This window comes from Patagioenas fasciata, chromosome 3 (assembly GCF_037038585.1).
Source record: "Patagioenas fasciata isolate bPatFas1 chromosome 3, bPatFas1.hap1, whole genome shotgun sequence".
Lineage (NCBI taxonomy): Eukaryota > Metazoa > Chordata > Aves > Columbiformes > Columbidae > Patagioenas > Patagioenas fasciata.
Window position 1 is genome coordinate 15,391,639 of NC_092522.1, and position 70,084 is coordinate 15,461,722.

Genomic DNA, 70,084 nt, shown 5'->3' on the forward strand with positions numbered 1-70,084 from the left:
AATTCACATGCCATCTAATCTTACCCTCAGAAGTCCTCCTTATAATGAATCCCAAATTTTAACCACCCCAGTAACAAGAGGCAAGCTCCCTCCATTCCTTAGAGCTAAACTTAGACAGGTTTAACAAGTGGTCACAGCCCCAACAAACACAAACAGGCCTGGAGTTTGCTAGCTAGAAAAAAACAGCTGTCGTGCATAAACAACTCACCATCAAAAGGTTTCTTCATTATTCTGAAGCAGCCAAGTGCAAACCCTATACTGAAAAAAACAACCTGCTACACTAACATTCTGTCTGGGTTGCAGTGTGAGAGGAGTGGGGTTTAATTTAGTCACAAAATAAAAAATTACTAATGGCATTGCAGATGGATCTCAGCAGCAACCACCTCCACACCTGAAACAAAGCCCACTTAAGCCACAAGTGCTTATTCTCTAAGAAATTCATGCAACCATGCCACATGTGATGTAGCAGTATTATCATCTTCCATGCGTAGAGAAGAGATGGCCTGAAGGTTAGGGTGTTACCCTGTAAAGACAGCAAAAACTTACCACAGATTTCCTGCCCGAGGCTGTGAGAGTCATGCAGCCTCTCTCAGCCCAGCCCTTCCCCTCTATAAGACTGGGCTGCACACACAGCCCTGTCTCACAGCAAAAGCTCAGGAGTGTAACCACGCTAAACGCTGCAAAGCATTTGGGTAACACAGCCAGAAATGCTGCTTAAAGCTTTACCCACTAGTAAGAGAAGTTCAAGGCCTCAACATGTGCACTCAACATGAGCCTCCCTTCTCAGACCGAAGGGGATTTCAGATCCAATTCACATCTATGCAGGGAAACCAACACAACATTGTTAAGTTTTGCTTGTTGCCTATTTTGAGGATTTACGTGAGAACTGAGTGGCAAGTCTTTACGCTGATTCTAAGGCAGGTGAGGCTGGATGCGTTTCATTCTCATCATACAAGGTACTTCAGGCAGACACTTTACTGACAACAAAAGCAAAGAAAAAAAAAAGGAAAAAATAAACAAGGCAGGTAGGAGAGTTGCTTGATGACATTCTTGCATATTTAAATTGTCGTGGCACTGTTCCATTCCTAAGCTACCTTGTGTATTCTCTCCTTCCTCCTTCTAGTGGCGAAAATGCCCCAGGGCATCAGGCTACCTTCCCAGTCATACTCAATCCAGAATGGTTCTGATGAGGCTGGTAAAATTAGCCAGGTTTTACAGCAGTAAGCAGAGTCGGATTTTGGTCCAGTTGGTCTTAGCCTGCAGAATTTTTACCGTACAAGAATTAAAAGGACTGCAACCTGCAGCAATTGTGGGAGTTGAGAGCAAATTAAAATGAGTTCTGGCATTCATCCTTAGCAATTTAGGACAGACTTTTCAGTACTGTAAAAATAGCACGTGTTTATAAGCAACATCCAGCTCTGATCTCCACTAAATCTCAAACTGCATTATAGAAAAGACAGTAACAATGTCAGCACTTCACAAATTGGAAACTAAGGCAAAGGGGGGAAACAGCTTTCCCAGCCTCACCCCACAGGCTAGGGCAGGGGTCTGGGCCCAACTCCAGGCTCCTGGTTCCTGCATGCTGCCTGCTGGCCATACCATCTCCTCAGAAAAGGAATAGAGCATCACGGCAGTTTCTGGGAATCACCTTTGGGTTCTCCTCCTCCTCCAAAATTTCCCTTTAAATTTTTACTCCAATGCATCTACTAAGCAGAATGTTTTAGCAATGCACAGCAACGGGCTTCTCATGGCTTTGTTTCTGACGGTGAAATAGCTATGACTGTAATGTTTACAGAGACTTGCTGTTCCTGTCTAAAATTATCTTTGCTGAGACTTGCAATGCCAAGAGCACAGAGCCAATATTGTATAAGCCCTGAGAAAAACAGAGTACATTTCAGGCACATTCAGATAGCAAGGTTACAGGAACATCCATCAGCCACAACCAAAGCTAAGGGCCACCACCACATCAGGCTGCACACCAGGGAATGCTGCCTGTTTCTTTGCTGCATGAGAGAGCACAAAGTCAGGGCCTGATGCTTCCATCTGGGTGTTCTGCAGTCGTGCAGTGTTTGTCCACCCAAAGAGGAGTCTCTGCAATCCCTGCTCAAACTGCAAGATCAGGGCAAAAGGATGTGAAAAGACAGCAGGTGGATGCAGACAGATGGATGAAGTGGAAGCTAACAGGGAGACAACAGCAGTTAGAATAAGAAGTGGCAGGCTAAGCTCACCAGCTGCTTTGCCAATTGTCTAGCCCTGTGATTCCCAACAGCAAAGAAGCAATTTGCCTAAGAGCATAGTCAGTAGCTAAAACTGCCCCTTAGAACTGAAAGTATTGGAAAAAAAAATATAGATTTCCATGGTGCAAAGCAAGGCTTGCTGTGCTGTCATGTAGGAGTTTGCCTAAGTAAGGCATGGAGCAGACGGCTCAAAACAGCTACCAAATACTTCAGAGCGAAAGGCTAAAAAAGGAAGGTTTTAGAGGAGGAAATGAGTCAGTAGCTTGGAGGACCGGCGGGGGAGTTGAAATAGCTGAGGCATATAAAGTAAGCAAGCGGTCATCATCTCAAACGCTAGAAAGTTAGTGAGTTATATGTATTGATCTTTGGTTTCTGTTGATGCAGGGTCTCATTCACAAACAGGAATCTATGGGTGACTTTTTCTATCGACCCTGCTGGGGTTTGAAGTGGTCCTTCACTGGGAAGAAGCTTGTCGGCTGCAATTCACAACCGTGTTTCAGACTGGAGCCAATGAGGTCACCAGCATCTACAGGATTGCTGAAATTTCTTGGGCTTCCCCATGGCTGGTGGATGGATTTTTGGGTAGGGAAGTCTTGAGTTAATTGTAGATGTCATTTGCCTTAAGAGAGGGAGGGCAATTTGCCTTCCGCGGTGGTTCATCCATACATCCAACTTGAGCTTTGAGTGTAGCTTATTTATAGCACTAATGCTAGGAAAAAAGGACAAAGCTTATTCAGTATTGACAGGCAGCAAAGCTAGTAAAAAAATCTTCCATCTCCACAATGCTGTAGCAATCCAGAGTTTTAATTTCTTTCTTTACAACCACCTTGCACAAGGGCAAAGGGGAGAGTCTCAGCTCTTAAAAGCCTTAACCTTGCTCATTCGTACCCCACCACAGCAGCTGGTGTAACGGGGGTACATTGGTGGAGCAGTAAGCCACAAGGGGGTTAGTCTCAGTGTGGTGATATGCCACAAGGCACAATGTCCTCACCTCTGCCCCAGGTTCCTGTCCTGTCAAAAGGGCAGGACTGATGGAAAGGGAGCTTGTAAAAAGAAGCAGCAGAATTCCCTCCCACCCTCCCCAAAACAGGGAGCGTCCCCTTGGCTCAGGCACCAAGACTATGTAGCTGCCTCATGAGGGCCCTGGTGCAAACCCTCTCTGAGGGAAACCACAGCACTGCAAACTGTTGGGGTGATGCTTAAGGTCACAGGCACGTGAGGAGCAGGCTGTCAAGTCAGGAAGCAGCATAGGACTTGAAAAACACCCTCCCTTTCCTCTACACAAACAACAGCATGGGATTTCCATACAGTAGGGGTTCCCAAACCATCCCATACATATTGCTAATAAGTGGCAGGCAGCTCCTGGTGCAGAGACAGAGCTCCCAGTGCCTGTGCAGATACAGCACACAGCCTGTGTGGCCCTAGGCTCAGGGAGGCCGGTACCACCATAAGCCACACACGTGTCAACATATCTTGGGGCACAGCTCCTGCCTCCAGCTTCCTCAAAGCAGCACAGCCTCTGTGCTTATGCCTCACTGGGCTAGGTTGTTTTGTCTTCCGGGGGATAAAACCTTTCAAAAAGCCATCATGGTTCTTGGTAAGTGCCCTTCCCAGAGCAAGCACATCTTTCCCATGAGACAGGAACAAGTGAGAGAGATCTCCCTTACTCTGCTGCTGAAGAAGTTCCCTGTCCTTGCTGAGGTTCCTTTAACTAGTTAGATACCTTCTCAACCCACTGCAGCATTTCCAAAACCACAAGACCTCTTGAAACAGACTCATTTTCCCTTGTAAGTATAAGAAAAGAAACAGCTGCAGCCCTGTTCTCATGACCTTACATCATCACTTCCCCTCCTCCCAAGATGTCTTGCTTGTGTACCCCTCTCTCATAGCAAAACTGATCTATAAAGAGTAAGCTTGGAACAGTAACAGACAAGTTACCCACATCAATTAACACTAAAAAGCACAGCTGTCCCAGGTCTCCATTAGGTGCCACCAGAGAGGGAGGTCTGCTACATCACTGGCCCCCATAACCAAACAGCACTTGCCTTGATTTCTCTCCCAGCCACACAGCACATGCTGCCACCAGGCAGCAGACCCAGCAGAAAGACAGGACCAGAACAAGTTGTCCAGAGAAACTTACACTTGTAAACAAAAACCAAACATGTTCCTACTCAATTCTTGTTATTACTTCCAAAGTAAGTTTAGACTTGGGTACAAATTTCAGCATTCTCTAACTAAATACATCAGGAAATAGCCTAGGGAGGAACTACTCACCCACCCCAACTCAAGTCTAAGTCATACTGCTAGGTCTTTTGCTAGTTTCACCACAAATTTGAGGCAAATGCTCTTCCAAAAGGGACCTCTGGCCAGCATAAGACACCCAACGCAAGAGCCTAATGCAATAGGACTGCTTTTTCAATACATGCATTGTCAATATGGGGTCTTTCAGTAATTTCTAATGTGAATGGGCATAACAGCATCTAGAAATAGCATTTACTGGGGTATGCTGCATGGAGGGGAAAAAAAATCAAAATGTAACACCATTAATTAGAACAGCACTACAGCAATATGGATTCAAACCGTAAGGTATGGCTAGCTCACAGCTTTTAGTATTGAAGCTTCATTATAGCTGTAACGTGGTAAGAAGTATTGCTGCCTCATATCCCCGCCTTGAAAACATGCAATCGAGTCTTGATTTTGTTTTCTGCTTACAAGCAAGCACAGAGACTCAATAAATAAGCTTGATGCCAGGGGCTTTTTGCTCATCGGTTCAAGCCGCGAACATCACTGCAGTAAGGATCCAGTAATAAAACCTATCTTGTCTATACATATTTTTTAACATTAGCAGGTGCTTCTGTAATCTGACAACAAAAACCCCAAGCTTCACTGCCCCAAAACATTAAGGAAATAATATTTTCAGAACATTTCAGAGTGAGCAGTACTGCAGTAAACACAGAACAGCAGCTTCTCGGAGGCCCAGGGCTCAGCAGCAGCGTCTCCCCAGCGGTCCGCTTTGTCCCGAGGACAAGCCGCCCATTGTTCAGCCACCTGAAACAGCCGCCGCTCTGGCTCAGGCGGGGCCGCGGCTGCCGCCGCTGGTCACAAATGCACAGGGTTTCCCGCAGCAAGCAGCGCGGCCGCCCGGGCCAATCAGGAGTGCCTGACCGAGATCGCACCAAAGTAGGTATTGAAAAACCCTCAAAAAAAAAAAAAAAGGAGAAAAGCCTCACACTTCCTCCTCGGCAGTTCTCCTGACCCCCCGCCCCCATCGGCTTTCCTCTAGGCCGCCTCCCCCCGGGGCTGTGACCGACCCACAGCCGCCCCCAACGGGTCCCCCTGCCCCTCTTTGTTCGCCGCCCCCAACCGCTCTGCTGCTCCCCCTCGACTGCTTCAGTCCCCTCCAAACCCTTTCTGCCGCCCCCTCCCTCGCGGCTCCCCCAGCACCGCCCCGCCCCCCGCGGCACACCTCGGGGCAGGTAACCCCGCCCCGCCTCGCAGAGAGGCCGTCCCCATTGGCCGGCCAGCTGGTGGCCGCCGTCAATCACTCGGCGGCTCCCTCTGTGATTGGGCAGGCCGCCCTCGGCGAAGTGGGAGGGGGGGCTGTGGGTGCGTGGGCTCCCCTCCCCCCACGGGTGCGGGCGGACACGCGCGTGCGCGCGGAGCCGGGCGGGGTGGGAGGAGGGGTCCGGGGCGTTGCCACGCTCGGCTCCCACCATAGCAACCGCTTCCTCCTCCGGGCACGGCGGCCGTGACGTCGGCAGCGTTTCCGCCCGGCTCGCGCCCTCGCCGCTTCCCTTCCTGCTGCCGGAGCCCGCGCCGCGCCCAGCATCCGAGGGAACAGCCGCTGCCGCACCGCGCTCCGCCGCCTCCCGCCGACACCATGGTAGGGAGCCTGGCGTCGCCGGGGGAGCGGGATGTTACGCTTCTCCCTCTCCTCCGCCTTCATCACCGAGGAAAGTGGGGTGGGGGGTGGTTGGTACTGCCCGCCACATCCTGGCCTGAGCTCTGGCTGGCGCCGCCGCTGTGCCCGGCGGCACGATGGTATCGCGCCCCTCTTTCTTTCTCCTTTCCTCCCCTGGGTCCTTTCTGTTTGCATTTGAACTTGAGGCGGTGTATCTGTTCTCCTCCCTTCCCCCCACTCCATCCCGCCATGAGGCGGCGGAAGGCTACTTCCCCCCCACACTTTGGTGTGATGGAACTGTCCTATCGCCTTCGCCTTCCTCCCTTGAGGTGATGGTACGTTCCGCGCCGCACACAGGCGCTAGGGGCGGGCGCGTCCATTTCGCCCAGGAGAAGGAGGGGCAGTGAGCGGGAAGAATGGGGGGGGGAAGGGTGGGAGGGACGGCTGCGGCCGCCGCGCGGGTCGATGCGTGGCCCCTCCCTGTGCCGCAGGGCGCTACCGTGGGGGTGGGTGGGCGGTAGCTCCTCCACGCGTGGGGCTGCGCGGGGAGGAGGTCGCAGCCTGGCAGAAAGGCCACGGGGGTTGGTGGGAGTTCCCCCCGAGGGCCGGGGTCTGCCCGGCTCGGGAGGAAACGCGGTCTCAACCGCATCCGCCCTGACGGCCGGGCCCGGGCGGAAGCCATCTTCGCAAAGGCTGAGGATTGGGGCCTGGCCTAGAAAACGGCGGCGGCTCCTCGGCGGAGCGGGGCGACGGACACGAGCACTCGTCGTCCCGCTGGCCGGGTCCCCGCTCTACCGTGCCCGGTGCGCAGCCTCTCGGGGCTGGGTCGCCCTTAATCAGGCCCGGCTGGAGTCAGCAGTCCTGCTCGCAGACAAAAGGAGGGTAGCAAACACAGCAGAAGGAGAATGCTGGTTGTAACAAATACGTTTTTGCAACGACTGCTCAAAGAAGCTTAAATTTTAAGGTACTTGCAGCAAGGACTTGAGAGATTGTCTTGCTTCTCTGTGCAGAGAAGATACAATGCTGGAAATATAGTTAAGATATAATGCTGGTAACAGGAAACATAGAAATGTATTAAATGTACACAGTGGCGTGCCTGTTTTCTCTGACTTCAAAAAAAAAATGCCAGGGGACCCCTTCATAAATGAGGCAGAATAGACCAAAGGACCATTATGCTTCATGGTCGTTCATTTTCTTTTGGTCTGCCAACACTGCAAGTTTGCATCCCCGTTTAGCTCAGGCTACTGAGACTGACAAATTCACTTGAATTATTTGCTCATATAGTTTTTAACTACTGTCCTCTCTTTACGTGAGTCATGCACAAACATTTGTCCAGCAACAAACATTTGTGTGTTTTGACACACTTGCCTACATTATTTGCCTTTAGTAGAGGGGTTACATATTCAGCCCTTCCTGTGGTGTTTACCGTTAGTTTCTTGAACATGTGGTATAGCCAGTAAATAATCTTTTTATTCTGTGTAAACTCGGCAGACAGGATGTGCTACTAATCTCCCTGCTTCCTATAACACCCAAGTTAGAGCATCTGTGGCTGGCCTGCAGTATGGAGCAGAGCTAATGGGAGCTGCAGATGAAGGTGCTGAAAGTCTGACAAGACTTGCAGCTTTTGTTTAAAATAGGCTTGTCTGAACAAGCTAGCTCTTCCACCTCTGCAGTACGCAAACCTAGTTTAGAATGACTGCTCAGTGTGTCAGGCTTCATCTTGCTTCGGAACCGGAGAATTCCCCTGTCAGACAAAACCAGTATTTCTCATAGTGATCTCCTTTTTGGAACAGGGTCTGGGTGGGCTTTTTTAACAGGCTTTCCAGTTGCTGCAGATGAACTTGCTTTTGGGCAAAGGGTGTAGACATTCTGACACAGTACAGTAATGCTGGCAGGAGGGCATCATTTGGTATCAAAAGAGCATTGGATTTTCTGCTTTTGTGTCTTGCCACAAGGTTCAGTTTCTTTGCTATTGGTTTAAATGAGTCCATGGTCTTTGGAGGACCATGCAAATTATTTTTCTTGGTTGTCAGTCAATACTATTCTCAAATCTGTGTAATTACAAGTTACATATGCCTCACATACAAGATGACAGCCTCATGACAATTGGTAGTGTGGGTGTCTGGCATGCTTCTACTTGCCTTGTCAGAGTATCGCTATCAAGAGGCTCCTGCTGGGAGCAAGGGCTGACCTAAGCGATCTTGTGGGGAGAGCCTGCAGACAGCCAGAACTTGCATATAAAGCTGTTCAGAGCCTTTTGCTTGCTTGACTGTTCAGTATTCACAGCAGTCTTCAGGAAGAATACCTTGGTAACAAGTAACTGGGATGCCCAGAAGAGGCATTTAGAGCCTGTTTTTAAGGGTGAGGTTTAAGCTTTAGGTTGCTGTGGATGCCTGGAGGGCCACAAGAAAATTCTTAAAGACACTTGGTCTCATAATAGCCGATTTCTGTGCTGAACGTGTTTCTAAGAAGCTTTGCTTTCCTGCAAGAGTCTTGTTGCGTACCAGCTTACACTCGCATTACCTTAAAACCACACATTTCAACATAGGAATGGGTTCTGCTCAAAACTCTGCCCTGCTACTGGCTACCACAGTTCTTGTTTTTCAGCGCTGTTGCTGGTATTGCCTTTAGGTGGTATTGCTTGTTCTACCTACCTTGATAATTATATTGGGAGCAAAATTCGTGGTAGCTTAGAGAAGGTGACTATTTCCTGTTTGGCTGAAAGCTGAGGAAATGACCTCCATGAATTCAGGGGAGACTTTTTTTCTGCTTTTTTAAATAATTGCTTTCTTACTCATCTCTCCTTGTCTGGTCGATTACCTTTCTTATTGGCAGGAAGAAAAAAAAAAAGGCTGAATAGAGTTTTGATTCTTTCTCCACAAAAACAAACCAACAAAACAAAAAAACCCAAAAAACCAAAAACAAACAAAAAAAACCCCAAACAAACAAAAAAACCCCAAACAAACAAAAAAACCAACCAACAAAACCCAACTCAAATAATGCAAAATAAAAAACTTGAGTCTAACTGGCAAAATCTGCCTACAAGTGATATGCAAATACCTCTGTGCTTTCTGCCCATTTATGGTGTGCAAATAATGGCCTCTTACACAGCAGCAGTAAAAAGGCAGTTAGTTATCTTTGCTATCATGCTTCAGATCTGAACTGAAGCTTTGGACTTTCAGATGCATAAGCTGCCTGGTGTAAACGAAGGTGTCTGTCTGCCTGTAGGTAGCAGAGGACCTACTGAGACTTGGGAAGTCACTGATATTTCCACACTGGTGCTGGTCTTTGGGTTGGAGTAGCCACTATATGTGTTGCCTCCTTTCCTGCTCAGTAAAGTGGGGGTGGTAATATCAGATGGGTTTTCTTGAGTGCTCAAATAATAGATTAAAAGCAAAGCAGTATTTCATATCCTTGTATTTTTAACTACTTAGATTTTCAGTTGGCTTGTTGGCCATAGTTGACACCTTTGCAGAGGTCTGATTTTGCAGTCTATTAGCTGCACTCAGGCTGTGTGACCCTCCCTTTCTGCTAGATGCTCTCACAACTAATATGGCTTAGCTATCCCTTCAAGGTCTCAGTGCTGATGATGTTCCAGGGTATTGTGTAGCAATGTAAGGGATGCCTTTTTGAAGGCTTCTCCCAGAACAGTCGGGTAGTAATAGGTTTAGTTGCGAAAGTATTTGTCACAGAGATGTGCTATGACACATAACTGAGTCAGATGGAAATTCCACATGGTTACACAGGCGGTTCTGGCAGTGGCAGGGGATTTTGAAGGTAAATGAGAGGGATAGTATGCCAAGCATAGGGGACAGAAGGTGTCCGCTGAAGAAACTGAGAAACAAATACATGGCACTAATATGACTAGCAAACGTGGGAGCACAGTGTTCTTGAATCTGCCTTTGCAATTAAACAAGGCATGCTTTAATAAGTTCTTGGTGTCAAATTCTGGAAAAATTGATGCTTTTCCAAGAAGCAAAAGTTTCCACTTGAATAGCTGTGGATAGTCCACACTGATGTATACAATGTGTGTGCGTGATTCCTAAACAACACAAGTCAAGAACTGGTTCTTGAAGTGTCTGTAGATAACACATACACCACTGTGAAAGGCTCTTAGGTTCTGATCACAGGAGAGAGAACCTCCACTGTAAAATTTTCAATACTTAAAAACAAATATAGTCTCTCAAACTTGTTTTGAGGCAAACTAAGTCATTAGCTTAAGGTCTTCTTGGCTGCCTTACAGTTGAGGGAAAAAAAGACTTTTCTTAGGTAAAAATCTTTTAAATATTCAAGGCAAATTTCTTTGTGTCAGAGTTGCATTTTGATGGAGGCTTGCTACAAATCCAGTTTATCAGGCGTCTGGCATGTTTCTCGCTCATGAAATGGCTTTCTGTATATTGGGATTTTCTTGAGAAAGCTTTGGATTATTCTTCTGTCTTCCCCCATTTAGATTTAATTTCCACTGTAGAGTATTTAGTGATGGAAGCAAAAATGTTGGAAGCTATTAGTGGAGGCAGCTGGGGACAGCTCTTGCAGTTGGAAGCCTGCTAGACAGAAGGCTCTCTCTTTGTGCTGCCCTGTGTAGGACCAGCATTCTGCTCTCTCAAGTCTTCTGCAGTGTTTTGCACTTAAGGCCGGAACGATGGCTTTGTGTAGGGACATAAGAGCCACTGTGTTACTGCAGTGCATGCTGACAAGGCATTTAATGCAACCATTACCTCATGTGCCTACAGCAGCCTGTGTGAAAATATAATGGCGATACTGGTGTAAGTGTTCCAGAATAATGAACAAGGCAACGCTGCCTGCAGGACACAATGCCTTTGCCATAGCTGCATGGAGTTACTGGGAGAGAACTCATTTTCACTCATTCTCTCAGAGAAACTTTGCCCATTCTTGCCTGAATGTTTCATTGAATACTCTGTTTTCCCATCTGAGAATTACGTGGCTTGCCTCCTTGCTGCTGCCTTGTTTCAGTGAGGTTAACAGCCCCTGCAGTCAGGGGTCCTCAGCACCAGAAACAACCCAGCTACTTGAATGTAGTCTTCTCTCTGCAGTTGTCTTCTGAGAATGGTTTTAAGTTAGTGTTGCCTATGTTACAGGGTTGGTCTGTTTGCTACAACAAAACATCACCAGCTGATGGTCATGTATCCCACCAGTACTTGCAACATGTGCTGCTCAGTGAACCAGTGCAGAGCGGGATAACTGCTTTCATACTGAAAAAGGAGCAGAAATGGGCAAGCGGTTGCAGCTCTACACCATTCAAGCCAAAATGCACAAAATAATAATGAGTGTGCTGTATTGAACCCCTTGAGCAGAGCGATATTGGGCCAAAGAGAGAAAAATCCAGACTGACAAATAAACATTTATTCTGTCATTACTGGTGGGATGGAGGCCTCTCACCAGCTATTCTGGACAAATCGTCAGAGACATGGTTAAAATGTTGATTGAGCACATGTATTTATGAGTGTGGCACTTCTCCTTGTTCCAGTGCTCGACAGTCATCCTTTTGCTGCCCTACACAGAATAGTTGCAACCACGTTACAACAAAAGCTGTTTAGGATTTGGGTTTTTTTTCCTTTTTAAGTATGTTTATGAAGGCAGTCCTGTCTAGTACAAGCAAAGGGTCGAAGAGGGAGTCCTACAGTTACAAAAGTAGATCCTCTTTTTGTAAGCAGTTAAATGCAGCGGGAGTTTATGGGTTCATTTCAGCCCATACTGTGGTACGGCTATAGGGTTTTCTCAAATTGAACAAATCTGCATTGTCTCTAGCAATATGATGGCTGCTAATGTCAGCCTGCATGATGAATCCAGAGGTTGTACAGCTGTGAAAAGGAGTAGCACCAGCTACTAACAGCTTTTTGCTTTGGAAAGCTAAAAAATCCAGTTCTTAGTGTTGTCTGTTCAGCTTCTAGTCAGTCCCAGTTATCAGCTGCAGTTTGTGAATTTGCTGTTTCCAGACTAAATACTCTCAACATTTTTGGAATCTGAACTGACTTGCCAGCGGTGTTCAGTTGCTTTTTAAGGAAACAACTTGTCTTCTGACTTGGAGACATGTTTCTGACTGTGTGGAAGCACAAGTATATGCTCTTGACTGCACAGTTTGATCAACCTGCAACTCTGTTGCTGCTGCTTGCTTCTGGTTTGCTCTTGAGCACTAACCTCTTCTTTTGAAGTTAACTTCTTGGCAACGGGAATTGGTACAGGAGAATTAGTTGTTGTGGTCTTGGAACAAAGATCAAGGATTGACAAAGGTAGAGCTAGGTGACATGAGACACTTTAATGCAGTTACTAGACTCATTCCCATGCTAGCTCAGGCTTTCTAAGCATTTTCTACTTAGAATATTGAGTTTCTTATAATTAAAAACTGGGTCTTAACACCTGTTGTCAGCTGCTGAGGTACCATTAGTTATCAGACAAACCTCAAGGGAGGAAAAAAGGTTGTCTCTATTTCACTGGACTTGTCCTTAGTGAATGATGCAATAGTTCTAGTCGCTGCACTGTTTGCTTTATTAGGGCAACTTTGTGTTATCTAGAGTCTTCCCAGAGAGCTCTTGCCCACACAAACCACAGAGACAGGAGGAGAAAGGCCTTTGTTTCTCATTAGTTCTCAGTCACTCTGACGAAGTGTGGTCTCTCTGTATGGAGGAGGTGACATAGGAATGAGTCACTTTGAGTTGATGTTTGCACTTTTGCTCCAATTTATCCTGGAATAGGCTTTCTCTGCTTACTTCCCTTGCTGTATTGGAGATGTGCAGAAGGGTGGCTGCCTGCCAGACAGCTGAGGCACAGTGACTTACTCCTTGTTCTCCTGTCCCAAAGTAAGTGCAATGGATTCTGGATAGATTATCCCTAATAGACAAGTCATGCATTATAAGTCTCAAGGGAGGTCCCTTTGTATTTAAATAAACCCCTAAAAAGCACTGTTCTCCATGCTAGAGAAGAGTTGTCTCAGATTCACTGCTTTATGAGGTTTCCCTGGTTTTGCATGACCAGCACTTGGATGATTTAGATGCCAAACTCCAATGGTAGTAGATTCTGTCAGCTGTGCCACCTCTCTTCACTGGGTTAGCAAAGCTATGCTAGCCTCTAGAAGTTACAGGAGAGGTGTTGGTAGAAGGAGAATCCAGGCTCATCTGAGGTCCTGCCTGGTAGGCATTGATCAAGTCTTTAAAACAAATATATGTTAAGCAATTTCCAGTCAATAACTATCTCTCGAGGACAGCCTGTTTGAAGCTAGCACTAAACAGCTCGTCTTCACCACTCATCTCCCAGGTTTTGCAGCTGAACTCTGCTGTTTCTTTACAGCACTTCCAGTCTGACAAGGTACAGAGTTCCCTACAAAATGGATTCATCAAGCACGTGTTTTGGGGCTGAGCTTAAGGAAAAGCAAAATGAAGAACAATCTTTAGTCTTTTTCAACCTTTAGCCTTTTTCAGTTGCTGTATCTCACATGAGGTTTTACCTGACTGTTTAGTACTGCTGACTGTGCTCGTAACAGTGACGTTTGGCAGTTTACACGGAGGGAGGAGGGCAATTTTTCCTTCTGAGATATGAATTCTCATATCTGAGGATAATGTCATTTAAATTTGGAAGACCAAAGGCTAGCAGGGGAAGAAACAGTTTTAGAAAGGAATCTGGCTGTTTACATTGCATCCAGCATTTTGAATGAATAGATGAGTGTTGGACAGGCTTGAATTTGGTCTTTACTGCTCTGGCCATGATGTCCTTCCAATAGTGTCCACTGGTTTGTATGGCTTCTCATATTTGCAGTATTTGCTATTGCACAGCTGCTTTTAAGCTCTCCAACATTGCTGCACTCTCCGAACAAAAACTCAGATACAAATGGTTCTATCCTGCCTTTTTTTTTTTTTTCTGGTCTCATTCCCAAAAAATAAAGCAGCAGGCTGAAAATGCAGTTCAGCTTCTTGTAGTTCTTGCTAGGTCTTGTCCTCTTTATTCTGTGCAGCTGCCTTTAACATTAGATTGGTAATGCTGCATCTGCTAGTGCAGGGGGATACAACTACATAACTAAAATTTCCTGTCAAACTTGAGGGGGGGGAGGGGAAGGTTGAAAAGGTAGGCAGTTTACTTTAAAAACTGGTGGAGGAACTGCTGGGAAGTAGGCACTTTAACTGTTAGACTTGCAAGTTCTCCCTTTAAAACACAGAATTCAGAGCAACTTCTGGAAGTTGACTTGTTCAGCTAAAAACTGTACCACCACAGTCCTGGTACGCTCCTACATCTCTCTTGATCAGTAGACCAAATCCATATGACAAGTTTTATCTCTGTTCCTGAATCTGCTGGCAAGCATGCTGAAAATGGCAAGGAAACTTTGAACAGAAGATGCTTCTGGACTTAATTGTCTAGGCAGCCTGAAGTGGGTAACAAAATTAAGCTGCTGTAATGCCAAAGGATCTGCTGCAACTGAGTCTTGGAGGACAAGGGGTGGACATGCATGTAAAACCACCTCAAAACAATGTTATAATGTAAGTAGGATTGTGCCGCCTTTGAAATAGTTTGGGTTTGGCAGCTGTTTGTGGGCAGCATCGAGACTCCTGATTCTTTACTTGGCCTGGAAAAAGAGGGCAGGCAGCCTTTTCTGATGAGACTCTCAGGCCACTGGAGCCAGTATTGATTGTTTTCTAGCCTTGGCTTTAAGGCAGTGCAGTAATGTAATTGTGAAAATTTGCGGTGGTAGCCCTAAAGGTCTTTGCTCTTGTTTTTGCAGGCATCTGGAGTACAAGTTGCCGATGAGGTATGCCGTATCTTCTATGACATGAAAGTGCGGAAGTGCTCTACACCTGAGGAAATTAAGAAGAGGAAGAAGGCTGTCATCTTCTGCCTCAGTCCAGACAAAAAGTGCATTATTGTGGAAGAAGGCAAAGAGATTCTTGTGGGAGATGTCGGTGTGACAGTTACCGACCCTTTCAAGCACTTTGTGCAGATGCTTCCTGAGAAGGATTGCCGTTATGCCTTGTATGATGCAAGCTTTGAGACCAAGGAATCCAAAAAAGAAGAGCTGATGTTTTTCTTGTGGTAAGCCATCTTCACAGCTCGCTCATTCCTAACAGGTACTCCGAGCACTGTAGGTGAGGTCTCTGAGCATTTGTATTGTCCAAGCTGGCAAGATGGCAGGCTTAAAGTGAGCAGGACAGCCAGATGCCTGTATTCTGAGCCATGTGATGTTTCACTTGTACATAATCAGTAGGACAGTGCTTTTGTCTTTGTTGGATAATGTCACTAATTGCAATTTTTTTTGGTGTATCCCACTAGGGCACCAGAACAAGCACCTCTCAAAAGTAAGATGATCTACGCAAGCTCCAAGGATGCAATCAAAAAGAAGTTTCAAGGTACGTAATGCAGTTCATGCTTCTAGCTGTGCCATGCCCCTAGAATGCTTACACAGCAAGGCTTAGCTGTTGGTGAATTGGGTTTTTGTTTTGTTTTTTTGAGGTACTGCTGAAAGATGAGAACTTCACAGGTGAAATGCCCTGTGACAGAGTTGAAATGAGCTCTGGTTAAATGTTACACTGTCTGACTTTGAATTTTAGAGGTGCTAGATCTGTGCTCAGGACAATGGCAGGTTTTGCAGTGTGTGGCACTATAGTTGTAATGTACACAGCAGCACATCTGCACTGTACAGGCTAGAAACCATTTGATTCATAACACACAGCTGGATTTTGTGCAGAGCTGCCTCTGTGGCAGAGGACTTTCAGCCCTGTGTCTGTTGAAATACATAATCTCATAAACTTACTGTGGTGTAGTAATTACCAGTTCACTTGATTTAGAGATGCGGTTCTGATTACTAATTTCAAAAGGTATTGCATCTCCAAGTGGAGAAGCAAAGTTCTTTTCGTCCTGTCAGGCACCATTAGCCAAGGAGTAAACACCTTGCTGCAGCATTCAGAAATTTCATGTTAAGTTGGTCATTACAATGGCTCATAGCCAAATATCACTGCTTCTCCCTTCAGTTCCTCATGGTGTGCTGGGCCAAAACCTTGCAGTGTGCAGGACTGACAGGATCAGTGGGCAGCAGTGCCAGCTGTCACAGAACAACTTGCTAGTGGATTGGAACTACCGAGGGAGACTGTGTGCTGCACATGTGGAAGCAGAAAAAAGACAAAAAGAAATTCTGCTGTTTACCACATAAGACAGGCTTGGGTTGAGCTCCCCATCCAAAAAAAAAAAGAAAACACTGTTGATTTCTCAGACCAGCAAAGTCTTTCTGGTCTCTGCATCTTGGGTTCTCACTCTGCTTCTTTCACCCACCTCTCCAGAGCCAGCAGGAGCTGAGTCAGCCATCTCAGTGTGCTTGTGTGTAGCTTCCTCACCTGCCACATCCAGGGTAGCACTAGAAATGAGAGGTTTGTTCATAAGATAGCCTACAAGGACAACAGTCTGAGCACTGACCTAGTGAAAACTTTCTTCCTGGTATTTCTGCATTGGTATTTGTTGTGTAGCCAGATGTTTCCTGTGCCATATCAGGGGAAAACTGTCCAAATTCCTAAGCTAAGGCAGGACTTGCCTGCTTGAGTGACGAGTTTGCCTCTTCTAATGTTACTACCAAATGTGTCTTTGACTGCTAGCATGTTGAAATACTGCATTATTGAGTGTTTTGCCTCTTTTTTTAGGCATAAAGCATGAATGCCAAGCAAATGGGCCAGAGGACCTCAACCGAGCTTGCATTGCTGAGAAGCTAGGAGGCTCCCTAGTTGTAGCTTTTGAAGGAAGTCCTGTGTAGACGTCATACAGTGCCACAACTCTACAAGCATTCCATGTTTTAATATATCAATTATGTAAAGCAACCATTCTAGGCAAGGGTTTCACTAACTGTAGGGAAGCTGTCTTGTAGAATAAAGTAGATTTTGGAGATGTAGCTCGTATGTACAAATGACCCTAAATAAATCAAATCTAAGGATTTATCTTGGTGTATTAATATTTGCATTGGTTGTCCAGCCCAATACTGTCCCTGATGGATTAACACTAAAGGTCTCAAAAAATTTTGGTCTAATGCAGCAGTGTATCATGGGTTGAAAGGGGGGGAGGTGAGAACAATCTGGTTCCTGTTCCTTTCTAAATTGTAACAAGCAAAATTCAGTCAGTGTCTTTGAGGCTGCTGGCCAAATTGCCAAACTCAAACTTTCCCCCTGTAACAAAACTTAAAACCTGTAGTTAAAGTTAGGCTAAAGCAACTGGTTGGCACCAAAATTCATTTAAATTTGTAGTGCTTGCAGTTGCGGAGTGTTGCTAATAAAGGCTAATTCTGAAGTTAAACAGAAAATAGATACACTTTTCTGGAGAAATAGTCCTAATCTGCTCTCTTGTAAACTCACGGTGCAGTAATAATATTTAAAGGTTCACTAGTTCTGTAGGTTCAATTTTATTGTTTTAAAGTGTCTTGAGGTCTCTTCCAGCCTGATTCTATATAAAATGCTTTTCTGTTGATATAGTTTAACTTAGAACTACCTTAGTTTCTCTAACACGAAGTTACTAGCGGATCAGATGCTTCTGAGGCTTTTACAAATGAAGATTCTTGTATTGGAGCTCTCCTATTATGGGTAGTACAATGAGAAGGAACCACATCTTAAAAAGTGGTATTCTCAGCCCCAGTCTTTGGTCACTTGGTCCATTTGTCCATAGTTACTATTGATTTAACTTAGTAGAACCAATCAGCCTGACTAATACGGCTTGATCTGGGCTTTTTGTCTGTTAGCTTCTTCAATTCTGTAGAAATGCATGGAAATATCACCTACTAGAAAGTTTGACCTGAAATGCCTTTTGTATGGGGGTTAGAGAACATTCCTGTGCCAGCTACAGAGATCTTAAAAGCTTCCATGTTTCACCAGTGGTTGATTAAAGCTGTTCCCGTTCTGTAACGTGTACATGGGAGTTGCATAGAGTTTTCCTGTATGTCTGTAGAGAAAAAAAAAAAAAAAAAAAAAAAAAAAAAACAACAAAACAACCAACCCTTAGCCTCCAGTGCGTTACTGTGATATGTTCTGTGCGTGCCAAATTTCAATAGCCTAAATAAATGGGGTTTCCCTCCCCTGGGTCAGTGACTGATTCCTCTCCAGCCTCCAGGTCAGCTGTCCTGCCGCAGGGCTGGTGCTGCTGGCTGAGCGTGCCGGTGTCCTGCGCAAGCTGGGTGCTCAGGGAGCTGATACGTCTTCCACAGCTACTCTTCCCCCTGTGCTACTCATGGGGGAGAAAGGGGAGAAACAGGCTGGAAGCACTGGTGGAGGGAGTTGGGCAGAAAGCAGGTTCCTCTTCCTGCCAAGTGTGCTGCCCTCCTCAGCCCCGCACCCCTCTCACAGGTGGATGATCCCAGCCCCCTGCACCTGGGCTCTGCCTTTGAAGATTCAAGGCCAAATTTCCATGGATTGGAAAGCTTCCTGGGAAAAAACATCTCATATTTGCAGTCTGAGCAGGAGCAACCCAGCATGTGTTAGCTGTTTTCCCTGTAAGAACTGAGGGAGCTTTCTGTGGCCAGCCCCATGAAGCCGAGGCAGTCCCAGGCTGCTCCTTCCTCTGAGACTCTTGCCAGATGTGCAGGGACAGAGTGCTGCACTGTCCCCGTGGTTCCTTGGCAGAGCAGCTTGCTGCACTGGTTTATGTGTGGGGCCAGGGAAATAATGGTCCATTAGCTAACTCAGCATGTGCTTTCTCTGGCCATGCTGCATGGTTAAAACCTTTAATTCAAGGCAGGCATTGACTGCATGCTCTAACTTGGCACCCATGCATGTTACAGGGTTGGGAGCGCAAGGTTTTCGGATTCAAAGAGATTCATGAGAGTGAAGCTTTCTGATTTTTGAGAAAGGCAAACCAGTCTTGTTTCTTGCTGGTGCTTTTAGCCTTTGTTTCAGTCAGCTCTGAGCTCACCCAAGTGGGTAATCATCCTCATCAAGAGCTCCTTGCCTTGGTGTCTGCAGTACTGGTCTCTGTCCAAAGTCCAGGTGGAGATAAGGAAACCAGAGTGACAGAGCGGGAGTGGTGCTGTTTGACAAACAGAGGGAACACCCAGCCAAGATCCAGCTGATTACTAGTGCCTCTGGACTGCAGGCATCGTTGAAGACATATCCAACCTGGGTGACACCATGGTGGACTTCTGCCTCAGGTTTCCTTCTTTGGTTAGAACATGGAGCAGGAGATCCTGCAAAGGTGAAAGGATGTCAGACCTGGAAGCTATGAGGGTGCTTCCCACAATGGATTATATAATCCTAGAATCACAGGATAGTTTGGGATGGAAGAGACCTTCAAAGGTCATGAAGTCCAATGCCCCTGCAATCAGCATGGACATCTTCAACCAGATCAGGTTGCTCAGAGCCCCATCCAGCCTGGCCTTGAATGTCCCCAGGAATGGGGCATCTACCACCTCTCTGGGCAACCTGTGCCAGTGTTTCACCACTCTCATTGTAAAAAACAACTTATTCGTGTCTAGCCTGAATCTCCCCTCCTTTAGTTTAAAACCATTACCCCTTGTCCTATTGCAACAGACCCTGCTAAAAATTCTGTTCTCATCTTTCTTAGAGGCCCCTTTTAAGTACTGAGAGGCCCCAATAAGGTCACCCTGAAGCCTTCTCCAGGCTGAACAACCCCACCTCCCTCAGCCTGTCCTCACAGCAGAGCTGTTCCAGCCCTCTGATCATTTTTGTGGCCTCCTCTGGCCCCTCTCCAACAGGTCCCTGTCTTTCCTGTGCTGAGGGCTCCAGAGCTGGACACAGGACTCCAGGTGGGGTCTCACCAGAGCACAGCGGAGGGGCAGAGTCACCCCCCTCGACCTGCTGGCCACACTCCTTCTGATGCAGCCCAAGATAAAACTGGACAGGGCTGCAACTGCACATTGCTGGCTCATGTCCAGCCTTGGACATGAGCCAATCTGGAACTTGGGTATTGAAGTGTGTTAGTCCTCCCACTTTGAGGGATGAGAGGTCTTAGGTGGCACTTTGAGCCTTAGCTAGGTGTGGTCCCACAGCTTAAGCTGATCCAAGAGCCTTTGGCTGCTTTTAGGACCCTCACAGCAAGTCCCAAGGTACTATACTGGCCTCTCTGGCAGAGTACTGCTCTCCAGCACTGGCAGTAACTCTTAACCTTCAGAACTAGAATGCTCAGGCTTGTCCATGTCATGGTTAGTGGGCCAAACTTCACCACCTCTCAAGGCTGTTTGATCTGTGGTTGGAGAGGATAAAAATCATCTGAAGATGTTTCCTTTTGTGACTGTTTCAAATCCTTTCAGTTAAGGTTTCTCCAAAATCACCCAGACCTTCTGAAAAGGCAAGGCAAGCAGGAAGAGACAACATGAAGAATGCTTCCTATAGCTTGGCCAGTTGCTGAGGAGAGAAATTACTTTCTAACAGGACTATAGGAGGAAGAAAAGTTGAAGGGGTTGGAGTGATGGGCAGAGCTTAGAGCCACACAAGCTCAGCAGGACTGCAGCCCAAATAGTGCTGCTTTGCTGCAGCAAGAGCAGAGCTGCTAGAAACCTTTTCAAGTCTACCTGCAGGCAAGGGTTTCCCAAAAGCCATTTTTGTCCGTTATACTCGGAAGAAGATGGGGATGGGAGGAGGAAACTGGTAATTCAGGCCTGAGCTTGAGCAGCAGATGGGGTAAAGGTAATTTAGCTACTCCAACAAAGGTGAACTTGAGTTTCTAAGCTATGTTTTCATAAGACCAAATACCCAGCCTGAAACGTAACTCCAGCCATGGCTGAAATCAGAAGAAGGATCCAGCATTCCCATCCAAAAAATCACCTGAGCTGGGTGATAGCTTGATATTTGTCAATAAAGTCCCCACCTGCAGCAGCCTGGTGCCCAGCTGCCAATTGGATCTGTCCTGTGTCACAGACTGACAGGTAACAAGCTGGCAGCATGGCTTGTCTGGAGGGAAGAAGATAATGCTTGGCAAACCTATGCAACCCAATGGGCGGGCACGTTGTGAAATCCCACCAGCTTCTGGGAAAGCAGGCACTGGCCAGTCCCCAGCCCTGCGTGCTGGTGGGCAAGGCTTGCGTTTCTTCTAGCTCCTCGGGACGTCCTTCACCCTCTACCAAAGAAATGTTCCCCAAATAGATGATGGGGTTTTTTTTTTCCCAGTTTGTCTTAACAGATTGGCTCTTCTCTTTCTTTCTAAAACAAGAAGGCTTGGTGATGTGTCCTGGAAGGGCACCATGTTCCCCCATGATGGGGTCATCAAAAGTGCTCTTATGTGGCTTTTGGAGCCTCATCAGAGCCCACCTGCCCTGTAGCATACTCAGCATACACCAGCTGCCCTCCTTGTGTTGTTTTTTTTTTGGGGGGGGTCTTTGTTACTTCTCATGTGTGAACGCCTGGGTATCTGCTCCATTTTGCACAAGTGCTCACAATAAAGGAAATCACTGTTGCAAAAGCAAACAAACTGAAAACCCAAAGGATTGCATCACTTCAGTACGCCTGCTGCTCTGGGGCCCTTCCGAACCATGGCTCTCTAGGGGTAACAGCCACCCTTATACACTCAACAGCTCACTCCAGCCTATGGGTTGGGTTTTATTGCAATCCTGGTAAACTTCAGGCATTCCATTGCTTTTGGGGAACTTTTAAAAGGCAACAGGCAAGGCATGCTGCCCTGAAGTGAGAGGTGATGCTGACAGCATTGAGGTCACCAGCAGTCCTTGGTTCATGACGTTCTTGCCATGTGCTGGAAGAGCAACCAAAGGCTACTCACTGCTGCAGGCAAAGGTCTGTTGACCAAGTTTGTCCCTCCCTTGTGGGGAGATGGACCTGCCAGAACCTGGGGCACTTGCAGGTTGTGCCGCCTATATGCGTGCAACAGCCCTCATAGAACAGGGCTGCAGGGGGGTTGGGGGGCAGCAGCAGAGTTTGTAATGAGTGTGGGGTCTCAGCTGCCATGCAATGGGCTGGGGCCATCACCCCACAGGAAAACAGCCCCCCCCCACCTGGTGCATAAGCCCCATCACCTCCCATCCTGCGACAAACTGCAGGCCAGTGCAGGCAGTGAGCAATGGAGGGGTGTCACCAAACTACCCACCAAACCAAGGGAGGGTGGTGGCCCTCCTTTTGGCTCAGCACAGCCCTGCCAAGGTGCTCAGCCCATTTCTGCAAGGAGGGTTGCCGGGCTCAGCACTGATGTGCACCCCCTGACTGCTGGGTGCAAGCAGCCTCTTGTTCAGCTTCAGCCTGCAAAGCCCCAGTCTTTGGACAGGGGTGAGAGGTAGGTTTTGGGGGACTGATGGTCTGGGGCGGGGTGGGGGGGTGGCTCTCAGCTGGCCATTGCCTCAGCCAGAAGTCAGCAGGAACCCCTTTTTATTGCCTGGCCAAAGGTGGGTCACATCCCTCCTCCCCTCACACCCCCCCGAAGTGTGACTCACACATCCCTTCCCCCATCACAGCCCCGAAGCCACAGTGCTGGGGGGTGGGGAGGGAGGCAAAGGAGACAATACACATCCACCCTGCCTGCATGGATTCTCTGGTGTCTAGCATAGAGGTTGAGCACACACTGCCTTCCCTGAGGACAAAATGGAGGCAGGTCTGCCCCTCATCCCCCTTCCCGCCCTTGGCTCTTTGCACACCTCAGAGGTACCCAGCACTTCAGGGGCCCTTTTCCTTCCCCTCTCTCAAATCCTGCTGATGTCAATGCCGGCCTCAGCAGCTTTATTGCGGGGAGACAGGCACCGAGGTGTCATGTGGCCTTTGACATTTCCTAAAAAAACAGCTTAAAAAAAAGAGAGAGAAAGAAAAATAAATAAAGAAAAAAAGAGAAAAAAAATATAAAAGAAAGGGAGAGCAGAGGAGCTGAGAGTTGGAGAACCCAGGAGCAATTGAGGACCACCAACTTGCTGCATCTGTGGGGTCAAAATTATAGGGCAGCGCTGAGACTTAAGCAAGCTAGGGGGGTAGCCCCCCAGGGCTGGGGTTACTGGGTGGCTCACCCGGCCATGCACCATCCCCACACGCAGTATGACCCCACGGTAGGGGAGGAGCTGGTCCTGCTGCAACACCCTGCCCGGGCTGCCACCATGTGCCCTGATGCCACAGCACACGTGACATTGCGGGTGCCTGGCCCATGAGGGCAGCTCAGTGTGCAACCCAGCACGATCACCGCAATGGCTGGAAGGAAAAGTTTCTTTCCTTTGCTTATATTGGAGAAAAAACAGAGGGGAATGCTTTTGCAGCACAGCAAGGAGCTGGGAGAATAAAGGATCTGCTCCTGGCCAAAGCAGCGTCCTTCTTCAGTCACCCCCGGGGCCCCGCCTGGCCTGCAGACTTCAAAAAAGTATCCAGAAAAATAAAGCAAGGGTGAGCTCTTTTCACTACATCATTTTAATTGCATTGACACCCAGAAATATGCAAAATGATACGTGCCAAGAGCCAATCTAAGAGAGGTTTCCTTCCATAGTGGGTCTCTTCCACTCAAAAAACAAATATATATAAAAAATATATATATAAAATAATAATTGCACTGTTCGGTGTACAAACACAGCCTTCCCTTTTCACACATTCATGGGTTCTGTCGTGACAGGGGGTTGAAGCCCTGGTGCCCGCCCCGATGTGAACGGAGTGCCTCCCCAGGGAACAAACAGTTGTACAAAACAGTACGAAGATTTTCTTAAAAACGTACACCTGCAGTGTTTACTGGCTGGGTTTTTTGGGGTTTTTTTAAGTTTCAAAACAGTTTTGGGTCACTAATGGCTTGTATCTTTATCTACAGTAAATTCAGCATATATTTTTATTTTTAGGAATGTGTAAGGCATTTTGGTAAGTTGAATGGCAAGGTCTAGGTCACAGACTTGTCAAACTGAAGTCCCTTCCTTCAAACTGTCCTCTTCCCCCTGAAGAAGAAAAACCAAGAGGTAGGTTAATCAGCGAGGTCTCAAATCTTATTCTCATGTTGGCTAAAGCAGCAAAGCATTTTACAGATGGGCCAGGTCTTCCCTTCTAGGCAGGGAGAATCGTGACCACCATCCTGCGTGGTCTCAGGGCTTCCCAAAACCCACTGAGATGGTCTCTGGCAGCACGTGCCACCTCCCGTTTTAAACCACCACCTGATGTACTTCCCCACAGCCTCCAACAGCAGCAAGGGGAGCGATGGCCGTGGCCATCACAAGTACCGTTTCCTGAAGCTGTTCTTTCAACTTCTTCACCGTTTCTTTTTCTTTGGCCAGTTGGTCCTGGGTAACCTTCAGTAGCTCTTGTAGTTTGGTTGCTGCTTGGCCCAGATCCCTTGTTAATTTTTTTTCTTTTTCAAGTCTTTCCTACATGGGAGTCAAAAGAAGGCACCTGCCTGAGCCTCTCTTTGCCATCTGATGACCTCCCACCCTCCAAAACACCTCTGGTTGCCTCAGGTCTGCATCAAGCCACTTTGGTGGCCACAAGCCAGAGGGGCACCCAGCTCCCTCCTCACTGGAGGGGCCACCCCACCAGCTACAGCTCACTCTGGTTCCACAGAGATGTCACAGGCAAAGACAACCTTACAGAAGCCAGAACAATTTGCCAATACATGAAGTGCCCAGCCTACGAGAGCATTTGCTCAGTGCATCACCCATATATTGGCCAACACAGATGAAGGGGCTGTGACTTGCACCCTGCTGTCCTTCAGCCACGTCAGAGCTCACTGCCAGCCCAAGGCAGGGACCTACCTGCAGGGCTACCATCTACCTTAGGCCACCATCCCTAAGAATGATTAAACCATGCCCATAGTCTTGCTTGGACGTGGCTTTTGTTGTCTTGCTCAACACCAAGCACAAGAGAGCGGGGCAGCCCAATCACCTTGAGATGCTGGATCTCCTCCACGTCTGAAGCTGCTGCATTTTCAGCCAGTCTCAGCTTTTCCAGCTCTGCTTGCAAACTGCATGCTGAACTCTGGGCCTGGAAAGGCAATACATACTCAGTTAGCACATGAGCTAATGATGGCAGGCATGCCCTGCATCCTGCCCCACACAGCCTCTGATCTTCAGTGGGTCTACCTCTGGTGAAGATTCAGGTCATACGGCCACCATCAGACAGCTGGAAGCTAAACGCAATGCATTGCTTTTGCTGATCCAGCTTCTACCAGGAAGACAGCATTTCTAGCCAGGGAAGAGGGAAAGGTAAAGAGTGGCAAAAAAACACAGAGGGACTGGGAGAGCTGCAATTCGAGGGGCCAGCAACGCCATGTGGCTTCAGCACAGCTGCTGCAAAAGGTTCTTCAGATGTGTGAGGGAAGGTGGCAATGTCTGAGGTGTGGATTGGGACAGGGAAAAACATTCAAATTAATCCTTCAAATTAATTCTTGGGCTTCATTAGCAACTGAGAACCCATAAAGGCTTTGCAAACCCTTGTGCCCTCCTTGCCCATGCCTACCTCCTCCAGCTCCAATGCCAACTTTTGCCGCAGCACTTTCTCGTTCTCCACCAATGTTTCATTTTGCTCCAGCTGGGTTTTCAACTGTGTTGAGAAAAGGAGACACACCGAAAAATAAAATGTAAAAAAAATACCAAGAGGTGAGCTAATGGGGACATTGTAAAGAAAGCTAGGCTAGACAAAAGAAAGGAAAACTGAAGCTTTCCCCAGAACACCAATGGGCAATAGGTACCAGCACACCCTCTCCGCACAAAAGCTGGGAGATGCCCATGGCCAGCATGGGGCTTGGCTTTGTGTTGACAGATTTTGCCTGCTCCTCAGGCAGCTCCAGCTGGGACCTGGGACAAGAGTCGCCTTGTAGTGGAGGACATGCCTGGCAGGTCCCTGCGCCCAAGAGAAAGCTCCACACTTAATGGGATTAATGGAGAGAGACAGAGCCTGGCTCGTGGCAGCACGGTCACCAGTGAGAGGTGTTGGCCTGGAATGGAACAGCCACTGCCAGTGCCTTATCCCGGCACCAGCAAGACTTACAGAGCCTCTGTAATCCTAATCTCTGCCAGTTGGGAAGGGATGCCAGTACAGCTCTTCCAGGGTGCCCTCTTCCTAACAGGAGACCCAAGCCCCAAACTCAACAGGGCATTATTGCATGGTAATGTTGGCCCAAAGGTTTGCAGCATCCCCCGTGTGCCTCTCTCAAAATCCTGCCAGCCTGATGCTGTGATGGAGGGATCCCCAGGGGAACAGCCTGGCAAGAGCCAGCTGGTGACATGTTCCCACCAGGAACAGAATGAATGGTTGACGGGACAGGGGGCTGGCCTCCCTCAACACACAGGACAGGAGACAACACAGCTGCAACAGCCCTGAACAAAGCCATGTGGTTAGAGATGGTGAGGCAGGACAAGGGACACAGTTAAGGGTCAGCACCTCCACAGGCAGCTGTCTCACCACCCTGACCTCGAGGGGCACAGGCTTGCTTGGGTCAGCTTGTAACCCCACCACTTCTCCATCCTGTACACAGCTCTTCACCACTCTTGACTGCTGCCTGACCTGGAAGGAGGACCAGCAAGCCTGGCTCAGTTACACATCCCTGCACCACTGCTGTTACAAGGCCCACAAGGACCTACAGATAACATTTGCTGGCTTTTCCACTTGCACATGAGCAGAAATGTCTGGAAAACCACCTCAGGTTCTGCTAGAGGCAGGGTGGTAGTACCTGACCCGGGCAGCTCCTGGGGGTGCAGAGCACACACTCATGCCTCCTCTGCTCTTGTTTGATCACTCAGCACCTGGGTCAAAAGCCACTGCTGCGGGCTGGTACTAACACAGAATCAGAATCATAAAATCACTTCAGTTGGAAGAGACCGTCAAGATCATCAAGTCCAACCATAACCTAACTCTGGGACTAAACCACGTCTCTAAGAACCTTGTCTGAACGCCTTTTAAACACCTCCAGGGAAAGAGAATTCCACCACTTCCCTGGGGCACCTGTTGCACTGCTTCACAACCCTCTCTGTGAAGAATTTTTTCCTAATATGCAAGCTAAACCTCCTCTGCTGCAACTGGAGGTCATTTCCTCTTGTCCTACCACTTGCTCCTTGGGAGAAGAGACCAACACCCTCTATGCTACAGCCTCCTTTCAGGTAGTTGCAGACAGCGGTAAGGTCTCCCCTCAGCCTCCTTTTCTCCAGGATGAACAGTCCCAGTTCCCTCAGCTGCTTCTCATCAGACTTGTGCTCCAGACTCTTCACCAGCTTCATCGCCCTTCTCTGAACTCTCTCCAGCACCTCAATGTCTTTGTTATATTGAGAGGCCCAAAATTGAACACAGGATTCAAGGTACGGCCTCGCCAGTGCTGCACAGCCCCAGTCTTCACATTTGGAGGTGGATGGACAGATGTTCTAAGGCAGCCAAACCCCTGCCCCAGGGCAGTGCTGTGGTAACCAGTCACAGAATCATAGAATGTCCTGAGTTGCAAGGGACCTACAGGGATCGAGTCCAACTCCTGTCCCTGCATAAGACAACCGCAAAATTCACACCATGTATCTGAGGGCATTGTCCAATTGCTTCTTGAATACTGTCAGGCTTGGCGCTGTGATTACTTCCCTGGGGAGCTTGTTCCAGAGCTCCACCATCCTCTGCATGAAGAACCTTTTACTAATATCAAACCTAAACCTCCCTTGGCACATCTTCCTGCCATTCCCTAGCGCCCAGCATCGGGGCAGCTGGAGTTCTCTGCTACACACCAGCAGGCGCAAGCCTTGGTGCTCTCCCTTCCTTCCCACCCCCATCATGGGAGGAAAGGCAGGCAAATAAAAACCTCCATCTGGGTCTCAAACATCCACTCTGAAAGCTGGATCAGTTCAGTGCCCAGAAGCACCGGGTCAGTTTCCATATGCACTGGCTGTGCCTTCCTCTCTTCCCCGAGCCCGCAGGGAAGATGCTGGCCCTGCAGCTGGGTGTGCAAATCGTCCCCAGACAGAGCAGCGACGTCCCAGCAGGACAGCTCTGGGGATCCCCCCTTACCAGGGTCAGCTCTTTGCTTTGCTTCTGTGTTTCCATCTTTGCTGCCTCCAGCTGCTCCTGGGACTGTGATAAGAGCTGCCTCAACTGTTGAGGAGGAACAGAAAGAAAAAAAAAGTTCATTTATGCAACTTGGTTTTGGAGCTCTTTGGCCCAAGAAAGCATTTTGATGATAACAAAATCATAGAATCATAGAATAGCTTGGGTTGGAAGGGACCTTCAAAGGTCATCTAGTCCAACCCCCTGCAATGAGCAGGGACATCTTCAACAGATCAGGTTGCTCAGAGCCCCGTCCAGCCTGGCCTTGGATGCATCCAGGGATGGGGCATCTACCCCTTCTTTGGGCAACCTGTGCCGGTGTCACCACCTTAATTGTAAAAAACTTCTTCCTCATGTCTAGCCTGAATCTCTCCTCCTTTACTTTAAAACCATTACCCCTTGTCCGATCACAACAGGCTCTGCTAAAAAGTCTGTCCCCATCTTTCTCATGGGCCCCTTTTCAGTACTGAAAGGTCACAATAAGGTCTCCCCAAGCCTTCTCTTCTCCAGGCTGAACAACCCCAACTCTCTCAGCCTGTCCTCATAGGAGAGGTGCAACATCCTCTCATGGAGTCCATGATGGCATCACTTGCTAACCTGCCTGCTGATGCACGCTCAGAGATGGCTGAGAGACAGCTCCATCTCACCTGAGCCACAAAAATCCTACAGGCCACCAAGGAGCAGTGGACAGCGTCTCCATACAGATCTCCCCAACCCATCACCCTGCCAGTGGATCTCCTGACATTAGACATTTACAACCCTAGCTGGAGCAAACAGCTCCATGTATTTTGTCCTGCTCTGCAAAGCTGCAGATCCCTGGGCACTCCCCAAATGCCTGAAATGTGGATGGGTGGCAAGTCAGGCTTAGAAGAAGAAAGCATTTAAGAAGATAACAGCTGCCACACTTACAGCTTCAACTTCTTTTGTGTAGTTTTGGCGTTCGGAGCTGGCTGTCTCTAAGTGATTTTCCAGTTGTCTTTCCAGAAGAGAGGTGTATTCCTTTAGCTGGATTAAAAAGGGAGGAGAGCAGGTATGGGTTGATGGTTGGAGGTCCAGCACATCCCAAACATCCCATGGTCCAAGCCTGCCTTCCCCAGGGCAAGTCAGCAGATGGGTCCTGACTCAGCCCAAATGCAGGATGTGTCTACCTGGCCAGGAGGCCTAACAGTGCCCACACCTTCTCCTGCACCCAAAACCCCTTACCTGATCTGTGCTCTGCAGATCTGCTTTCAACTTCTCCACTGTCTCTTCAAGGGATTTCAGCTGGAGTTGTGACTAATCCAGAAAAGATCAGAGAAAGCCAGTGAGCAGTATCTCACATGGACACCAAGCATCTTTCGTTCAATGAAAAACTGGATGGTGTTTTGCTCCCACTTCACAGAATCACGGATTCATAGAATCACAGAACAGTTTGGATTGGAAGAGACTTTCAAAGGTCATCCAGTCCAACCCCCCTGCAATGAGCAAGGACATCTTCAACAGATCAGGTTGCTCAGAGCCCCGTCCAGCCTGGCCTTGAGTGTTTCCAGGGATGGGGCATCTACCACCTCTCTGGGAAACCTGGGTCAGTGTTTCACCACCCTCATTGTAAAAAATTTCTTCCTCATGTCTAGCCTCAGTCTCCCCTCCTTTAGTTTAAAATCATTACCCCTTGTAGTATCGTAACAGGCCCTGCTAAGAAGTCCCCATCTTACTTACAGGCCCCTTTTAAGTACTGAAAGGCCACAATGAGGTCTCCCTGGAGCCTTCTCCAGGCTGAACAACCCCAACTGTCTCAGCCTGTCCTCACAGCAGAGCTGTTCCAGTCCTCTGACCATTTTAGTGGCCTCCTCTGCCCCTCTCCAGCAGGTCCACGTCTTTCCTGTGCTGAGGGCTCCAGAGCTGGACACAGGACTCCAGGTGGGGTCTCACCAGAGCACAGCAGAGGGGCAGAATCACCTCCCTCAGCCTGCTGGCCACAAGGTCTTTTGATGCAGCCCAAGGTACAATTGGCCTTTTGGGCTGCAATCATCCTGTGCCCAAGCACAGAAGAGACCCAGCACCAAACTAGAGCTCCATGGTCTGTAAGGCAGGAGTTCCTCCTCCCAGGCAGGACAAGTCCAACAAGCCCAGGCCGTAAATCATGGAGCACAGTAACAGCTTTTGCCTGCAGGACTTCAGCTGGCTGCAGTCAGCTTTCAACACCTGAGAAACTGGCACTAACCTTGGTGCAAAGTTTCCTACTGAAAGTGCCTTTGGTTTGGAAGCAGCAAGGTAGATTTTCCAATGAGGTGTCATATGCTTTGCTATTAAGAGAAGCCAAGCTATCCAAAAAAGCATAGGGTTCGCATTTAAACCCAGACTAATTTTTGAAGAGGACTTCACAGTTGCCGAATGTTTTTGGAAAGGAGGAATTCAACTCTTCTCCACAGAGAGGCAGGACTGCTCTTGGACCTGTCCTAGCCACCAGACGCTCATCCCATCACACACACCCTGCTGCCAGCACTCACCAGCAGCCACGTCATCACCCTGCAATCCTACACCAGCCCTCAGCAGCACCAGCGACAGGCTGAGAAGTCAGAACATCTCTTGTACAAGAGCTCCCCCATCTCCCTGCAGACCCAGTTAACTCCAAAACCCCACGTGATGCATGGGGAGCAGCCAGACCATTTCAGTTCTGTGTTCAAGAGGGAGGAGAGAAGTTCGCTTTGCAGAAAAGGCATGGATGGTCAAGTTGTCCTACACTCCAGCTAAGTCATGAGAGCTCACAAAACACGCTCCCCTCCCAACTCCTGGGCAACAACAGCTCTCTGGCAGCTGCCAGCTGGCTTTTTAACTAGGAAGAGCGGTACCCAGAGCCAGACAGACAGCTGGACCCAAAATTATGTGCAGTACATGGCTTGGACCTCAGCTCCTTTCTGAAGGCTCAACAAATGCCAAGGTCAACCCAGGTTTTGAGAGCAAGCCAAGTTCCTCTGAAAATAGGAGTCTAAGAGCCCTGCACGTGCTCTTCTCCCACCAAGCCAGTGGCCACCAGGAGGGCTCAGCTCAACTTGCAAGCATTGGACCTTGGATTACCAATGTGGTGACATGGTTTCCCAGTGACCAGGCCTGAACCAGACAGCTGCAAGCATTCCTCCAGCTCCACTGGCAGAGTCTGGGTACACACCAGGCAGGGAGGTGGGATCCAGGAGGAAGAAAGGCTTAGCTCCTATGTGACATGGGCTTCTTGTCTGCTGGTTTGGTGACAGGAGGGGTGGATTTCAGGAGAAGAGGAAGTCCCCATGTTTCAGAGTTCAAGGTTGGCAGGGACAGTTAAGGTCACCATCCAATTTATAGCCAACAGCCCCTCTGCTCCTAAAAGTCCAGTTCCACAAGTGACAAACCCAGGTTTGCCCCAAAACACGCACCTTTTGGAGTTCCTCTTCAGACACCATGAGCTTTGCTTTCCACACCTGCTCCTCCTCCTCCACGCTCTTCTGTAGGTCTCGTAGCATCCCCTCCTGTTGGCAAAGCCTCAGCTGAGCCCAAACCTCCTCCAGCCCTCTCAAGCTGAGCAGTGTCAGGGCTGGGAAGCCCTGGCATACCCAAGGATTTGGGCCAAAGTATGGGTGATAGAATTAGGTGCCCCAGGTGCAGCTAGAGGCTTCCTGTTCCTAGGCTGGCTTAACTACCCTGCTCATCAGAGCCCTTGCTGTGCCACATCTCACCACCACCAGGAGGGTTTCCAACACAATTAGGCTGAAGAAGAGCTCTAGAAATTCAGGTTTCTCCTGTTCCTCTGTCTCACTGGCAAATCATTCATCCACACAGCAGCCCCCCATCATACTGAGGGATGCCCACCACGAGCCTGTGGGCAACCTGGGCTGTCAGAAGACCTCTCAAGATGTACTTCTAGTGGAAGACCAACACACAGCAAAGGGCTGCAACTTACTGTCTCTGCAAGGATAGTTCGATACTGTTCACATTCTGCTTGTAAAGTGCTTTGCGCTTCCTCTGCCTCTTTTAACTTAAGTGCTGAATCCTGAAAAAAGAGGGAAGGCATGGAGAGGTGAGGAAAAGAAATGAGTCCCTCTCAGGCACTACCCCACTCCACTTTCCAGCCCCTCCACTAACCAGGGGCTTTGTTGTAACTGTCTGCTGCTTTAGCATGTCCGCAGTCTTCTCCTTAAACTCTTGTAGCCATGTGTTGTAATCCTAAGTTTGAAAAAAAAACAGAAGGAAGAAAAAGGACACTTAGATGTCTGTCCTTCCCATGTGGTGGAAGCTCTGTAAGGGTCTGAGAAAGCCCATGCCCACCTGGTGCGAGGACACGGTGATGCCGGGGAGGGCAGAGAGCAGCGCCTGCTTGGTTTGTGTCTGGAGTGCATCCAGTTGTTGGGCCAGTTCTTCCTGTGAGAGGGACAAACTGGCATAGGATGGAGGTCTTGGGTGCCTGCTTGCCAGGCTACCAATGCTGGTCCTGCTTTTCTGTGCCTACAGGGGTGAGCTGGCACAGGGAAAGCAGCCAACAGAGAAAACAGCTGCTTTTGAGAACCACCAAAATGTTCCTCCTGGTTCCCCCATCCTCACAGTTCCCCAGCCATGACCTGTACTGTGGTACATGCCCATCGAGACAAACTTTGGAGAAGCTGGCAGGAGGGTTGGGTCAGCACTGCTCCTAAAAAGAGGCAGGCAACCCAGGGCAAGGTGACTTGGTAAGGTTGAATGTTTCCCCTACAACAGTGGCATCACTGCTACAGAGAAATACTGAGCTCACCTTTGCTTTTGTGATAGCAAGCAGTTTTTCATCACACGTCTTTTCCACCGTGGTCAATGCTTCCATTGTTTTCCAGTTCTTCTCGCGAAGGTCCTGCCGAGACCACACACAGAGGGCAATAAGCCACACATGCTGAAGGCCACCAAGTTGATTGTTGACACTGCAGAGGATTTCAAAGCCTCTGCTCAGGAAAACAGACAGCAGCCCATCACTTTCGTCAAAGGTCTTTCATCCCATCACCAACATGTGCCCTTTCTCTTCCATCCTCTCAGTGTCTCAACACACCACATTGCTCAGGTGGTGGCCTTGGGGGAGCAAAGCAGAGCTGGATGGAAGCAGGAACTCCAGAAGCAGCCATTATAATGCCTAGAGCTGCCTGGAGAGGACACAGGACAAGTGGAGGGCTGCAAGGTCAGCTCCAGACAACTGAAACTACATTGTAGTAGAGGGATAAGGGGAAGAGAAGCAATAAGGTGTGAGGAATCCCTGCTCAAGGATTGCCTTGACCCTGCTGCGATAGGCTTACCAAGTCCTAAACCTCACAGGAGGACGACAGGGGACAAATCTCCACTCACGCAGCCCACAGCCTGCTGCAGCCCACTGGCTTGAGCTGCACAGCCTGCCAGAGGAAATCCTGCTCCCTGGCAGACTAGGCAATGCCCCCAGTGCTCTTTGGGTGCTGGAAGAGCCTCTGGCCACACCACAGAGCCATCAGCAGCCAGCGATGATGGGTTGTCATTCAGACCCCAGAGATCTGGGTTTTGGAGGAAAAAAAATGTGAGCAGCAAAAGGTGAGCTTAGTTCACTCACGTACATTGTTTTTCATCTTCTGTTGCTCCAGCACCTCTCGTAGCTCTGTGGCTTCCCTTTCCAAGGATGAGAGCTGGTCCGTCTTCTCCTGGAGCCTGGAAGGGCAGGATGCAGGAGTGAGTCTGGGCATCCACCTCCCTCCTGGGTAGCGAGCTCCCAAGATGGGGACTGCAACCCTTCCTATCTCAGTCTGCTCCAGGATCTAAACACAGCAGGAGGAACGGGGAGCAGGACTAAAAAACACAGCTATGGCAATGCTGGAGTGGGATCTAGTTTTCTACCAGCTTATCAGCAACAACAAGCAAGGGAGTAGCTGGCTGGCTGTACATTCAGGACAAGAATCACAGAATAGCTGGGGCTGGAAGGGACCTCTGGAGATCATCTAGTCCAACCCAACTGCTAAAGCAGGTTCATCTAGACCAGATCACATAGGAATGCAGCCAGGTGGGTTTTGAATGTCTCCAGAGAAGGAGACTCCACAACCTCTCCGGGCAGCCTGTTCCAGGGCTCTGGCACCCTCAAAGTAAAGAAGTTTCTCCTCATATTCAGATGGAACCTCTTGTGTTTCCATCTGTGCCCATTTCCCCTCATTCTATAAATATGTGTTTGAGCCTAGATATAATGATTTAAAATTCACTGTCCAAAACTGCAATTACTTTTGCACCAACCTAATTTATAAGCATAAGTAAGATCCGTTCTTGGTTTTCTCACAGACCCAATGCTCTCAGTCTCACCTCATAAGAAAGATGCTCCAAACCCCTAATCATCTTTGTAGCTCTCCACTGGACTCTCTCCAGAAGAAGTAACCTGATCCAAAGGCCACAAATTCTGGCTTACATAACAGGAATTGCTCCCAACGCACTCCTGTCCATGGCTTGATATGTCCACGGCTCAGATAGCCCACAACTCTGCATTTTGAAAGCACCATCTCAAGGAACCATAAATCAGGGTTGCCAACCAGACACGTGTAGGTTCCCTCCACACCCTCAGATCCGCCATCCGCCCTTAAGGGAGCCTCAGTTTGAGCAGATCAAGGACGGTTCAGGTCCTTGACAAGAACTACCCAAGTCTCCTGGGGTGCCAGGACAACTGAACAGCTGCCCATTCAGGAATGCTGGATGCTCGCTGGCAGAGGGGACATCTGAGAAATCCTCCCCCTGTGCAGAGCCTAGCGTTCTTGGAGGTACCCAGCACATGACTGGCACAAGTTGTGACACGGGAAACCCCAGTTAGATGACAGGAAACCTTTCTGCACCAGGGGGAGATTTTGTCAAACACTAGAATGGGGACCCAGAGAGGTGGTGAATCTCCACTCTTGGAGATACCTGGAAACAGGTCCAAAAAGCCTGGTCTGGCTGGCCCAGCTTTGAGCAGGGACTTGGATCAGAGACATCCCAGCACCAGCACCACCAGAATGTCCTGTTCTGCAGAAGCAGTTAGCCTCTATGTGCCTGCCAGCAATTCAAGTCTCACTTCAGAATGGATTGGCTGTTATTTAGGGCCAGCACTGGAACCAATTAATATTTTAAACAGCTGTGTTGGCCAGGATTGACTTTGTCTTCCCAGCCTCACAGTCCCCAAGCCTGCCTAACAGAGAAAGTGGGGAGCCCTCACTCACAGGGCTCAGCACCTGGGACATATGGACACCGAGCTGGAGGTGCCACAGCAGCCTCCATATGCAGCTAGACCCACCTTGACCGCAGCTGCTTCATTTCTGCTTCATTGGCTGCCTGGAAGAGAGAAAGCACTTTTGTTACCTGTCCTGGGCATGTGATGCAGGTCAGACCGTTCTGTGGCATCCCAGAGCAAAGACAGCACAAGTACTGTGCTAACACAGTGCACAAACACCTGCTTGAGTGGTGCAACCCCCTCCCCATCTCCCACCCCAATTAAATGAGCACAAGACCTGCAAGTGTCTGTCTTTTTCTGCCTCTCTCATCTGGCCTGCCTCCAGCAGAGCTTCAATGGATTTGATCCTCTCCAGCAGTTTCATATTCTCTGAGCTGGCATCCTGCAGCTTCCCCTTCACATTGTCCAGCTCCAGCAACTTGTTTTTAACCTCTGCTTCGGAGCTCAGCAGCTTGGCCTGCAGTTCTGTTGGAGGAAGGGATGAGAAACATACTAAGGTAACTGCAAACAAATTTGGAGACTCCCAACCCTGTCCTGTCCAAGCAGGACTCCTGGCCAAAGAAGCCTTGGCTATGGATACTTTCAGGAGGCACAGGCAGGGATGCAGGACAGCACAGGAGAGAGCCATTGGAGTGGCATCCTAGGAAAGGACCATGGATCAGTGCCACATCTTGCTCACACTGACACCAGGCAGCCAAACTTGCTCCTGGGTCTACTTGTCCTACCCCAGCCATCCCCACCAAGCACCTGGCCCTGAAAGCTTCAAGTCTGCCACACAGCTCTCCTCGTGCCAAACCAAGGTCCTCACCACCAATGCTCTGCTGCTGTCCTTTCGCCTTTTCCGCATCTGCTAACAGGCTTTTGTAGCTGCTCTGGCTTTTGCGGAGCTCATCACTCACTTCATCCAGTCTCTTCTGCAGCGTCGCCTCCACCTCCCTTTGGGAAGCCTGCACGGCAGGAAAAGAAGGCTTTCTGTAGCATGCCAGGCACCCCAGCCAGTTTGAAGCAAAGCTCCGTGTGTCGCATGTTATTTTTAAACTGTGCTTTGGTGGGTTTAAGTCATCCTTCCCCATGTGCTCCCCCTGTGCATAAAGCATCTTGCCTTGTGCTGGCATTTTATCATTTGCCAGCCCTCAAGTGGGAACCAGACAACACCCAAACGTCTCAGTTCTGAGCCAAGACCACGACCATACTCCCCTCCAGAAAGCTTAGCTCTGAAAAACCTCTTAAAAGCCCTGGTCCTAACGCACAGCCTCAGCCCAGCAGGGAGAGGTACTGCCATGGGACAGAGACACGTGCTTCCACCCTCCAAGGAATTTTCTGTGCAGTTTGGGCCAGGGAAGGCTTTTTTTTTTCCATCTTAGAAAGTGTTGAGGAAGAGGCCTGACCAAGGCAGGTGCTTGGAGGGAGAAGGCAGAGGAGGAAGATGAGAGTGCTGCAGATCAGCAGTGCTATGGGTACAAGTTGCACCCTTGCAGGTGGAGAAATATTGGTTTGGATGGAGGGGACAGAAGAAGGTAAACAAGCAGGCCTGTCTCTGTCTGACAAGAAAGTAGGACTTCTCCATTTTTTGAAGATTTGAACCCTGTATCCTCAGCCCAGAGATCCAGGTGTTACTGTGGAGCACAATTCTCCCTAGCACCTTAATTACATCACTGGCTTTAAAGTCTTCCAACTAGTATGATTTATCTAACTAGTATTAAGGTGTGTAAAAGGCTGAGAGCCCTGGAGAAGTTCTCCTAAAAGCAGGCCTAGAAGCCAGTGTTTTGAGCCAGGAAGGCAGCTTCTGCCCTCACGCCAGCAGTGCACCCTGGTCACCCCCAAGACTCCTCACCTGCAAAAGCAGCAGGGGCCAAAACTAGCCCCTCAAAAAGAGATCTGCATCCTCAGGCACCCGAAAAATCAAGAGTGAGGATATCAAATGCCCCTTGCCCTAGGAGCACCTCTTTGACGTGTGTAAAGATCCCCACCACCACAGCCCCTTTGTAAAGAGGCCAAAGCAATCTGGAGACCACAGCACGTGCAGGAGGGATATATCACATTTCTCACCTGGTCTGCCAGCCCTGGGGGAAAGAAGTGCAAGTTCCTGGCTCTGCAACACTCCCAGCCTCTGGCTTAGCTGAATCCCAGCAGCAGCTGCCACCCCCCAAGAAGATGCTTCTGCCTGTGTGGGTACGGTCCAGATGCTGGCAACCCACCACTGCTCCTCTGCCAGCAGCGTGCTCAGAAGCTCTGCTTGGGAGGCGTCCTTTAAACACCTCTGAAAACCCCAAACCCAGCCACACCCTGGTGGCAAGAAGAGCCACAAGCTCTACCCTTCTGCAGCAAGGAGGGAGAACAAAGGGCTTAAAACCAGCAGAGCTGAGAGAGAGCACCCACCCTGCATGAGCACAGGCTGAGGGGGGCCAGCGGGTTTCCTCTCTTGCCTTGGGGTACGACCCAGCAGCGTGCACATCCAGGCTTCCCCCCCCGCAACACCTTCATACCAGGCTCATGAGCTTTGTGAGCTTGTGAGCCAGGGTCCTGCATCCAGCTCTGGAGCCCTCAGCACAGGAAAGACACGGAACTGTTGGAGAGGGGCCAGAGGAGGCCACAAAAACGATCAGAGGGCTCGAACAGCTCTGCTATGAGGACAGGCTGAGAGAGCTGGGGTTGTTCAGCCTGGAGAAGAGAAGGCTCCAGGAAGACCTCATTGTGGCCTTTCAGTACTTAAAAGGAGCCTATAAGAAAGATGGGGACAGACTTTTTAGCAGGGCCTGTTACAATAGGACAAGGAGTAACAGTTTTAAACTAAAAGAGGGGAGATTCAGGCTAGACATGAGGAAGAAGTTTTTTACAATGAGCGTGATGAAACACTGGCACAGAGAGGTGGTAGACGCCCCATCCCTGGAGACATTCAGGGCCAGGCTGGACGGGGCTCTGAGCAACCTGATCTGGTTGAAGATGTCCCTGCTTATTGCAGGGGGGTTGGACTAGATGAACTTTGAAAGTCTCTTCCAACCCAAACTATTCTGTGATTCACATGTGAGTAAGAATGGCTTCAACCAGGGCATAATGCTCCCTAGGCTTTGATTGTGATGCTGGAAAAGAATGCATTGGATGTGACAAACTAACTGGGGGAAGGCAACAAAGAGGTCTGCAAGGCAGCCTGCTTTTCAACTGTGGACACCCATCTGTCTCCAAGCTCTTCCCATGGCCAAGTCCATGGATCCCACGCAATTTAGCCACTTGCCTCATCTCTGCAAAGGGACCAGGTTTGTGAGTGCCTGCCTTACCTGCAGCTGCTCGATCTGCTTCTCCAAGGCCACTGCTTTTATCTCCCAGCTCTTCTTTTGCTGCTCTTCTTGCTGCAGCACCTCTGATTTCTCAGACAGCTCTTTCATCAGCTTATTGCACTCTTGCCGTAACTTGGCCAGCTCAGCGTTTTGCCTGCACCAACAGAAGCAGGGTTATTTTAGCCCACAGGGCAGTCGAGCATCTCTGGTGTTACCTAAGGGGGAATACATCCTCTTGTGGGCCTGATACAGGACTTGAAACATCTTAATGTCTGTGTTGGCCTGTTTCTAGGACACACCTGGTCCTTCAGGGAGGGGGTGAAAAGAGCTGACAAATCACTTTTCAAAAGCCGTGTTTCAATCACAGGAGGCATTCCTTTCTCACGAAGCAGAGGACATGAGATGCTGTGTTCTCAGACACAAGAGGAAGTGCTCTAAGCAGTTGGAGTCCAGCCTGTAATTATTTTACTGCTGTTAATCACCAGGCATTTCAGACTTTCTATAAAAAGGAGTGTGAAATTCCACCTAGCTCCTCTATGCTGTGCATGCACCGCACAGGTCTCAGATCTCTGCAGCATTGCTTGTGTCAAATAGCCAGCTGCATTTCTTCGGAAGTTTGAGCATATGAGCTCCCCTAAGGGGAGAATTACCATGACCCCCTCTGGTCCCCTCACCCCACCTCCACTGCCTGTTGGCTCTAGCATCAGCATAGGTGACCCCAAAGCACAGAGAGTTTCTCCTGCCCTTCCCCTTGGCATGGGGAAGAACATTCTCATTTCCCCTTCCAGCCCCTCAAAAGCCCTTTAGCAAGCTTTCCCTTGCTCCTTCCTCTACTACCTTCAGCTAGTTGGGGTGTCTGTAGAGGCCCCTTGAGGAAAGACAGTGGCCAAACCTCATGGACAGCCAACCCCCAGGGTTTGGCTGAGGGCAGCCCCAGCTTCTGCCCCTCCACCCCTGCCTTACTTGCTCTCCATCTGGCTGGTGGCCTGGTTGAGGGCGTCCCTCAGGATGGAGTTCTCTTGCTGCAGGCGAGCCAGCTGCATGTTGGGGCCGTTCTCCAGCTGCTCCTGCAGAGTCCGGATCTAGAGAAGCCCAACAGGGGTTAAAGCCACCATCAGCCCCTTTGCTCTCCCTGCGAAGCCCACACGATGAGCAAGAGTGACGGGCAACACAGGGGGTGTCTAAGGCAATTTCTGGAGGTACAACATCCCCTGAGGATGCTCACACGTGCCTCTTCTCCTTCAGGTACCAAAACCAGGAGCATCACAGGGTCGCCCCCATCCCTGAGGCTCTGGTCCCCTCACACATCCCACATCTTCTCCAAAAGACGACACATCTGCCACCAAAAGCCACCTGGCAGACAAAGGAAGAAGCTGTGGAGCACAACATGGGTCTCACCTTGCCCTGGAGCTGCTGTGTTTCACTGATGTGGTCCTGGTAGCTGGCCTGCATGCGTGCCTGCACTGCTGCAATCTCCCGCTCACGGGCCAGCAGCTGCTCCTTCAGCTTGCCCTCCACAGCCATAGCCTTGGTCCGCTCAGCTGCTAGTTCCTTCAAGGAGAGAAGTCACCCACTTAATCCCCAATGTGCCAGTTTCCCTGCTTTAGATGATGGACACAAAACCAGTGACCTCCTAGTTCCAAAGACTTAAAAGTTCAGCCCTTTTGATGCTGCCCCCATGCCCAGAAATGCCGTTTTGCATTTACAATTCCTCCTGCATTTTGTTCTGGGCTCTGTGGCCACTGGATGCCACTGTTGTTCCACACTGGGCCAGCTAAGAGAAAGGAGTAAGACAGCCTGGAATTTTATTCACCCCCCCATCCAGGATCAATAACATCACAAAGTTTGAAGCAAAGCAGTAAAATTAAAATAACATAACATAATGTAACATAATAAATAAAATAAAATAAAATAAAATAAAATAAAATAAAATAAAATAAAATAAAATAAAATAAAATAAAATAAAATAAAATAATAAAATAGCCAAGAAGGCCAATGGTATCCTGGGGTGCATTAGAAAGAGCGTGACCAGCAGGTTGAGGGAGGTTATCCTCCCCCTCTACTCTGCCTTGGTGAGGCCACAACTGGAGCACTGTGTCCAGTTCTGGGCTCCCCAGTTTAATAAGGACATGGAATTACTGGAAAGAGGTCCAGCAGAGAGCTATAAAGATGATTAGGGGTATGGAGCATCTTTCTTATGAGGAAAGACTGAAAGCTGGGTTTGTTCAACCTGGAGAGGTTGAAAGGGGATCTAAATGACGCTTATAAATATCTCAAGGGTGGATGTCAAGAGGATGGGACCAGACTCTCTTCAGTGGTGCTCAGCAATAGGATGAGTGGCAATGGGCACAGACTGAAACATATGAGGCTCCATCTAAACATAAGGAAAACCTTCTTTGATGGTGCCGGAGTATGGAACAGGCTGCCCAGAGAGGTTGTGGAGTCTCCTCTCTAGACATTCAAAACTCACCTAGATGCATTCTCTGCAATCTCCTCTAGGTGAATCTGCTTTAGCAGGTGGGTTGGACTAGATGATCTCCAGAGGTCCCTTCCAACCCAAACCATTCTGTGATTCTGTAAACACCCTCTGCCCCCACACCAAGGCAGGGATGCTCTGTGGGCCAGCTGGGCAATGCCGTGCTGCTGCCCAGTGTGGTCTGCACAGGCACAGCGCCCAAGTGCATAGGATGGCTTTGCCCTCTCCTCTCCTGCAGACAGACGGACAGGATCGCCACTACCAGGTCCTGCCAGCTGCAAGGCAAGAGGCATTCAGCCCAATGTGGTGGGCGTTTGTTCCAACTTCAGCACCCAAAGAGAGGTGGAGGCAAGGGGCTGGGTCAGGGAAAGGGGATGTAAACTGGATCAAGCTTCTTAAAAAGGGACTGATCAGCTCCTTCTCAGCTCAGGGGGTCTGGGCAGAGATGAGAATCGATTTATTTTCCTCCCTAAAGTAGCAGAAAGCTGCAGTCTCTTACAGGAAGAGCTTTTCCCTGATCCTCCTGTGGCTGCCAACAGGCACTATCCTGTGGCCCTTTGGGCTGGTGCCTCCCAGGGCTGGATCAGGTGAGGATCTACTCTTTTCAGGGGGAAACAGCAAGCAGATGAAGGACCCAGAGAGCACCTGAACTTCATCTCCAAGGAGGATGAGATGCCGGGAGTGGAATGCACTCTGGCAGGACCATGATGAGCAGAGCTCACACCAGAGATGCCAGGAGGGCTGTGCAGGGCTTACCTTGCTCAGCTCCCGCAGCTTGTTTCTGGCAGCGGTTGCATCCTCCTGCTCGGCAGCAAGCTGCTTCTCCTTCTCTTCCAGCTGGCGTTTCAGGATGGCAACCGGGTCACCCTTCTGCGTGGCCTACCAGCACAGGGCAGCACATTAGTGAGGACCACCACCTCCAGACTCATCCCCATCACCCCACAAGGTTCAACAAGGCCAAGTGCCAGGTCTTGCACTTGGGTCACAACAACCCCATGCAACACCACAGGCTTCGGGAAGAGTGGCTGGAAGTCTGCCAGGAGGAAAAGGATCTGGGGATGTTGATTGACAGTGGCTGAATATGAGCCAGCAGTGTGCCCAGGTGGTCAAAAAGGCCAACAGCATCCTGGCTTTTATCAGGAATAGTGTGGCCAGCAGGACTAAAGAAGTGATTGTCCCCTCATATGCTGGTGAGGCCTCACCTCGAAACCTGTGTTCAGTTTTGGGCCCCTCATCATAGAAGGACATTGAGGTGCTGGAGAAAGTGCAGAGAAGGGTAATGAAGCTGGTGAGGGGCCTGGGGCACAAGTCTGATGAGGAGCGGCTGAGGGAACTGGGGCTGTTTAGCCTGGAGAAAAGGAGCCTGAGGGGAGACCTTATCACTGTCTGCAACTGCCTGAAAGGAGGTTGTAGTATGGAGGGTGTTGGTCTCTTCTCCCAAGTAGCAAGTGATATGATGAGAGGAAATGGCTTCCAGTTACGCTAGGGAAGGTTCAGACTGGATATTAGGAAACATTTATTCACAGAAAGGGTTGTCAGGCATTGGAACAGGCTGCCCAGGGAAGTGGTTGAGTCACCATCCCCGGAGGTGTTTAAAAAGATGATGGTTCTTAGGGACACGGCTTAGTGCCAGAGTTAGGTTATGGTTGGACTCTATGGTCTTGAGGGTCTCTTCCAACAAAAATGATTCTATGATTCTGTGATTCTAAACATGGGATCTAGCTCTCTGTTCCAGGGGAAAACTCAGCTGCATTCTTCAAGACTGACCCACAAGGCCAGCCTGCCCAAAAACATGCCACTTTCCCTCCCCTCTGCATCTCCCAAGGCTTGGCAGAGCACTGGCAGTGGACAGCCACAACAGTGCTGGCAGCCCTACCATGTGCCAGGTGTCCTGGACAATGCCAGCTTTCTCCGATAGGATCTCGATGAGCTGCTGGGCCTCCCCCTCGCTGAGCACCATGCTGCTGACAGTGGACACAAGTGTCTTGTAGGGCAGGTAGAGGGGCCCATCTGAGTCTGCAGGTGCTAGGGAAGAGAAAGAAGAGATTGGGACCACTCAAGTTGATGGAAGAGCTGAGTAGCATCATCTCAGTTGGCTCTATTATACTGTCACTGTTTTTAACACAAATGTTTATCAAAAAAATCAGCATTACAATGGAACAAAGACATTAGCTTGTTCTCTGTCTTTCTGAGGCAAACAAATAATTATATCTTGGGCTTTTCTTACCAAATCCTGTAGGATCACAGCAAATTAAAGCAATTAGCAATAAATTTTCCCAATCCTGTCCATTTTAATCTAGTTTTTCTCTGATCTTAATGAATTGTCATAATTGTCTCTAGGTCAGGGATGAGGAACCTCACTGAGGGCTAAGTAGACCTTTCTGAGTCTTCTAAATGACTCCATATTAGCATACACCAGGAGAAATCAAATTACCATAGGTTGTATGGAATTATAGTCCTCGGGTCTCAAAGTGCCCGTTCTGGTTTTGCTTACAGCTTATTACCATGTTTAGACCAGGTTTCACAAGAGAAAGGACTTATCTTTTTGAACATCATAAAGATTTGCATTATTATTGTCCAGATTCTCATCCTTTCATGGCATGTTTGTTGGACTGGGCTCTGAGCAACCTGATCTAGTTGAAGATGTCCCAGGTCATTGCAGTGGGGTTGGATAATCTTTGGAAGTCCCTTCCAACCCAAACTGTTATATGATCCAACTCCACAAGTGCTATTTCAAACCAGCATCCAGCCAGATTTCCTCAGTCAAGTTTGATACCTCTCTGATTGAAGGCAATATGAGAACTGCTGGAGACGACACTCAACCACACATGTGTGCTTCTTGAGCCAGCTGTCACCTCTGCCTGGCTCTACTATGGGCCCCAACATCCCCACACTGTTCTCCATCAAACTGAGTGATTCCCAGCAGAGGTTGGGCATGCTTTGCCAGTGCCAGAGAGCAGAGACATCAGCAGCTGGACCTAACCATGATACAACCTTGCTGAGAGACATCACGCCACACAGTGGTGCCAGCAATGCAGAGTGGAGTAAGGCTCTGCCTTTCACCAGGCAAGTTTGTTCTCACTCTTTGCTAAGGAAACAACATGATTCCAACATTTTCTCCACCCCTCTGCTAACCTGAGAAAGTCAAGTAGCATCAGGGACCACAATGCTGTAGCAGGACCACAGTGTACGTAGTCATGATGGATACAGGATGGCAGGCAAGGGGTTTAGGAGTTCCTGCACAGTATCTATGGCCCAGTGTGCTCATTTTCCCTGAAAATCTCGGAAGAAAAAGAAGTTTAGACACCAGTAGCTCCAAAGCCTCTAAAGCCATTGTTAACATGAGGATCTGCTGAACAAAAAGCTCGGACGCCCAAAGGAGCAAGGTCAGAGAAGAATGACGAGGTGCCGCAGGCATTGGGGCAGAGATTCCTCTGCAGCCCCTGGAGAGGAGACCACACTGGAGCAGGGGAAGGTGTGAGGAGGAAGGATCGGCAGAGAGGAGCCACCATGGACTGACCACAGCCCCCAGCAGTTGCAAGGAAAGAAGTGGAGTTGAGCCTGGGGACAGGGCAGGGGAGAAAGCTGCTGTTTTCATTTTCTTTCTCCTCTATTTTAATTGGCAATAAATTAAATTAATTTCATCAAGTCTGTTTTGCCTGTGATAGTAAATGCCAGGTGATTACCCCGTCTCTATCTTGACCCATGAGCTTTCCCATCTTATTCTCTTTCTCATCCTATTGAGGAGGGGAACTAAGAGTGGCTGGGTTGGCATCTAGCAGCCACCCACAGTCAACCCACCACAGCAACAGAGCAGCAAAGCCCAGAAACACCTAGCAGCTCCAGCAAGCACTGTTTGCTCCCAACTTCTGCTAAATCCATTTGGGATGGTCACACTGAGCCCTAGCAGCAGCAAAGTCTTTCTCACCAGCAGCGGCTGCTTCCCAGCAGCACAGCTGGGGCAGCTCCACCATCTTGTGCAACTGGGGCCCAAGAGCTTAAATCACACTTAACTCACATTGGCAACAGTGTGGATGCAGGGCTACATCAAAAGGTTTGTGGCCAGCAGGTCGAGGGGGGTGATTCTGCCCCTCTGCTCTGCTCTGGTGAGACCCCACCTGGAGTCCTGCGTCCAGCTCTGGAGCCCTCAGCACAGGAAAGACATGGACCTGTTGGAGAGGGGCCAGAGGAGCCACAGAAATGATCAGAGGGCTGGAACAGCTCTCTATGAGGACAGGCTGAGAGAGCTGGGGTTGTTCAGCCTGGAGAAGAGAAGGCTCCAGGAAGACCTCATTGTGGCCTTTCAGTACTTAAAAGGAGCCTATAAGAAAGATGGAGACAGGCTTTTTAGCAGGGCCTGTTACAACAGGACAAGGAGTAACAGTTTTAAACTAAAGGAGGGGAGATTCAGGCTAGACATGAGGAAGAAGTTTTTTACAAGGAGGGTGGTGAAACACTGGCACAGGTTACCCAGAGAGGTGGTAGATGCCCCATCCCTGGAGACATTCAAGGCCAGGCTGGATGGGGCTCTGAGCAACCTGATCTGGTTGAAGCTGTCACTGCTTATTGTAGGGGGGTTGGACTAGATGACCTTTGAAGGTCCTTTCCAACTCAAACTGTCCTATGATTCTAACACATCAGATCCCCTGGCCTGGTCCCACTGGGCAGAGGGTCCCACCAAGCAAAATTTTTCCCATCTCCTGGCAGCGTCACACAAGCAAGCCCTGCACAAGGCGGACACGATGCAAAGCCCACCTTGCAGCTGGCAAATGGAGCCAGGACAGCCTGCCAAGCTTCAGCAAGAGGAAGCCTACACCTATGCTGAGTCCACTTGCAGGGTTGGAAATCTTGTGCTTTGCTGAAGAATGCAGCAAAACAAGAAGCAGCTACATGGCAAAGCTGCCATGGAAAAGCACAGCAGGGATGAGGGATCTGAGGAGCAACTTCTCAAACCCAAGGGGACACAGGAGACACAGATGGCCCATGTGGAGCCCCACACCCAAGAGGCTGCAGGCCAAATTGGCTACCCACGCATATTTCATGGGAGACTGTGGCTCCTGCTACCACAGGTAACAACCTGGGATCTGAGTACACACTAAACACTTGCAAGTAAGTTTTCGTGCAATGCAGGAGGCTAAAAACAAACCATGCAAGAGAAAAATATCCCAAGCTACTCTTTTCAGGTTTGTCATCTGCTTCAGTGCTGAACACGTGTCTTTGCACAATTTGAACACCCGTTTTTATCTGCCATGGGATAATTCGTTGCTTCTGCCTTTGAGAAGGAGAGATCACAGCTGCTGGAAGGCTGCCCACAATACCTTGGTCAATCTGCAACCAGCTTTGTGTCACAAAGAAGAGCTTTCCTTTGAAAAATCCAAGCAACTAACAAGCAACTAAGACATCACTCTTGGCTTTTAAGACAAGCAGGATCGGCATTTCTTACCCAAAGGAGCAGATGTTTGGAGCAGCCAAAAAAACTTGCAACTTAATGAGTGTTAAGAGTTCATCTCCCATCCGCATTCTCTTCATTGTTACAGCTTGGATTTAGGGCCATGTTTTTCAGGGTTAGAGAAGTGCATCCCTGTGTCCACATGCCAAAGCAGTCACCTCCAGTTTCCCCAACATCTTCACTGCAATATTCTCCAGTAGTGGCTGCTCAAACTGTTTCAAATCTCATCACTATGTGGAGATGGTCTTTAGTAAAATCCTCTCCTCAGATGAGCAGACACAAGGATTTAAACCCAACCTAGGAGACCAGCTGCTGCAAAATGTCCAGCTGAGTGGCAGGCTCGCTTCTAAAACACGGTGTGGAAACTGCCAGGTCACACAGCAGTCTATCTAGGTTTGGATGTGCTGGAGAAGGTTAGCAAGTAGGGCTTGTCTTTTTGTTTGGGTGGGGTTTTTTTGTAAAGAAAGAAATTAAACCTAGCACACTAAATCATATCCTTGAGAACACCTGAGAGATTTCTCCGACATGTCCATGTGAGGACACTTCTACAGGTTTGAAAGCATGTACATTTTTTAGTGCCTGTAATTATCACTTAACCAAAAATAAAGCCCCAACTGCTCACATTGGTGCAATAAAAGGCAAGAATCTAGCTACAAGAGCTGTTTCTCCCCACCCTACCACCTTCTTTAATCTCTTCCATCTCTGAGTCAATCAAGTGAGGCACAAATGACGACAGGTAAGTCTTCTCTTCCCTGTGACATATCCAGAGTCACTTCCCTCTAACTGTCCTTTGATCAACTCCCCACAGTATAAAATCCTTTCTAATCCTCTCTCCTCCAACAGGCTGTTTTTCACCTTCATTGAAGAACGAAGAAACTCTAGCAGTGACCCACCTCTCCATAGAAGAAGAGTAGTAGAGGTCCTGTGTGCTTCTAATGGTAAGGGGTGGATGGGGAAAACACCTCATCTTGGCTTTCCACCTAGATGTCTGGCACCCTGGCAGCTGCGCCCTCTCCCAGGACAGGTACGTGCACCTCCCATCCATTCTCACTATGCAAATCTGCTCAGAGACCCACAATACAACAGAAAATCCAAGAGGAATCTGTAACTCTCCAACATCTGTGTGCTGGACCAAGGACCTAAGCACCAAGCAGGGGTACTCAGTGCAGGAGGCAACACATTACAAAGTGAACACAAGTCAATAAACCTTGAGTTCAACTCTACTCCCCACTAGAGAGTACTACAGTCTAGCGTAGGCTCTTCAGCACACCTTCCCCTTGGCATACATGGTCCACCTCACCAGAGACAACCTTTCTACAGCTGCCTGTTTGCAACACTGAAGAAGACGAAGAGATCTCAGAATGGGGTAGCTCTGTTTTATCAGCAGCAAGGTACCCTGCTGGCTTACTCGATGGGGATACTTGCAGAGGAATTTGGCCTTACCTGGCTCACTCTTCTTCTTGGATGCAGCCCTCTTCTTGACAGGTCCTTCATGCTTCTGTTCCTCATGGGTTTGAAGAGCATCAACTTTCTTGATGGAGGTGGAGCTGACAACTGGAACACTTTGCTGCGTGCCAACCGGTAGAATGGCCACAACAGGCACCTCCTTAGGGGTCACCTCCAAGACAGGAGAACTTTTGGGGACACTGACAGGAGGTGAAGCCAACACCGGGCTAGGAGCAGGCTCTACCTTTGCCACCTTCTTCTCCTTCTTCCTCTTCTCCTTAGGTGATGGAGCAGGTTTTTCCTTTTCCTGGGGGGCCACTGACACTGCTGTGACTGGAGACTCAACAGTGACAGGCTCAGGTACCGCAGCAGGCTCAAGAACCACGTCCTTGGGAGAGTCTGTCACTTCCTGAGTCAGCTGCTGTTCCGGGATCTTTCCATTAGGTTTCTCTTCCTTTTTCTTTGCTTTTCCTTTTTTCTCAACAGGTTTCTCTTTCTTCTTTTTCTCTATTTTCTGCTGCTGGGTCTTCTCAAGCTCTTTGCGTTGCTTGGCCAAGGCTTCCTCATAAGATGTCTCCTTCATGGAGAAGGTGGACACCAGGAAGATCCCGATGGCTGATATCACCATAAAACCTCCAAAGACCATAACACCCAGCGTCTGAGGGTCGTACACATCCATCCTGACTTATTTTTCTGTGCCTGCAAGACATCAGAACAACAGTTAGTAGAGGGAAAAAAACCCTGATGCAACAGCCCCTCTGAGCAGGGAGTTCCATATTGACATCCGTGTCTCTAAATGGCACCATACATTGAAAAGACAAACACTCAAGATTCACAAAGCTTTGGTGAGGGCAGCTTGCCTACACACCCCCAAGTTTGTGCTCCTCCACTTCCACTACATTGCTTATGCACAGGGTTCCCATTATACTGCAGCAATTAATTGCACTGGCTGCAGCAATCTCCAGAAGAACTGAAGAAGAGGAAGAAAAAAAACGGAGATGCAATCAGTGCAATCAGAGACAGACATAAGCAACTACCCATTATGTGTTCAGTGGGATGGTTTTGCACTACCATAGGCAGTAAATGCAGCCCTGTGGCAGTAACAGAGCCCATTTTCAGACTGTTTGGTGCAGGCTGGCCAAGAGTTGGCCTCTCCCTGCACCATCTAGCCTTTTCATTGCACCCAGACACACATCCAGGTCTAAACTTTGGAGTAAAACATCCCCCTGGAAAGACAGAATATGCACAGAAGAGCTTTTCCCACCTTTGCTGCTGCCCTGGACTTCTCCCTCTGCCACCTGCAACCTGCCCAGCCTGGTGGAAAGGACACATGGCGACCGTGTCCCACTGGGCAACTGCTCCCAGTTCACAGCAAAGAGCGGTAACCCAGCAATGATGCATAGACATCACAGAATCATAGAGTAGCTGGGGTTGGAAGGGACCTTCAAAGAGCTTGCAGACAGATGGGTGTCCACAGTTGAAAAGCAGGCTGCCTCACAGCCCTCTTTGTTGCCTTCCCCCAGTTAGTTTGTCACATCCAATGCATTTTTTGTCCAGCATCACGATCAAAGCCTAGGGAGCATGATGCCCTGGTTGAAGCCATTCTTACTCACATGTGAATCACAGAATAGTTTGGGTTGGAAGAGACTTTCAAAGTTCATCTAGTCCAACTCCCTGCAATGAGCAGGGACATCTTCAACCAGATCAGGTTGCTCAGAGCCCCACCCAGCCTGGCCTTGAATGTCTCCAGGGATGGGGCATCTACCACCTCTCTGGGCAACCTGTGCCAGTGTTTCACCACCCTCATTGTAAACAGTTTCTTCCTCATGTCCGGCCTGAATCTCCCCTCCTTTAGTTTAAAACCATTACCCCTTGTCCTATCTCCGCCCATGCAGAGAATCAAGTTATGGCCATTTCCTTGAGATGTAAATACCAATAAAAGTCAGAAATTCAAGCTAAAAATCAATACCAACAATAACAACAAAAAAAGCATGGTCATTAATTATCTCATCTCCGCAACGGATGCCCGCAGGAAGAATTTAGACTTGCAAACAGAGTGCTGGATGTGGCACTTCTCTTTCCACCTCTGCTATGAGCTGATGGGTAAACTGGGCACAGGGTCCTTCCTACTGTCCTCTCCAGCCTCAGTTTCTCCCAGCAACACAGACTATACTGTGTGGCCTGAGCTCTGGCAGCCAGGGCATAGCCACACACACAGAAAGATGCTGCTATCTCCATTCTTCTTAATTGCTAATTGACCCTCTCCCATGTTTCAAAGCCAATCCCTTCTCTACTATCCCACTCATGTGTTTCTCCCATTAGGTCATCATCTCCATGTGGCCCCAAGGTGGCTCATGAACCCCAAATGCTGAAATTGGGCAGTTAGTCTGCAATGGGGCACTTTATAGGAGGTGCCAAGCTGCAGTTTCTCATCATTGTGCCTCAAAACATAATCAGGAAAATGCAGAAAATCCTCAGCTATCAAAAGTTCCCATCCCCACGCTTAACTGTAAACATTATCAAATTTCCTCTTTAAGAGGTTGTGGGCTGAGGAGGGAGGAAGGGGCTGAAGGGGAGGAGGCAAAAATAAGAATAAAACTAAGGAGATCAGCATATTTTCAAAACCTCAGTCCTCACAGGGAAAGAACTCAAAGCCTTTTCCTTTCTAACAACCAGAGCGGTGAACTTGCGGATGAATCTGAATCCCAAAGCCACTCGTGCAGTGAGAAGGTGACAGCACAACGAAAAACTCTCCTCCAACACCCAAGCAGTGTGTGCAGAGTTGGAAGGAGCTGCAAGTGTCCGTCTCTCACCAGAGACATCCACCTACCTGGGGAGGGGTGTTTCAGCCAGCAGCCCAGCTCTCGCCATTTCCCTCTCCGAGCATCCCCAGCGAAGCGGCAGAGCTGGTGGGCAGGCAGGGGCGCTGCCCATGCCAGCTGGAACCAGCCTTCCCAGCAGGGCCAACCTTCTATCCCAGGGCACGTCTTGAGATCCCAGCTGATACTACAGGCACCGCTATTTCACGTCTGCCCCAGCTGTTTCAGATTAAAACAGTCTCAGCCTGCTCTATCCCAGCACATCGTGTGCTACCTCCAACTAGGTAGCAAAGCCAGCACTTCGGGATCATCCCCACCAGGACAGACAGACTGTTCCTAACTTGCACTGTTAAAAAGGGCTGGATTTCCTCTCCTTCACAGTAAACAAAAAGCAGGGCTAGAGAACCCATACCCATGACCTTGTGCAGCTTTTAGGGCTACACTGAAGCACCCAGGAGCTGTTTTAGGGGCAGAACGAAGTGACCAGTGTTCCTCACCCAGCAAACCCTACACATTGTTAAAAAAAGCTCCCTTCCTGACTTCACACTGCCACAGATTCATATTTAGATAAAAATCTGCCACTTCAGCTTAGGGCAAGGGCATCACCAAGTGCTGGCAAATGTACTCCAACTCCATCAGCCGCTACTGCCACCTCCAAAAGCAGCTGGATGGAGCCCACGGAGGATGTGAATGGAGGAAAAAAATGAAACCTCTACAGAGGCATTCAGCATGCACAGGATGGATGAGAAAGGGTGGCGTTATTACACAGAGACAAGGGTGGTGCGATGGGTGAGACGGTGGTGCTGGATGCAGTACCATGGTGCTGTCACCATTCATCTGCCCCGCATCCCAGCCCATGTTGCTGTCCCTACATCCCACCCCAGATTGCTGTCCCCACCAAAGCCCTTACAGGCAGAGGGTGTTTGAACCCCACACTCCTTCTCACCTGCAGGCAGCCTCACCCAGCCTCACTGCAGTAAAAGCTGCTTGTACCTTGCCTCCTCTCAGGCTTTACAGCCAGGGTCAGATAATGATGCAGATTAGCATTAAAGTCCTTCCTAGCTAAACAAACAAAAAAACACCACACAATAAGCCCCCCTCACAAAACAAACAAACCAACCAATACAAGAAAAAAGCAGCCCAGAGCACTAACCTAATGGAGCTGTGGACATCTCATACTTGCTGGAAGAGCTGTCGCAGCAGCAGAAGCTTGTGAAAGCAGCTGAGATGTCCTCACAGGCCACTCGCAAGCTCCCACCACTGCACCACAGAAACCCCACACTGTTTCCAAGGGCAGGCCCACCAGGACAAAATCCAAAATTAAGACTGAGAGATACCAACCGGGCAGCAATCACTTCAAGCAGCGCTATCGTGGCAAAGGGAAACTTTGGTCCTGTCTCAGCACTTGTGCCCTGCAGCCCACAGTGTAGGGCCAGTCCTGGCAGACCTGGCACTGACTCCAAGGAGCAAGTTCTACCAGTAGAGTTCCTCCTGTGGTTGAGACTTGGCATGGATAAGCCCAGCAACTCGTTCAGGGAAGGGCCTATCACTCCAACAGTGCAAAGACAGCAGCAGGTTGTATGCTGCCACACGTTTAAATCAAACCAGGCTGGCTTTGGCATTTGGGGGATAAGAAAAATTCTTCCTCTGGGAACTTCCTGATGCATAAATGCAAGAAGCAATGCGTTGCAGCATTAGCATCAGGAGCAAAGCTCTGCCTTGGCATTTCCTGACCTCACTGTCTTCACCCTCCCGAGGGCTGAAAGTTTGCTCCTGGATTTGCACAGCAAGACTCAGTTCCCTTCGCAGGCGTAGCAGCAGGAGCACGCATGCCTTTGCCTTCAGCAGGAAAGCCCTACACATTTCCATCTGCAGAAGGCCTTAACCAAGACACGGAAAAAACAAAGAAACGAAGGTACCACTGCTTATCTGCTTGTGTATGCCCAAAGGATAGCTTTGGAAGTATAGGTTCAGCTTGACAGCCAAGCTTTGAAGAGGCTTGAAGACTTCAGCATCTTCCCTTCTGTACCTTCTCCACACTACTTTGTCCCTACAATGGCATTTTTCAATCTGATGCCCAAGCTGCCTTTGGAGAGGGTTTTGTGCCTAACGGGTGAAGGGACATCACCAGCTATCAGAGTCCAGGTTCAAAAAATCAAGTTCATGTCTGACACTGAGCATGTTTACCCACACGAAGTTTCTTGAGCAGGATCATCCTCTACTCCTCACCCAGCCAAAACAGCAGAAATCATAAAATATCTCCACATGCAAACTTCTTCCACAAAATAGCTTGTTCAAATAAAGCTGTTCACCACCACCAGAACAGGAGTAAGACAGACCACTGGTATTTCACTTAGCCTTCTCACATAAAGGAGCCAGCTGAAACGCCATGCTCAGACTCTTCTGTTCCTGTGGCTTTTTCTTGTTATTCATCAAACTTCCCAACATCCCAGATAACAGATCAGGAGACCTGACCTCCCTCACTACCCTGCATGGGCAGTCACCTCTGACCTGAGCAAAAGTCCAACTTGCCCTAAGGAAGCAAAACCGGTAAACCACTCAGCCTTGCTGGCTTTTCAGCACCAAACAACTTCCAGGACAAACCAACCCACAGACACATGGCATGATGGCACTGGGGCCGCTCTCAGTGCCTTGTGGTGGCATTTTCCAGAGACAGCTAAGTGTCAAAAACCAGGCTAGAGCATTCCCACCTGTTCAGTCTTTCCTCCCCTCTCAGACCACTTCCATGAAATACACTACAGAAACCTTATTTATTTACATGGCCAAAGGAAAACGTATCTGTCATCTCCTCTTGGTCTGGATGGGTGCTGCAGATGGGAAAAGATGTTCTTTGCAAGCAGGACACTGTTCCTCCTGCAATCCAAGGCTTGCACTTTGCCATAGTGTCAAAGTGGCATCTCAGAGCAATGTAGAAGAGGTGATGGGGTGTCTGTGGGCACAGAAAGAGAGAACTGGGTTTGTGCAGCCGGGCTATGTATGGCCTGCAGCAACACCTGCCTGCAAAGCACTTGCAGCTACCTTTCGTCTACAGCACCTCCCAAGAGGTTAAAAAAACAAAACAAATAAAAAGCTCTCCCCACCCTAAATACACACACACAAGTCAGTTGAAGCAGGCTGACACAGGTTTACAGCTTTTTCCAAAATGCAAATGTATCTCCTGGGCCATCGTGGTGAAAAATGGGCAGCACCTAATGGACCAGCCACTGTTTGGGGCAAGCATTGCCTGGTTTCCAATTGAAAAAAATAAGGTCTTGTCTCCTTCCCTGCCCCTGGTCTGCAGCTTCCCTCACTCAAAGGCAGCACGAAGGCAGAGACATGGCCAGGGACAGTGTTCCTCCAACAAAAAGGAGGGAGATGGAGATGGAAAGGGACCTGGGAGGCCCAATCCTGTCGACAGCAGGGCAGCCTGGCAGCAGAAGGCAGCAGCACTGCCAGCAGATAAAGGACAATCACCAGATACTTCTCCTGGAGCTTCTCTCTCCATCCTGTTGCAATAGGGACAAAAATTAAAAACAAATGAGAAAAGCCCATACACCGTGAGCAGACCCCGCCTGTGTCCCCTGCAGCCTCTGCTTAAAAACATTTTCTGTGTGACTGTGCATTTCCAGCCTTCTGGCAGCATGTGTTACTCTTTACAGCAACTCCAGCTCAGCCGTCGCACCGACTGTCAACAGTTACAGCTTGACTTAACTGAACGTGTCTTAGCACTCCATTAGCTCTCGCAGTGTGGCGGCAGCAGCCAGGGCCCTTGGCAGTGCTGCCAGCTCCCTTCCTAAGCCTCGGAGAGAAAATTAAAAAAAAAGGGGGAGGGAAGAAGAAAACATATATATACATGAGAAGAACATAATAGCACAGTAACAGAGATGCAGCTTGACTAACTTCTGCAGCAGCTATTACAAATTTTCTCTTCCCTCCCCAGCCCCAGGCACCGTTTCACCACTGGCCCTTATCAGCTTCTGCTTGGGGTTCACATCCCAGGTAGCACCTGCCTCACTCAACTCCTTCCAGCCATTTCCCGGCGATGCGGGCAAGGGGAGGCCACTGCCATCGCTTCTGTAAAGAGGAAATCTGACATTTCAGGTGGGGAGGTTCCACGTGCCCTTCGCCAGCGGTATGAGAAGTGGGGTGTCCGCCAGCAAACCCACGGGAAAGCTGGCAACATCCCAGCTTGGAAAGATTCCGGGGTCGGAGGGTCTCCGCTTATGGGGTCGCAACCTCTCTCCAAATGCTTTGTGCACCGCTGGATCCCGTACTACTGGGGGTGTCCCCAGGCTAGAAGGGATTTTTAGGGTACTTAATTAAGGAAAAAACAAAACATCAACAAACAAAAAACAAATAAAACATAAAATACTAAAAATAAAATAAAAACTAGAATAAAAAACAACAACAAAAAACCGAACAACAGCCTGAGAGCTGCGACCTTCTGTAACCGCGCTTAATCAGATTAATGAATTTCATCAGGTCGGCGCCCGGGCAAGGGAGTCGGTCCGAGCGCTGCGGGTGATGGGGCGGGGGCGGCGCGGCCCCTCCCCGGCCCGGCCGGCCGCACGCGCCGCCATTCCGCACCGCCCTCGCCGCGGGCCATTCATCCGCCAGGACCCCCCCGCAAACGTGGCCAGTCCCCAAACCCGGGATCCCATCCCCCCCGGTCCTTCCCCGGTTCCACGCGGGACACCCTCCTGTGCGTGGGAGCGGCGGGGCGAGGCGGCGGGGACGTGCGGGTGTCCCCACCCCGCTCCACGTCTGCTGACAGCCGGGGGGGAGCGCCGGGTGGGGGGCGCCCCTCGCAGCGGGGGGCAGCCGGGGGTGGGGTCCCACAGGGCGACGCTCCAGCGTGGAAAGGGCAGGGAAACGGGAGAAGGGAGGGCGACCGCCGCCTCCTACCCACCCGAGTCGGGTCACGGTCCCTCCTCGCCGCCGCGGCCGTGTGGAGTCGTGGCACTTTCCGCCGCTGTCTCGCCGGGGCTCGGCCGGCCCGCCCCGGCCCGCCCCGCCGCTCCGCGCTGCGCCGCGGGGCCCACTCAGAGCGGCGGGGCGGGACGGGACGGGACGCACCGCCCCGGCACTGTAGGGCATGTAGTCCCCGGGTCACCCCGCGGGCGGAGGGCTCCCTTCCTCCGCTGTGGAGCGTTGCCCGGGGCTGGGCCGGGCTTGGGCAGCGGGAGAGCGCGCAGTTGCCAGCCGGGGAGGCGGACTGGAGGGTCGGTACCGAGCGCCCCGGGCTGGGGAAGCCTCGCAGACCTTTGCCCCAGCGGTGCTGGCGCGTTGAATTGGTCTGTGCCGGCTGTGGCTGTGTCAGCTCCAGCCCTAAAGCACGGCTAGGAGAGAATGGATGGGAAACCTGGCTTGGTCCTTGCAAGGGGTGGGGATGCTGGTTCATGCTCTAGACCCTCCTCAAGTGCTGGGTGGGGGTGCCACAAAGCAGGCCAAACCCTAAAGATACCTGACCTCAGCAGGAGACTTTTTTCAGGGCTTGCAGATGTTGTGTGGTTAAACTGTGCTGGGTCTGGTTCGTCATCCACCATCTTGTGGGTCCCAGGGCCAGGGCAAATGCATGCCCAGAGCTGCCCATGATGGCTGGTGCCACCCAGCATGGTGGCTGTCCTCTGGGCACACACCCTCTGTGTGCCTTCTGGATTGGCCATGACCTGTGGTGGGACAGAAGACATTGGAAGTGTATTACTCAAGCGCCTGTTTGCACCAGAGGGAGTTAGCTATCTAGAAGCGATTTGGATGCCTTAGTACCTTGGAGATGAAAAGGGAAGGGTTGAAAGGGACTCCCTTCACATAGGAAGGGTCTCATTGTTAGGCTGAACTGTTGGACAAGAGCCAGGGATCTCTGGGAGATGCTGTATGCTTCCAGTCAGTGCCATAAGAACATGAGAGCCCTCTCTGACCAAAGGCCCACCTCCCCAGGAATGTGCCTCCAAAACCAACCCAGCACCTAGAGACCCAACCAAGCAGGAGCCATAAACTGGTAGAACAGAGGTTTGCTGCCTACTTGGTAATTCAGAGATTGCGCTGTCTACGCTTTTCACCCAAAATCGCACAAAAGGTCTAGGTTTGGGTAGGAATATGCCTCCACATCTGCAGCCCAGCTCAAACCCATCTCTCTCTGTTTCCCGCTCCACACTGGCCACGTTGTGGTGCACATTTGAGCTTCTACACTTGCTAGGTGCTGACTGTGGAGTAAGGAATTAATTTGCTATGAAAGTGGTGGAGAAGGAGTGATAATTTGACATCATAGGGCAGACTGTCTGGATCTTCCAGCCTCCTGCCATCTCTCTCCTTGCAGCCTGTTGTAGATCCTTGTTACTGCATTTCAGTGACCAGACCTTTTCACTGGGTGGCAATCAGGGCTGCTCTCAGCAGCCTCTCTGGGGTTTACATCAGTTACTGCTGCATCGTTGCCCCTTGCACAGAGAACAAGCCATGCTATTGAGGCTGGGCTGGGGACGAGCAGCAAGCAAGTCCTGCCCACAGCCTGGTACATCTCAACACAACAGCAAGGAGAATAAGTGACTGTTTCGTGCAGGCTGATGTCATGGGAGAAGAGAAAAAATATGCTAATGAAGAAACATTTTGACTAGTTACGATAATATGGTTTCTGCAGAGAGAACTGAAATAGGCACAAACATTTCTATTCTCAGCAGTCATGAGAACTTTAAGAGTTTTGTGGGGTTTCTACACACTGCAGGCAAACTAGGCAGAGCAAGGCTCTCCACCACAGGCAAGACCTGGACTGACAAGACCCACAAAAGCAAAGGGCAGCTGTAGGCAGAGAATGACTCCATGTTCAGCCCTTCAGGCAAAAGCACAATGGTAGGTGTCCAGTCCACAGTTCTCCCATGAGCATCAGCTGGTTAAACCCGCCAAGGACCTTCTCACACTGAAACACTCAGAACCAGAGATGGGTCGGGACAGCACTGGTGTCCCAAGCCCCACAGGTCCCCGTTTCCCCAGCTGCAGCCACAGTGGAGCAGGTCACCCTGCCCAGCCACTCACCTTGCTGCGAGCATCTGTGGGGGCAGGGGAGTTACCTCATGCCTGAGAGATGTGGGACTGGGCTCTCTTGAGTGCTCATAGTGAAGCTTTTGCCATTTGCCCTGAGTACTTCATTATTCACCTGGGCAGGGACTAGCATGCACTGCCCCAGCCAGGCACCCAAGCAATGGGGATGTGGGCTCACTCTTACTGTCTCCAGCCAAATGAATAATTGATTGTCTGATTCAGTGTGGAACAACAAGGGCAGAGTGATGCATGCATATGAGGGGAAATGTATGTCAGAGTGGAACCTGGAGCAGACAGAGCTGGGATGTGAATATGGGTGTCCTCTGCCACCACGGCATGGATGTGCTCGGAAAACACCTCCCTCCCCAGCTGTGTTTCGGGTCTGCAGACAGGTGTTCAAAACCCTTGCTTGCTTTCTGCTCACTGATACCTATGTGGTTCACAGCTGGTTTACCCCACAGCACTCCTCCCATCACCCATAGTCACCAACTGGTCTGTTCATCGTTCTTCCCCACATATTTTTAGGACATCAAGCCTATACCTCCCACCATGGTGTTTTCCTCTGATTCTTGCACTGTACTGCTGATCCAGGCCATTGGGTCACAGAATCACAGAATGGTTGGGGTTGGAAGGGACCTCTGGAGATCACCTAGTCCAATCCACCTGCTGAAGCAGGTTCACCTAGAGCAGATTGAACAGGAATGTGTCCAGGCGGGTTTTGAATGTCTCCAGAGAAGGAGACTCCACAATCTCTCTGTGCAGCCTGTTCCAGTGTTCTGACACCCTCAAAGTAAAGAAGTTTCTCCTCACGTTTAGATAGAACCTCCTATGCATGAGTCTGTGCCCATTGCCCCTCATCCTATTGGTGGCCCACCCTTGAGATATTTATAAGCAGAAATAAGGTCCTCTCTCAGCCTTTTCTTCTCCACATTGAACAGACCCAGCTCGTATATTATCAGTATAATTTGCTTTCACCCCATATTGAAGGAGTTCTCCCTAACTACTAATTTTCAAACTCCTGCCCAGAAGCAGCATCCAGCTCAAATTCAGAGGTCTGTGTACCCTGTTGTTAAAACAACCAAAGTGGTGGCAATTATCCATGGTTGTCTTCACCGCTATAAAGTTTTTCTTGGGTTCAGTTTGAAAATCCCTTGCTCCAGGTAAAGTTTTTTCAGTTCCTAGTTATTTTTGCATCCACAAGTCTTTGGCTGTTGGTGAAGAAGCTGTTGTTTAGCCCTGGAATGGCTCCAAATCTTTCCACTGGATGTATTAGTTATCCTAAATTCATGACCATTGCTGAGGTATTTTTAGCTCTGCACAGCAGTTGTGAAACAAACCCTGCCACAAGGCAGGGGGACAGTCTGCAGGACTCCCTGAGGTCTCTCACAGCCCTGCTCCTTCCTTCTGAAGATCCAGGCACAATCATGCAGATGGCCATGAAAGCCTATCTAGGGAGCCAGCCAGGACTGTGACCAAGTGCCTCACCCCATCCCCATGCAATCCATGTCCAGGCTGCAGCTGAACATGCAGACAGGCATGATTTGTGTTTTCTTACAGCACAAGGGCCAGCTCTGCCTAGGCCCAGTGGTTATTTCAATCTTGAGCCCTTGGGGAGGTGGGGAGCTCCCTGCCACCCTTGTTCCCACTGTGGGACTGCTACAGAAACACACCGCAAAAGCTGGTAGGAGTGAGAGCAGAGCAGTTCTTTGCTCCATGCTTGCCGGCTTGCCTGCACTATGGACATGATGTTGTGTTGCCCACCAGCTGGGCTGATCCTCCAAGCGGCCCCACGTCCACACTCAATCACTTCAGAGCCTGGAAGCAGGCTCTCCTCTTTTATAAAAGCAGGGATCAGTACATCTGGCCTCTCCTCAGCTCCCTGGCTGTCCCTCCCAGCCCGCATGTCTTGCCAAGCTCTCCCTGGTCTGGGTTTAATAAACAGCGGCTCTGCTCCAGCGATGGAAACTGGATGCTGCAGTGGAGCATGGTGCAGGGCCATGATGTGACCACAGGGATGTTGCAGCAAGAGCTTCTGGGATGTTCCTCTCCCTCCTCACCCATGTTTCTGTGGTGGCACAGGTGACGTTTGTATTAGAAAACATACCGCTTAATTGCACAGCTGCTGAAGATGGGCATGGGGTTTTTCAAGGACAGAGCCACCCTAGAGTCAAGGATCGGTTTTGGTGGAAGCCAGGTTCCTCAGGTGGCTCCTACTTTGAGGATCTCTCATGGGCTGGAGGAAAGTGCTGATGAACTTTGGAGATGAGGCCACAGTATTTGGCAGTAATGTCATGTGACTTGCAAACCAAGTTTGGGCCAAGCTCTTTCCCTCTAAGATAGGAGTCACAGTTATATGGGATAAGAATTGCTCTTGGTCAGCTGGGGTTTCATGCAGGACCTGGGAATGGCCATCTTTCTCCAAAGTCAAAGAAGGAGTGGATATCTTGTGAGCGGAGCAGTTGTACCTCGAGGGCAAGACTGTGTACCTGGAGACACAGTGAAGCCCAGGGGAATCCCTGTGCAGGAAAGAGAAGGACATGAGTGTGCTCAGGTCAGGGTGTTCAAGGCACAAAAGGGAAACCTGCCATACCAGAAATCACTCCAGACTCCTGGTGGCATTGTCCTTGGACCACTCCTGGATGGTGGCTGCAGTTCTAGTTGCTCATTTTCAAAGGAGGAACCTAATCCCTCCAGGAACAGCTGATAGATAGGGCCCAGGGACCATTAGGAAATAAAGACTAGGAGTTACAAAGGAAACAAAGAGTTTAGCTATTCACCTTACCAAAATGAAGGTCAAGGGGGAACATGATGGGAAGTGTGCGAGGGAACAGCAAAGCATTGAGTCTATGCTGGTAGGGAAACACGTGGGTACCGAACCACAGGGTTTCAACATGCAAAATGGGGCTCCTGGTGGAGCCTTATGCTCCTTGTGCACATGGGGAGTGTGAGCACAGAGCCCCTAAACAGAGCTGCCACAGAGCAAACATGTTTGTGGAAAGAATATCACAGCACAACTGTCCTCAGTGGAGGAGTCCTCAGCTCCATGAGCCAGTAGCTGCTGGTCAGCCCCTGCTCTTGTACTAACACCTCCACCTAGTCATGAGGAGCATGTCTGTACTTTATCTTAGTTTTTCCCTCCCCTTTCTAGCCACTCCAGTCTGCAGAAATGCCAACCAGAAGCCAAAATTCAATGACTTTGTCTTTGGGTCCACCGATGATCAAACTATGACAGAAGTAGATGGCATTGATGAGGAGCATAGAGTTAAATTAGCCAATGAAGGTTTTGAAAAGGTAAAATCTTTCCTGCCCAGCTACTTTCCTGCTGGCCTCATCAAGAACATCACATTCTTGTGGTATACTTTCTTCTCCCCTCCTGGCCATAACCTGGCTCCCACTGTCTAAGTCCATGTGAAATCTGGTGGAAGATTGCTCCAGGCCATTTCAAGGCATTATGACATGCACTTTGCAGCAGGCAAGGTCAAATATCTGTGTGGTTCATCAGTTCCTCCATCCCTCTTTGAAGATGTTTTAAGCAGAACTTAAACCCGCTCTATCGGAGAATTTACTTAAACAGACTGATCTCCACAGAGAGACGGTTGTGAAGCTATATCACCTCCTCTGGCTCAGCCAGCAGTGACTGAGTGTTAACCAGCTGATTTCGGAACTCCACACATATCTTCCAGGGATAAGGCTTGACACCAAAGAGATGTGCCAATCAGTAAGTTCAGCCTGTCAGTTGCATGCCTGACCAGACGCACTCTGCAAGAAGTTTCTGATCTTCATGGCACTCAGGAGCCAAGTGAGCAACTGGCATAGGGATGTGCTAGACAGGCTTGGATGGCTTGAGATACCAGAGCTGTGCACCTTAGCCTGTACCAGAAGTTAATGTTCCCTTTGCTGTGATGGCAGGGATGCAATGGCACCATGCTCCTGGCTGCTCCTTGTCTTGGTCCAGCACATGCCATGGTCCCCCAAGCCTCACATCAAAGCTTGGGCTGTTTGAAAGTTTCCACACAGCTATGCCAGGCACCGGAGAACTGCACGGCTGTAAGACCAGCTCTCTATGGTCTCAGCATCAGCCTGAGGTTCCTCAGGAAGGGCAGCATGCAGACTGACCATAGCTGGATCCATCCCAATGTAAGCTGCACTCTGTGATGCTGCAGTGAGTGGAAAGCTGTATTACTGTGCCAGAGCAGGCTTGTAAGGTGAAAAACCAGCCTAAGGGCAAAGCCAGGAACACAAGTTAATTTGAGAACACAATGGTTATGCTAATCAAAACACCTTCCAGAGAAGAAGGCAAGGAAATTACCTAATCTCTCTGACCAGTGCCCAGTCAGCAGGAGCAGGGCTATATACAGCTCAAAAGAAAGGGCATTCCCATCTGGGCAATGAGAAAAGCATAAGGAGCTATTTTCTCCAGACTCTCTTCATCCACGCTGGATGCAGGAGAGACCCTCTCTTCCCATCCCCAAACTGGCTTCAGGTCCAGATAATTTTATGCCTCTCTTGAATGTTTGGCTGGACGCAAACTGGCATGACTCCAAGAGCTGGAATTTAACAAGAAACTTCTTCAGAACTTACAAAATATTACTAGATGCATTGCAGTAATTCAGGGACGTGCAGTTTGTCTTGCTCCACTGCCAACAGATTACAATGGGGCAATTGCTGGTAATATCAAGGGAACTCTTCTTGGTTCCCATGTATAACCTTAGCAGGGTTCATGCTCATTGCCTGACTCAACCTATGGAAATTGTAATCCAGCTGAAAGCAGCCCAGGAAGGACCTCCTAACATGCCAGGAATAAGCACAGCTCCAAGGTTTGAGAAATCCCAGGGCATGGCCCCAGATGGAAAATTTCAGGTATTTTAGGGATGCTACCACTACAGAGCACAAGAAGATGCACTTGCAGGGTTAAATAAAAAGCTGCAAAGTACTTCTGGCTTAAAAGAAACATGCATTTTCTGAGGACAGGCTTCTCTGGTTTAAGCTCTCCCATATTCACAAACCTTCTCTGCTTGTTGTAACCACATCTCAGATGTGAAACTGGTGCAACACCTCTGCTCCCCTGGTTGAAGCAGCCTTTGGGGAGAACAGAGGCATTTGCTGTCTGCAAGTACCTTTTGTCTGGTGCAACTGGAATAAAGCACAGGAAAGAAGTCCATGTCTTCAGCTGTACACATGAGAGTGTGTCAACACTGGTATTGTGTGCAGATGGCAACACCAGTTGGGGACTGAGTCAGAAGGGTGACTCTCTGGCTTGTGACACCAAGAAATTGCAGGCATAGACTCTCTGCAGGAGTACACACACTGCAGTAAAGACAAAACTAGGCTTACATGATCCATACATCTACTTCCCATCAGCAGATAACCTCCAACCAATCTAGCAAGTGGCTGTAGGCTTCAAAGATACCAACGCGAACAGGAGAGGTACCAGAGAGGCCACGACTGCTTTGGTTATGTGAAAGCCAGAACAAGCAGTTGGGGACGGGGCTGAACACTGCATGGGAAGAGCAAAGCCTGAGGGCCACAAGACACATGTGCCTCAGAAGGTCAAAGGGAAGAGGGAACTCAAAGCACAGCAGCCATCACCCTGCCACACCAACTCCTCTTATTTCTGTGCTGGTTTTTCCAGGAACCACTGTGAGGAAAGTGTGTATGGTGTCCACAGCTGGAGGTTTGGATGCACCTGGAGGGACTGCAAAATCTTGGCACAAGAGCCAGGAAGGGAAAGCTAAGTCCTAAAGGGGTTTCTTGTGCTTCATGGTTCAATCAAAGCTGCAGACAGAGATAATGCCTTTCATCCAGACACTCGCCTCCAGACAGATAATTTGGTTTTATGTATTTATTTATATTTGTTGCATCACCCCAACACACAGCAATTATCATTAATGAGTCTCACTCACTTTGGGTCTGTTTGGTCATAAGAAGCAGGAAAAGTGAATGGACCCTTTCTAGAGTCATCTTCTTGGGCTGCTTGGTGGCACTGGAGCACAACCCCATAGGGAAAAACATCTCCCTGTGGCTTTGTGTCATGTCTTTATAGGCATGCTACTAATGGCAGTTTCCAGTATGTCACAGCAAACCACTGCAACACACTTTGAATACAAAGGCAGTACCATCACCCCCAGTTTTCAGGAGGAGAAATGCAGGCAGAGAGAGGATGCAACTTCTACTAGGTCTGTCCTGGGTGGTGATATCCCCCAGGTCCTAGCTGAAAGTGCTGACTCCCCAGCGAGCATGGCATCATCCCACCATTCATGTCTTTCAATACAATACACAGGGGTTCCTCCCAAAAATTCACGTTCCACACTCACGTAAGAAAAATACACCCTATAAGTGGCATATTTTTCTGGGGTAGAAAAATTCCTGATTTGGATATGGAATTCCCCTTTCCCCTCACCTTCACAAATTTTAAGGGGCTTTCTATGGGAAAAAAATACCTTGTATTTTTTTTTTTTTCTGTTGATTTTCTCCTGTTTCCATGTTCCTCCAGCCCACAGACCACAAAGTGACAGCCATGGAGCGTGGAACTGATCTGTGAGCCAGCGGTGGGTGGGAGATGGGAAGTCAGTGGATGCTGGTGTTGGAGTAAAGACCAGGGGAGGCAGGTGGCCCAGGAGCCTCTCCTCCAACACAGGACACGAGTGCTCCATCAGCTCCCACGGTGCAGAAGGTGCCATGGCTGGACCCCTCACGGTCCACGGCAGCCTGGGCAGGACAGGCAGGTGTGCAGGCACACTGTGGATGCAGAAATTGGGTAGTACCTGAGGCTGGGCGTGCCTGGGAGAGGTCCTAACCCGGACAGCCTTCCTGCCCCTGTCAGCCCTCTAGTCTGCTTGAGTGGATAGAAACCTTCACCCTTTCAGCTCAACACCACCTGAGCTTACAATACTTTCACACCATTGCTTATTCCTCTGCCTCTGTGCACTAGCAAAAAGTAGACAATCTCTCTGTCTGTATTTTGTTAAATCTCTTTATTTCAGTGTCACATGAAGCTCCTTCCCCTCCACACACTCCTTAGGATGAATTTCTCTTGTTGGGCACAAGCATCCAACATGCACCGGCTATTGTGAGGGAAGGTTTGCAAAGAGCCAGCAGCACCTCTTTGTCTCTGCTGGAAAAACCTTGCTTTGAACATCCTGGGAGCTGCCACATCAACACTGCAATGTATCAGAAGGTCTTGAAACCAGACACACCTAGGGATGGTTATTTACCCAGCAAAGCTGAACCAGTGTAAAGGGAGTGCTCTGAACATACTGACTGTGTAACAGGACCAGTGAACCAGATCCGGAGTAGAAGAAGAAGTAGAAGAGGAGAAAAAGGAAAAAGAAAGAAAAAGGGGAATAAAATATAAGCAGCTTTCATTCAAAAAAATATACCAGGAAACCTCAAGCTTGGGGAAAAGTTAAAACTGTGGGTGAGGTGGCACTGAATAATGCCAAGGTAAATCCTAACTCTGAATTACTCTTCTTAGTGCAGAGCTGTGTACCTGCACTCCACTGTCCGAGAACATACTGTGCTTGCTGCCTGCAAAAAACACTTTGTACTCAGGAGTCTCTTAGCAGAACAGGGACTTTTCTATTAGAAAAAAAAAAAAAAAGACCTCTCTGAATAAGAATATGGTTACACCCAGGTGACAAGCTGACATATCGTCCAGGTGAGGGGTTTCAACCAACACAAGCCCAGACCTTGCTGCAGCAGCACAGTATGATGGCTGATTTTGGGGTTTGGGGAAGTTTTCGGGTGTGGGAGGCAGGGATGAGCTAAGAGTTTTGGGAGAAATGTTCCTGTTCCAGGTTTGCCAGAGGTATCTCATTTGTCCCCAGACCCCAAGACAACAGAGCGGTATTGAATTAACACACGAGTGGCTGCTTGTGCCAGCCCTGTGGTATCAGGGGGAGGCACCTCAAAATCCTAAAAATATAGAATCATAGAATAGTTTGGGTTGGAAGGGACCTACAAATGTCATTTAGTCCAAACCCCCTGCAATGAGCAGGGACATCTTCAGCCAGATTAGGTTGTTCAGAGCCCTGTTCAGCCTGGCCTTGAATGTCTCCTGGGATGGGGAATCTACCACCTCTCTGGACAACCTTTGCCAGTACTTTACCACCCTCAAAATGCCTCGCTAGGCTTTGCCCTGTGTCTCCAAAGGGAGCTCTAAGGGCTGTTTACAAAACATCTCTTCCCTTAGATGCACCATCACTCATCCCCTGGCTGTTTTCCTGGCTCGCCTGCTCACATTTTAAGATATTCATGCACCACCTAACACACCAGTGACTTCAGCCTGGCCTGACACCTCAGTGCTATCATCTCACCCTTCAGGTGTGCTGACGCGGAAACTGCTCTGGCAGGGGAGGCACAACCCCAGCCACCCACACTTCAGGTCTGCTCTCCTGGCAGAGAGCTGCTGCCTGCAGTTCACACTAAAAGATGACTTTTGGCCGGTGATCACCTTGGCAAGAGGCAGCGTTATTTGGTATTTGACAAGGGCCTTAAAAAATAAAACCAGAGCGAAAGGAGATTGAATGAGAGAGCTGGAGAAGGAGGTCATGGTGACACCGGTCAGTTTGAAGTGCTCTGCTGCAGCAGAGCTGTCCCATGGGCAAATGGCCTTTGGCGTGTTCCCACCTCTCACCCAGCACACAGATGCAGCCCTGATCCATCCCAGCTGGCAGAAATGGTTCCCGTTTCCACTGCCAGGGGCAGTGACTCTCATAAAGTTAATTACTCTCTTCATACAGCATAATTAAAGTGTGGGAATCACTTATAAAGAACAACATGTTGTAAATCCCAAGCATTAAGGTGTGACATAAATGCCAAGATTATCTTAAAAAAAACCCTGCACTGAATCTCTTCAAATAATACATTTTGGGGTCTTTCTTACTCAGCAGCATGTTCTTTAAACTTAACAATGGGCAGGGGGTCATGCTGGGATCTCTTCCCAGCCATTCTGGTTAGAAATGAGCATGAAGACACATGCTTTCTGATAGCAGCTGTAATTTCACATATACGTCTGCTGCTAAAAGAGCAGACTTCAAGCAGAGCTTCCCAACAGCAGCCACTTGTGCTAGAACTGCAAGAGGTCCCAACAGCATGGCAGAGGAGGATGAGGCTGGCAGTCAACTGGAATAAAACCAGCACATTCGCTGCCAGAAAGCTGCGGCTTGTCCTCAGCTTTATATATATTGCAAGCTGTACTTTGATTCTGTATACTCAAGAGAAATATTTACCTTGAGAGTGACAATGTAAAGCTTGTCTACATAGCTACCTCTGCTCTTCATTGTATACTACTTCATCACACACAAACACCTTCTCCAGGACATAAATGTATGCAAAAGGGTTGTCCCTCACATGGGAGTGCAGGTCTACTTGGAGAGCTCAGAAATGTTTAAGGGCAAGATTCTCAAAATTAAAGGACCATCTTGACTCCTGGAAAAAAGACAAACAGCATTTTCCTATAAGTGTTAGATTTTCATTAATACCTTATAAAATGATAACAGATACCTGTCAGCCTGCCCCAGTTCAAGTAGAAAAGCAAGCTACACACTTTTTTGCAAGTCTGTAGATATTACTGAGACCACTTTGTTCCAAAGAGCAGACCAAAGGCTTTAGAATTAAATGCACTTTGGTAGCAATTCAGGCAAGATTATCAAAGCCTTGCTCAGCCATCAGCACCTGCTCTCCTTCCTGGCTGAGAAGTTGGAGGTGACACAGCCACCTGCCTCCTGGGAGCTGGAGCAGGGTAGACTACCTCCACTGATGGCTCTCCATTATCTGCTGGGGCTCCAAGGAGATGGACACAGAGGCAATGCAGCACCTCAGCCCTGCTCCTCCCCAGCATCTGCTCTCCAAACCACACCCTCACTTTGGGTTCCTGAGACCATGTTGTTCTTCAGAAGATGCTAAACACTTATAGCCAGGGCTTTTACTAGAAATTTTTCTGTATTTATTAGTATAATGTCAGTATAAGAAAAGGTAGGGCTGCGCAAAATCAGATCTTTGTTGCTCATAAAATGGCTTTTCACCCTTGCTTGATCAAAAAGCTATCAGTCAAAGCAGACAGCACACAGGTCTCCATGCCTGCACTGCTGCTGAAAACCACAGTACCAAGCTGTACACATAAAGTAACAGGAGGGACCAACATCAGGCTCCTATCTCCCAGCCCAACAGGCAGGTTTGTGACCACAAGGCTACACTTCCTCCCCAGTCACCTAGAAGAATTCCCTGTCACCCCAAAATTTATCTGCATCACCTGCAGTAATTCAAATAAATCCTAGCTGAGCCAATCAGAACATTTGATTTATCCATGCCCATTTATTAATTGAGTGGGTTGATGAAGGGACGTTCATTAATCCAGCCAGTTAAATGTTCTGCCCTACCCATGCCACTGCTTAGGAACAAGGAGTTTTATGCTCTGGCATTCCTGTCTCCCCAGGAGAAACGCTGCCCATTATGTGGGAAGAAGCAAGGCTCATGCTGAGATCAAAGGTCAGTTACAGGCACAGGCAGGGATCAGGCTTAGGCAGCACAGGGGCGGCTCTGGCTGGTGCTGTGCCTGACTGTGACCAAGTGAATAGACAGGTAATAAACTCAGAGCAAACGTCTTCTGGGGAGTTTGTGCATTTGCACAGAAGTGCCTGAGGCACACAAATAGAAGAAAAATATTAATAATGCTGCCTGACACTCCCGATCTTCTTTACCTGCTCCAAATCGTGATGTTTTAAGGGTTACGTGGGGCCAGCTAGAGAAGAGGCCACCCAGGGACGTGCATGGCCATTTTGGAGAGAGCAACACTACCCGTGTAACCAGCAGCTGCCGGGAACTTTTTGCAATCAAACAGTGGGAGTTAAAGAAAAAAGCAGCCTGGTAGCAAATATACTTAGCAAATTCAAACAGTGAACAAGTTCCAGGAAATTGAGATAACCCTGTAGGCACACATATCCTGATCAAAAGCCCATGGAGGTCAGTGGAAAAGAAAATCATGTTAGCTTTTAGCAGGTTTTGGATGAAGCCCAAGGAAAGTCAAATAAGTGATCCAGTCCCAATGACTCTTTAATTCTTCCCAATTAAATAGCCACCCAACACTCATACACCTTTCCTGGCAGTTCCTCAGTTGCAGCTTGGCCCCCACACTGGGAGTTTCCTATACATACATTTTTTTTACTCACTAACTGCTACTGGGTCCTGCTCTCCCAGCATGTCTCTGGTGTCAGTGGCTTTGTCACAAGACTGAGCATTTGGTGTTTTTCTCCTTGAGCCTCCTGTAATTACAAGGATATTTGAAGATTTCAAAAGGCAGCAAACTAAAACTGAGCAGCCGCAAAAGTGGTGAATTTCTACATAGCTTCACAAAGTTCAAACCAAGGGTGTGGGATAAATGGGTCACCCAGTGGGGAGCAGTGTCTCATGGCATGGAGAGGACACAAGCACTCCCTTCACCCTGCACCCATCAGAGTGTGGGAGCCCCCAGCCTCCCTTAGGCACCCGCTTCTCAAGTGAAGATGTGCCCAGCATCATCTGTGACAAGCAGCAAAAGTCAGCTCTTCATAAACTCAGCTGACCTCTGGTTACACAAGCTGCCAGTAGGCTTTGCCTTGTGCTTGCTGGGAAGAGCATCGCATGAAAACTGACCACCAGAGGTCCACAATCCAGCAGGCAAAGGAGAAGACCCAACATCTCTTCCAACAACATTTAACCAATCTGGCAGTTTTTAAGCCCACCAGCCCTGATTCAACCATGTCAAATGCCAATGGTTGACAATGGTGAATCACTTCACATCATCCACCCTCCAGGATTATGACATTGAGTCACTGAGTCAGATCCTGAGCTGAGGTGGGAGCCTCATGCCCCATCCACATCTGCAGAGCTGCAGCCTTCACTGAACTAGATCTGGGCCTCTCTGCTGGGGAGTCACCCCAGCTTCAGCCATCCCAAAATGCTGCACCTCTCATCTAACCTCGCCTCTTGCTAGCAGCCAGATATCAGCTCCTCCAGATAATAGCTGGTTATCATTAGGGGGATATTACTGTCCAATTTTCCAAAGCCACATGGAAAATAAGGTTCAGCTGATGGCTTAACCACCCCTTCTAATCCACCTGTAAAGCAGGAATTTGGGTCTGTTGATAAAAACTCTCCTTTTGAGAGTTTTGCTGATCCAACCTATGTTGTCCACGATTTTCCGTGCTGAACCCAGTAGCTGATGGCATGCACCGGCCTACATGCACTGTGCGTGGTGCAGAAACATCTCTACTGGACAACTGCCTCTATGAATATTGAAATTATTTGAAAAAGTAGGAATAACCTACAACCCTTCCTCCTCCCAGGAATACTCCCATTTGATAAACATGGCCATTTCTGTAATTCCTGCCCCCTCTCAGAGGTA

The 70,084-nt window shown here is 49.2% G+C and overlaps 2 protein-coding genes across 4 annotated transcripts; one reads left to right on the forward strand and one right to left on the reverse strand.

Moving 5' to 3' along the window:
* The first annotated feature begins 5,963 nt into the window (after nt 1-5,963).
* On the forward strand, nt 5,964-17,060 carry DSTN (destrin, actin depolymerizing factor). Its single transcript, XM_065834853.2, has 4 exons — nt 5,964-6,120; nt 14,867-15,174; nt 15,412-15,488; nt 16,770-17,060. The coding sequence occupies exons 1-4, from the start codon at nt 6,118-6,120 to the stop codon at nt 16,877-16,879; spliced, it is 498 nt and encodes a 165-aa protein (XP_065690925.1). The 5' UTR covers nt 5,964-6,117; the 3' UTR covers nt 16,880-17,060.
* A 6,372-nt stretch (nt 17,061-23,432) lies between these two features.
* RRBP1 (ribosome binding protein 1) lies at nt 23,433-55,727 on the reverse strand. 3 transcript variants are annotated; one of them, XM_065835000.2, is made up of 24 exons: nt 55,580-55,727; nt 47,849-48,550; nt 42,833-42,981; nt 41,713-41,835; nt 39,879-40,031; nt 39,444-39,562; nt 38,481-38,634; nt 36,014-36,152; nt 35,483-35,670; nt 35,269-35,306; nt 33,581-33,671; nt 32,767-32,859; nt 32,307-32,399; nt 32,124-32,204; nt 31,942-32,031; nt 31,418-31,510; nt 29,232-29,303; nt 28,938-29,033; nt 27,993-28,076; nt 26,415-26,516; nt 25,470-25,553; nt 24,897-24,995; nt 24,239-24,382; nt 23,433-23,959 (listed from the first exon to the last, which is right to left on the reverse strand). In XM_065835000.2, the coding sequence occupies exons 2-24, from the start codon at nt 48,528-48,530 to the stop codon at nt 23,921-23,923; spliced, it is 3,006 nt and encodes a 1,001-aa protein (XP_065691072.1). In that variant the 5' UTR covers nt 48,531-48,550; nt 55,580-55,727; the 3' UTR covers nt 23,433-23,920. The 3 variants fall into 3 exon arrangements, with proteins under 3 accessions (XP_065691072.1, XP_065691069.1, XP_065691071.1); XM_065834997.2 differs by lacking the exon at nt 26,415-26,516; XM_065834999.2 differs by lacking the exons at nt 26,415-26,516; nt 55,580-55,727 and adding an exon at nt 53,450-53,591.
* Between the last annotated feature and the right edge of the window lie 14,357 nt (nt 55,728-70,084).

What these genes read in the sequence shown, in the direction of transcription:
- DSTN (XM_065834853.2), top strand. An exon ending in GAGCTGATGTTTTTCTTGTG is followed by an intron (nt 15,175 to 15,411) that starts GTAAGCCATCTT and finishes GTATCCCACTAG; the next exon opens with GGCACCAGAACAAGCACCTC. An exon ending in AATCAAAAAGAAGTTTCAAG is followed by an intron (nt 15,489 to 16,769) that starts GTACGTAATGCA and finishes CTCTTTTTTTAG; the next exon opens with GCATAAAGCATGAATGCCAA.
- RRBP1 (XM_065835000.2), bottom strand. Translation starts at nt 48,530, where the DNA reads ATGGATGTGTACGACCCTCAGACGCTGGGTGTTATGGTCTTTGGAGGT. An exon ending in TGCCCCTCGAGGTCAGGGTG is followed by an intron (nt 25,554 to 26,414) that starts GTGAGACAGCTG and finishes TTCTCAACACAG; the next exon opens with TTGAAAACCCAGCTGGAGCA. An exon ending in TGGCATTGGAGCTGGAGGAG is followed by an intron (nt 24,996 to 25,469) that starts GTAGGCATGGGC and finishes TTGCCTTTCCAG; the next exon opens with GCCCAGAGTTCAGCATGCAG.